Here is a 68,321-nt window from a genome sequence, read left to right on the forward strand (position 1 = left end):
CTTATTTTAAAAAGCAGTTGTTAGCTGCATATTGGACTTTGATAGAGACTGAACAACCGTCTTTGGGCCAGGAGGTAATATTAAAGGCCTGGAATTCTGATTAGGACCTGGGTAATGAGTACCCCAGCCTCTCACAGAATTGGACATGCACAAGAAGTTAGCATAATTAAATGAAAATGGTATATTCAAAATAGATCTAAAACAGGCAAAAGTGGGGTTTCTGCTTTACATGAATCTATAGCAAACATACATACTGAGAGAAATGGTACACCCTCTGAACCAAAGCAATAGTTTGTACTGTCCTTAGCAAAATGGAATGAGGGATATGATGGATTAACTGAAGAACAAAAGAGACAGCATGGTTTATGAGACAGCAAAATATTTGGACCACAAAAGACATTGGAAAGTAAAACCCATGTACTAGCAGACTTTGGAGAGTACTAGGATAGGTGGAAGTAGTCAATATGCTGAATTTAGGGCGGTACATCAAGCTATCCAAACAGAACAAGGAGAACAGTGTCATATATTCACTGATTTGTGGGCGGTAGCTAATAGGTTAGCTACATGGATACCCATGTGGAAAAATCAAAATTGGGAAATTCAGGCAAACAAATCTGGGGCAAAGAATTATGGGAAGATATATGGGACAAGTATTTGGTTACTAATTTGTCAGTTTTTCATGAAGATGCTCATATGGCCCCCACCACACCAGAACATGAGTACAGTGTGTATGCTAATTGACTAGCAAAGATTGCTACTCAACATATTATCCCTACTCTAACACCAACTGATGATCTGATACTAGCAAAATGAGTTCATAAAATGGTTGGCCATTTAGGGATCCAAACCACACCAGTGGGCACAAGATTGATTCTCATTCATTGTTAAAGCAAGTAGCAGAGGAATGTTGTATATGTCAATTGGAAAAGGAGCAAACTGTTCCTCAGGTAGTAACTGGAGAGATAGTAAGAGGAAAAGTGCCAGTCCAAATCTGGCAAATAGATTATATTGGACCCCTATCCCAGTATAAAAGATGTAAATTTATATGTATTTGTGTTGACACCTAATCAGGTGTAGTAGTGGCTTATACCTATAAGAATGCAACCCAGAAAAACATCTGTAAAACTCTAGATATCATAAGTCTATATTATGGAATCCCAGTACAGATTCAAAGTGACAATAGGTCACATTTCAAAGGTAATGAAGAGATATTGTGAATTAAATATAGAATGGATACATGATGTTCCATCTTATCCACAAGTTTCTGGGTTAATTGAAAGAATGAATAGATTGTTGAAAGAATAGTTAGGAAGTTAAGTTCTAATAATTCTTTTCAACATTGGAGAGATAATCTACGTAATTTGAATAATAGACCATTGGGAAGAAGTATGCCTCTAGCCAGAATGATGAGTCCAAATCTGCAAATTAGAAAACAACAAACACATAAAATCCTAAATATTGAGTATTGGACTGTGGGTCAGATGTCCCAGTGCCACATCCAGGGATACTTGGTTCAGCAGGATATAATTTACATTGTTTAGAAGACGTTTGGTTGGATAAAACAGAAGTAATAAAAAAACTACTGGAATATGTATGAGAATTCCTAAAAATCATTTTGGACTGATATTACCTAAATCAGCATTAGCAGCTCAAGGAATACAAGTATTGGCTTGAGTGATAGATTCTAATTATCAAGGAGAAATTATTGTAGCATTCCAAAATTTAGGTGAAGAATCCATACGGTTTTGTAGAAATGATAGAATAGTTCAAGTGATTCTTTGTGAAACAATACCCCTTGTGGAAACTGACCCTTCTTCTGAAATAACTAGAAGAGGAACTAAGGATAGGGTTCTACTGATGGAATAAAATTGGGAGCTAAAGTATGGCCAAAACTGAAGCTAGACAATGTTTCAAAGGCTGTGGTAATCATAGCACATGGGAAAGATGATATTGTAACTGTTGTTTATTCAGGAGAAGAACTCATATATTCTACCATGAATGAGGCTATAATACTGGGTTCATGGACTCCAGAAGTATGGCTGACTCTACCTACCTTGCTTCTGGTTATTGTCTCCTTGTTTCTTTTCGTCTTCTTGTCTGTTAAACTTCTTTGATAGGTTTGTTTCCTGCCAGCTTGATATCCTCCACCTGCAGATGGCTGGTTGCTAAAGCTAGATGTCACTCCCTGTCTAGGACTGTGATGTGTCACCTTTGGATCTGGCCTTGACCAAACTCCAGATGCCATCTGGAATTAATCGCTCAGACGAGACCTCTTGGGGCACAGACAGCTCTACATCCAACTTCAACAGGAAGTAACTAGAGAAGATGAGACCTTCACCCCTTACCCCAAAATTTTAGCCACCACTCATTCAAGGGGGGAAATGATGGTATGCTTGTACTCAAGTCACACTCCAAGATAGTTTTATGTGTGTGATCCCTGTTATATTGTTGTAAAGTTCTTTTGAACTTTGATACTTATCTTCTATTATCCCTGTTACAATTCCGTCGATACCAGTTGCCCCACCAAACTATGTAATGAATATAAAAGATCTTAGGGCTAAGTGTAATGGTAATTTAAATGGGAAGATCTTTCCCATTCATTAATAGGCCCATGTGACCTGCTTAAATCACATGAAAACCTAAGTGGTGGGAGGAGCTTGCTGAAAGTGTGGAACAGGAAGGGTTGAGAAGAACTGGGAGAAAGTTGGTGAGAGCAGTTAGGGTGGAGGGAGGAGAGGACACAGGCGAACAGACACAGCTAGGCTCATGAGTGTTTTTTTGTAGGAAGGCCCCAGGGGCTTGGGGGGAGCCTTGGGAATGTCTTTGTCCCCTGCAGTGCTAATGTGTATTGACTTCTTGGTTACTATGACAGATTTGGCTTTCTGGTGTCTGAATCAATGTTTTTCTCCTGCCTTCCATATGGAGAATCTGTTACACTTTGCGATTCAGAACTATGCAAACATATTCATAGCTGCCGTCAGTGACCATCATCTCTGTGACTTCCCAAACCAAAAACACTTCTCTCTTTTTAATATTCCCCTATGTGTTGTCCTTCCTTTCCTTCTCCCATTAGAAAGTAAGTTCTTTTTGAGGTTCGGAAATTCATTTTTGTCTCATTTTTGAAACTGTATCTTCAGCACTTAGCATAGTACCTAGAACTTAGAAAATGCTTAATAGATGAATGTTGGATTAGATAAGATCTTTTGCAGACCCAAAAAGGGAAAGTTCTTGCAACTAAAGCCCATGGTGTTGTGGTCAAGGGGTCTTGGGAACTATGAAATGCAAAGATAAAGGTTGCAGGTGTGCCTCAAAAAAAAAAAAATTCAACCAAGGGCGGAGCCAAGATGGCAGAGTAGAAAGACACACACATGCTAGCTCCGAACCCACAGTCCATAAAATATCTGTAAAAAAAGAACTCCCAACAAATTCTGGAGCAGCAGAAGCCACAGAACAACACAGCAGATGAGATTTCTGTTCCAGAGAGCCCTGAAAACCTCTCGCAAAAGGTCTGTCGCGCTGCAGACTCGGAGCTGAGCCCAGCCCTACCTTGGCTGAGTGGCACCGAGAGGAACGGATCTGGGCAAGCTTCAGGGACAGAATCTCCAGCAGCTGCACAAGTTCCTCCACCCACAGGCCCCAAGTTGGTGAGAGGGTCTTCTCGGCTGGCCAAGAGGGGAGTGGGATGCCCCCATAACTCAGGCCCCCTCATGAGGCAGCAGCAGAGGCAGCAGCAGACTGGGGATCCCCAAGCAGGCAGGAGCCTGGATCCATTGTTGAAGCTCTCTACATAAACCCCCTGAGGGAACTGAGCCCATGAGGTGGCACTCCCCTGACCTGAGCACCTGAACTTAATCTCACACTGAATAGCAGCCCTGCCCCCACTGAAACCCTGAGGCTGGGAAGCAGCATTTGCATCTCAGACCCCAAGTGCTGGCTGGGTGGATCTAGAAGCAAAGTGGGTGGGAAGAGAATACTCAGAAGTCAAGTCACTGGCTGGGAAAATGCCCAGAAAAGGGAAAAAAATAAGACTATAGAAGATTACTTTCTTGGTGAACAGGTATTTCCTCCCTTCCTTTCTGATGAGGAAGAACAATGCTTACCATCAGGGAAAGACACAGCAGTCAAGGCTTCTGTATCCCACGCATCCAAAATAAATATACTATGGGCTCGGGCCATGGAAGAGCTCAGAAAAGATTTTGAAAATCAAGTTAGAGAGGTGGAGGAAAAACTGAGAAGAGAATTGAGAGAGATGCAAGCAAAGCATGAAAAACAAATAAACACCCTGCTAAAGGAGACCCAAAAAAATGCTGAGAAAATAATACCTTGAAAAATAGGTTAACTCAATTGGCAAAAGGGGTTCAAAAAGCCAGTGACGAGAAGAATCCTTTCAAAAGCAGAATTAGCCAAATGGAAAAGGAGGTTCACAAGCTCACTGAAGAAAATAGTTCTTTCAAAATTGGAATGGAACAGATGGAGGCTAATGACTTTATGAGAAACCAAGAAATCACAAAACAAAACCAAAAGAATGAGAAAATGGAAGATAATGTGAAATATCTCATTGGAAAAACAACTGACCTGGAAAATAGATCCAGGAGAGACAAATGAAAAATTATGGGCCTACCTGAAAGCCATGATGAGAAAAAGAGCCTAGACATCATCTTTCATGAAATTATCAAGGAAAACTGCCCTGATATTCTAGAACCAGAGGGAAAAATAAGTATTCAAGGAATCCACAGATCACCGCCTGAAAGAGATCCAAAAAAAGAAACTCCTAGGAACATTGTGGCCAAATTCCAGAGTTCCCAGGTCAAGGAGAAAATATTGCAAGCAGCTAGAAACAATCAATTCAAGTACTGTGGAAATACAATCAGGATCTAGCAGCTTCTACATTAAGGGATCAAAGGGCATGGAATGTCATATTCCAGAAGTCAAAGGAACTAGGACTAAAACCAAGAATCACCTACCCAGCAAAACTGAGTATAATACTTCAGGGGAAAAATTGGTCTTTCAATGAAATAGAGGACTTTCAAGCATTCTTGATGAAAAGACCAGAGCTGAAAAGAAAATTTGACTTTCAAACACAAGAATGAAGAGAAGCATGAAAAGGTAAACAGAAAGAGAAGTCATAAGGGACTTACTAAAGTTGAACTGTTTACATTCCTACATGGAAAGACAATATTTGTAACTCTTGAAACTTTTCAGTGTCTGAGTAGTGGATGGGATTACACACACACACACACACACACACACACACACAGAATGCACAGGGTGAATTGAAGAGGATGGGATCATATCTTTAAAAAATGAAATTAAGCAGTGAGAGAGAAATATATTGGGAGGAGAAAGGGAGAAATGGAATGGGGCAAATGATCTCTCATAAAAGAGGCAAGCAAAAGACTTATTAATGGAGGGAAAAAGAGAGGAGGTGAGAGAAAAACATGAAGTTTACTCTCATCACATTCCACTAAAGGAAGGAATAAAATGCACACTCATTTTGGTATGAAAACCTGTCTTACAATACAGGAAAGTGGGAGATAAGGTGATAAGCAGGGTGAGGGGGATGATGGAAGGGAGGGCATGGGGAGGAGGGCGCAATTTGAGGTCAACACTCATAGAGAGGGACAGGATCAAAAGAGAGAATAGAAGCAACAGGGAGCAGGATAGGATGGAGGGAAACATAGTTAGTCTTTTTTGTTTGTTTGTTTTCATTTATTTATTTATTTATTTAACTTTTAACATTCATTTTCACAAACTTTTGGGTTCCAAATTCTCTCCCCATTTGTCCCCTCCCACCACCCAAAAACACCGAGCATTCTAATTGCCCCATCACCAATCTGCCCTCTCTTCTATCATCCCTCCCTTCCCTTGTCTCCATCTTCTCTTTTGTCCTGTAGGGCCAGATAACTTTCTATACCCCTTTACCTGTATTTCTTGTTTCTTAGTAGCAAGAACAGTACTCGACAGTTGTTCCTAAAATTTTGAGTTCCAACTTCTTTACCTCCCTCCCTCCCCATCCCTTCCCTTTGGAAGGCAAGCAATTCAATATAGGCCAAATCTGTGTAGTTTTGCAAATGACTTCCATAATAGTTGTGTTGTGTAAGACTAACTGTATTTCCCTCCATCCTATCCTGTCCCCCATTACTTCTATTCTCTCTTTTGATCCTGTCCCTCCCCATGAGTGTTGGCCTCCAATTGCTCCCTCCTCCCCATGCCCTCCCTTCCATCATCCCCCCTACCCTGCTTATCCCCTTATCGCCCACTTTCCTGTATTGTGATGTAGGTTTTCATACCAAAATGAGTGTGCATTTTATTCCTTCCTTTAGTGGAATGTGATGAGAGTAAACTTCATATTTTTCTCTCACCTCCCCTTTTTCCCTCCACTAAAAAGTCTTTTGCTTGCCTCTTTTATGAGAGATAATTTGCCCCATTCCATTTCTCCCTTTCTCCTCCCAATATGTCTCTCACTGCTTGATTTCATTTTTTTAAGATATGATCCCACCCTCTTCAATTCACTCTGTGCACTCTATCTCTATGTGTGTGTGCATGTGCGTGTGAGTGTGTAATGCCACCCAATACCCAGATACTGAAAAGTTTCAAGAGTTACAAATATTGTCTTCCCATGTAGGAATGTAGACAGTTCAACTTTAGTAAGTCCCTTATGACTTCTCTTTCTGTTTACCTTTTCATGCTTCTCTTCATTCTTGTGTTTGAAAGTCAAATTTTCTTTTCAGCTCTGGTCTTTTCATCAAGAATGCTCGAAAGTCCTCTATTTCATTGAAAGACCAATTTTTCCCCTGAAGTATTATACTCAGTTTTGCTGGGTAGGTGATTCTTGGTTTTAGTCCTAGTTCCTTTGACTTCTGGAATATGACATTCCATGCCCTTTGATCCCTTAATGTAGAAGCTGCTAGATCCTGATTGTATTTCCACAGTACTTGAATTGATTGTTTCTAGCTGCTTGCAATATTTTCTCCTTGACCTGGGAACTCTGGAATTTGGCCACGATGTTCCTAGGAGTTTCTCTTTTTGGATCTCTTTCAGGCAGTGATCTGTGGATTCCTTGAATACTTATTTTGCCCTCTGGTTCTAAAATCTCAGGGCAGTTTTCCTTGATAATTTCATGAAAGATGATGTCTAGGCTCTTTTTCTCATCATGGCTTTCAGGTAGGCCCATAATTTTTCATTTGTCTCTCCTGGATCTATTTTCCAGGTCAGTTGTTTTTCCAATGAGATATTTCACGTTATCTTCCATTTTTTCATTCTTTTGCTTTTGTTTTGTGATTTCTTGGTTTCTCATAAAGTCAGTGGCCTCCATCTGTTCCATTCTAATTCTGAAAGAACTATTTTCTTCAGTGAGCTTTTGAATCTCCTTTTCCATTTGGCTAATTCTGCTTTTGAAAGCGTTCTTCTCCTCATTGGCTTTTTGAACCTCTTTTGCCAGTTGAGTTAGCCTATTTTTCAAGGTGTTATTTTCTTCAGCATTTTTTGGGTCTCCTTTAGCAGGGTGTTTACTTGTTTTTTCATGCTTTGCTTGCATCTCTCTCATTTCTCTTCCCAGTTTTTCCTCCACCTCTCTAACTTGATTTTCAAAATCCTTTCTGAGCTCTTCCATGGCCCGAGCCCATAGTATATTTATTTTGGATGCGTGGGATACAGAAGCCTTGACTGCTGTGTCTTTCCCTGATGGTAAGCATTGTTCTTCCTCATCAGAAAGGAAGGGAGGAAATACCTGTTCACCAAGAAAGTAACCTTCTATAGTCTTATTTTTTTCCCTTTTCTGGGCATTTTCCCAGCCAGTGACTTGACTTCTGAGTATTCTCTTCCCACCCACTTTGCTTCTAGATCCACCCAGCCAGCACTTGGGGTCTGAGATGCAAATGCTGCTTCCCAGCCTCAGGGTTTCAGTGGGGGCAGGGCTGCTATTCAGTGTGAGATTAAGTTCAGGTGCTCAGGTCAGGGGAGTGCCACCTCATGGGCTCAGTTCCCTCAGGGGGTTTATGTAGAGAGCTTCAACAATGGATCCAGGCTCCTGCCTGCTTGGGGATCCCCAGTCTGCTGCTGCCTCTGCTGCTGCCTCATGAGGGGGCCTGAGTTATGGGGGCATCCCACTCCCCTCTCGGCAAGCCAAGAAGACCCTCTCACCAACTTTTGGGGCCTGTGGGTGGAGGAACTTGAGCAGCTGCTGGAGATTCTGTCCCTGAAGCCTGCCCAGATCCATTCCTCTCGGTGCTGCCCAGCCAAGGCAGGGCTCGGCTCGGCTCGGCTCTGGGTCCACAGTGCAATGGACCTTTTGCGAGAGGTTTTCAGGTCACTCTGGAACAGAAATCTCATCTGCTGTGTTGTTCTGTGGCTTCTGCTGCTCCAGAATTTGTTGGGAGTTCTTTTTTACAGATATTTTATGGACTGTGGGTTCGGAGCTAGCATGTGTGTGTCTTTCTACTCTGCCATCTTGGCTCCACCCCCATAGTTAGTCTTATACAACAAGATTATTATGGAAGTCATTTGCAAAACTACACAGATATGGCCTATATTGAACTGCTTGCCTTCCAAAGGGAAGGGGGGGAGAGGGAGGGAGGAAGAGAAGTTGGAGCTCAAAGTTTTAGGAACAACTGTCGAGTATTGTTCTTGCAACTAGGAAATAAGAAATACAGGGAAAGGGGTATAGAAAGTTATTTGGCCCTACAGGACAAAAGAGAAGAAGGGAACAATGGCAGAGAGGGATGAAAGAAGAGAGGGCTGATTGGTGACAGGGGCAATTAGAATGCTCAGTGTTTTGGGGTGGGGGGAGGGGACAAAAGGGTAGAAAATTTGGAACCCAAAATTTTGTGAAAATGAATGTTAAAAGTTAAATAAATTTTTTAAAAAAAGAAAAAGATAAAAAAAGAAATGACATATACTTTAGAGAAATACACTTTAGGAGCAAGAGTCAGCACCTGACAAAAACTGATCTTCTAGAATGCTTGTTTATTTAATGACAAAACACTATTGAATTCCATCATATTTTTCTAACCTGTAGTTCTGCTTCCCAGCCACTGTAAAGTTGGAGAGGGCAGCCCTCTGCAGGCTGATGCTATTTAGGCAGACTGTGCTGCATGTGTGGCAGGAGGACATGGGGAAGAAAAAGAATAGTTACCTATGCAAATACATGCTCTGAATTCCAGGAGGTAACGTGGTGTCTGTGTGTATCAGAAAGTTACTCTTCTGGGGAATAGATGATCTTTCTTAATGGTCAATGGCACCATTTGCCTGTGTCTATCTAAGACTCTTGGAGATTCATTGAAAAAAATGTCCCTTTCAGTTGACTCATAATTCTGATTTCAAGATCCACAATTCAACCACAGACTTCCCACTCAGGGTCAGCTATAGATAAAATCGGGAAGTAGCTAACATTGGTCTTGTGTCCCCTCATTTCCCATTTCAGCACATCTCTCATTCTTTTCAGAATTTCCACATAATCTACACCTCCAGAGTTGTCTATGACAATGTCCTAGCCATGTCTGTACTCTCAACACTGTCATTACCTTGGGAAGATCTTGGGAAGACACCTCCATGGTATCTTTCATTATATGGGAAGTTTCTCTCAGATTTTATTTTGACAAGGAAAATACAAATTCACATTTATTTAGTGCTTTTACACACACACACACACACACACACACACATACACATACACACATACACTTTGGGAAATTGCTAAGTTCTTTGAAGGATTCCAATTTTCCCTGAAACAAAGACACATTTTTTCATACCAATATTCATTAGATACGTTAGACACAAGCATGAGTCATAGAATATTAGGGTCTTTGAATCAAAATTGAGTCACCCAAAGGGTAATGGAAGACATATGATTAGTTGAATAGGTTCCAGTGAATTACAAATAAGGAATTATGAAGGAAAAAAGGACATAAAGAATATCAAAGAAATATATGAAGCAAAAAATTGGAGCTGATTAAATGGTAAGAACAAAAGATAGATAGATGATAGATAGATAGATAGATAGATAGATAGATAGATAGATAGATAGATAGATAGATAGATATGGATGGATGGATGGATGGATGGATGGATGGATGGATGGATGGCTTGTGCATTCCAAAGGTATTCTCATGATGTCAAGTAAAATCAAGGAAAGCTCTTAATATGCTGAGTAACCGCCCCCAAGCAAACTTATGGGAAGGAATGTGTCATACAGGATGGCCATGCAATACTTTCACAGTATTGCAAACTGCTTCATTGGAGTATATATCCATATTGATGAGACTATGATAATAATAACTGGCTCTTTAATGAGAGCATTAAGCCATAAAGTTAACGAAGTGCATCCATCCCTCACTATAACCCTGGAACCCAGTAAGACTTGAGTTCAAATCCTGCCTCAGTCACTTCCTAGCTGTATTGGAAACAAACCCAAAACAGGGGCCTTTTTAGTTAAGTCGGGGATGAAAGAAAGATCATTCAAGATAGATGAGATGATAATAATGAATACTAGAGAGAACTATTCAACTCTTCCATTTACTTCAGCTTTTTTTCTGATAATGAAAATGCATAGAACTTTTTGTTTGCAAAATGTCTTAATTCTTTTGTGTAGAGAAAATATTTTGGATTGGATCTACTTTAACAAGTTATATGTGTGTGTATTTATGTAAATGTAATACAGAAACACTTGCTCAGAGCCATGGGTAAACACATCCAAGGCAAAGAAGGTCGTAGAGAAAGTGATGTTAGGGATTAGAATTCAGTTTTCCTGATTTGGTTTCCCTTAATCTGCTTCAAAATTTGACCCTATAGTTAATTCACTACTATGCAATATTTCTCTTTAACTTTTTATATTGGCGAGATCCCTTATAATTAGTTTTTAGTTTGAAGTGGTTAGTATTATTGTCCAGTCGTTTTTCAGTCACATTTGACTCTTCATGACCCCTTTGGGGTTTTATCGGCAAAGATATTGGAGTGGTTTGCCATTTCCTTCTCCAGCTCACTTTACAGATGAGGAAACTGAGGCAAACAGGGATAAGTGATTTGCCCAGGGTCACACAGTTAGAAAGTATCTGAGGTTAGATTTGCACTCAGGAAAATGAGTCTTCCTGACTCCAGGTCCAGCACACCCTATCTACCACACCACTTAACTGCCCTTTGTTAGTTCTGGAGCCCACTTTTATTAAAAGAAACTGATTTACCCTAATAGGACAAAAGTCAAGTCAACTATAACAAGCAAACATATTTCTTATAGTTATAGGAAATACATCCAAGTCAAAATCTCATAGCAAGTCAGGAAAGCAAATAAAGCATCTTGACCCAGTCCTCTCTTTTGTGCCCCAAGCCTTCAGTTCATCTATCTGCCCCCTTATGTCTCACTTCAGTCCAGATGACTTGTGTCCATATTTTGACCAGTAGGTTAGGACAAGACTCTAATATTATCTATTTTTGCAGATCTTGACTTTGTTCTTTTAAGTAAGAAATTCATTCTGACATCACACACCTCCAGGAAGAAGGAATTGCTGAGGCTCCCTATAGAAAACATGTAGAACTATTTAAGAATGTGGTTAAAACTTAAATTTTCAAACTTTGGTTCATAGGTGAAAAGGCATCTCATTTTGCAGGAAAGCAAACTGAAGCCCAGAGAAGATGACTTACCTAAGGTCACACAGCTACTAAGTGGAGGAAGTAAGAATAAGGAATCTTAGAAGGAATAAGAGAGGGAGACAGCTAGGTGGCTCAGAAGATAGAGCACTGGTCCTGGAGTCAGGAATAAATGAGGTTAAAAATGACCTCACTTACTAGTTGTATAACGTTGGGCAAGTCACCTAACCCTGATAGCTACCCAAAAAAGGAATAAGGACCCCAAATCTGACTACAAATCCAGTACTTTTCCCACTGAATGTTCTGCATTGTAAAGTTGGCAACATTTTTGCTCAGTTCTTATGGAAAAGTATTTTGAAAATATGTGCTCAAGTTTAAAATAGTCATGAGATCATTCTCGTGTCTAGTTGCTTAGTAAATGCATATTGATTTGACTTGGTTTAATGGAAAGACCACTGCTCTTAAGAGTCAGAAGAGTTCAGTTCAGATCCTGCCTCTGCCATTTAATTGCTGTTTGACTTTACATAAATTACTTCAACTCTCAGGGCCTCAGTTTACTATTTATAAAATAAGAGAGTTCAAACAGGTGATCTATCTATCTAACATTGTGAGGTTCTGCTGTAATGGCAGAACTAACTGGTTCTCAAACTTTTTGGTTTCAGTATTTTTTACTCTCTTAAAAAATTATTCAAGACCCCACCTAGTTTTTAAGTTATTTAAAGCTATTGATGTTTACTATATTAAAAATTGAAACTGATCACCTTAAATTATTGATCTTTATTTTAAAATAAATCCATTACCTGCTAATATAAATAACATTTTTATGAAAAATAACTCAATTTTAAGACACAATTAGCCAGAAGAGTGACATTGTTTTATATATTTTAACAAATCTCTTTCAAATACAGCCTCAGACACTTACTGTGTGCCCACAGACAAGTCACTTAATCTCTGCCTTAGTTTCCTCAACTATAAAATGGGGGTGATAATACTAGAACCCACAGGACCGGACTGTTTTGAGGACCACAGGAGATAATATTTTATTTTTTTAAGAAAGCACTTAACACAGTTCCTGACACATGGTAGGCACCATATAAATGCTTATTATTCCCTCCCCCCTCTCCTCCTTTTAATATCCAACTTAGCAAAAGACAAGTGATTTCAAATATCTGCTCCTACATTTTTTTTGTTTTGTAATATATGAAGAAAATAGAGCCTCACAGAGATGGAGTTGTAAGAGGAATATTTTAATAGGCAAGTAATACCCTAGCATTTTAATGAAAATAGTTTTGACCTCCCAGACCTTCTGAAAGGGTTTCCAGAAGGGGTTTAACAACCACTGTCTTGGAGCATTCTCAATATCTGCCTAACTGCTCATCCAAATGAAGACTTAGTGAGCCAGCCTCTGAAACTATGTGATGGAAGGGAGGGACATCTGTCTTCAAGCTTCTGAGCAGGCACACTCATAGTGTCATTCTCTCTCTCTCTCCCCCTCTCTCTGTCTGTCTCTCTGTGTCTCATTCTCTCTCTCTCTCTCTCTCTCTCTCTCTCTCTCTCTCTCTCTCTCTCTCTCTCTCTCTCTCTCTCTCTCTCTCTCTTTCGTTCACTGTGCATTTTGTCCCACTCCTTCAGAGAATGGGAGGATGAATGGGAGGAATGATAGGGGGCAGACTATTACAGGGTTTTGGTCTTTTTCTCCACCTCTCCTTTTTCAAACTTTTCCTCTCTGGAAATTTCTCAAGAATATAAGTTAAAAACCTCTTGAGAATAAAAGTTAAAAGCCTTTCAACTGGAACTCCTGTGGGTCTGTCTGCTCCTCCATCAACTGGCTATTGCACTAGGGAAAAGAACTGGGGAAGGGTCTCCCTCTCCAAAAAATAAAGGGAGAATTAATACAGCATTGACAGTACCAAAGGGGGGCCACTAAATTCTGCACCCCAGGGAAGGGGAAGAAGCAACATCACTATGGAAAGATATATAAATAAGCTAAAATAAATTAAGGGAGAAAGGGATGGAGATACAATTCAATGCAGCACCTTTGTGAGTTCCCCTGCACCCTTCCCCACACCCCACACATTCTAGACCAGCGCATAGTCAAAACAAAGGATAATCGATTAATCAGGCTGTCATAGGCAGGAGAACAGAAGCGGAGGGACAGACTAGATAGTCACTACCTGAGACATGAGAGGGAAAAGTCTGCTTTCATCTTTCCTTTAATGGCCTCCCTTTTCCTTCATCCCAAAAAAGTATCACAGAGGCAAGGAGTTTGGGAAAGGGAAAAAAGAGAATGTAGGGATAAGCAAAGCACAGAGATGATAATGTATGTATTGGGGAGAGAGGTCAGGGGAAGAGAAGCAGTGCGTTGGGAGTTTAAAATGGGAGAGAGAACGACGATCCTCCATAAAATCGTCTCCTTAGGCAGCGTGGGGAGGGGGGACGCAGGGATAAGAAGGTGCCAACCTTACACTTCTAGGCTAGGGTTTGGTCAACAAATAGAATTAGAATAATAATTAATTAGTAATTAGGGTAAACGGGGGCACATTGCTGATCGAAGTATCTCATCCAAACCTCCTCCTTGAACCTCAAAATGGAAAAGAATAGGAAGAACGGAGAGAAGAAAAGCTGGTACTGAGGGAAGCGGAAGGTGGTAAGGACCTTGAGAGGAAGGAGATTAATTCCTGCCATCACTGTTCATCCTTTCCAGAGGCATCATTCTTTCTGGGCTTCAAGTTTTCAAAGTTAAAGTCTGTCCCAGTCATGCGCTTGTAAATATCTCTGATATCATCGCAGGTTGTCTCGAAATCGGTGGTGGCATCATAAGAACGGGAACAGAACACCTGGCTTTCTAATCCATCATCTGTTGGCTCATACAAGTCACTGATGGCCACAAACTTTTGATCTATAGGTTCCAACAGCCTCAGAGCAGGCTCAATCTCCTTCTCAGGCTCTGCTGTCTCCACTGTGGTGCTGGCCATAGCAATGTACTTTCCCTCAGCAGCCACCTTCTGGGCATTGGAGATCATGCACAGATAGATGTCTGATTTCCTGCTGACCTGATTCTGGGGAATGATGATTTGGCAGGAGCTGACATTACCAGTGTTCTTGATGGAATGGCTGAGGATGCAGATGACTCGGATGACCTGGCCGGTCTTTCGCACCCTGTCAGGGATATAGCTGGGGTCACAGATCAGCTGCTTGCAATGAGCCACCTTCCCCTCCGACTGGACACCCACCACTTTTCCATTCTCCATGATGATTTCATCCACATGTTTGCCCAGCATGTATATCCCACCATAGAGAGCGCTCAATCTTGCAAATCCCTGAGGTAGCTCTCCCAGACCATAGAGAGGGTACAGGTATGGGCTCTGCCCATATTGGCCAAGAGACCTGCTGTAGAGTTTGATGCGATTGATCGTCCCAAGGCAGAGCTGGTCCAGGTACTCATCAGTCTGGTGGAGTGCTAGGGCATGACCAACGAAGTCAATAACATCCTCGCCCAAGTCAAACTTCTTGTACACGTCTCTCATGGTGGTGGTCTCAAGGTCAATACCCTCAAACGTGCCGGGGTCATCCTCATTGAAGAATGTCACGAACGACAGGAACTTCCTAAATTTGTTTTTGTCAGACATGCTCATGAGGCTGGAGGTCAAGGCCTCCGCCTCAGTGGAGGGCACCTTATAGATCTTGCCCCTCTTGTAGACGAAGCTGCCTTCCACCACTTTAAATTCGAGGTAATTGGTCACTTCTGTGTACATCAACATATTCACCAGCTGGCCGCTGGCCAGGAGGAATTTGGGGATCAGGTCCACGTTCCAGTCTCGGCCCCTGCCCAGGCTTTCAGGAGGCCCCTCACGAAGCTCGAACCGTTTGTATAGGTCTTCCAGGGGCGTGATGGAGGCGCTTTCACCGCCGTAGTAAGGGTTCCGGTCCAGGTGCAAAACCTTCTTCCCGTTCACGGACATGATGCCGGAGAGAATACATTCCTTGAGGCCCGTGCCCAGCACGATCACATCGTACACCCCTTCCATGTCCGTCAGGGCTGAGCTCGGCGTTGGGGCTGCGCAGCCGTTGGCGCAACCGCCCTCGAGCCTCCAGAGGAGTTGTGCGCTGCCTCCGCCCTCGAGGCTGCAGCCTCCACCTGCTCTGCCTTCTGGCTCTTACTTTTTCCTTTTCCTTATTATCCTAGTGATGAAAGGCCTCTTAATTGTCAGTGAAGCCAGGACGGAGTGTGCATACAAAAAGCTCAGATAAAACCTGCCATCCCTCTTTCTTGGTGGCTTTTGAGTGATACCTACAAAAGAGAAATGTTGTGGTCCTATAGGAGGGGGAGGTTCCTTTGTGGAAGAGGGAGAAGTGGTTGTTACTTGTTCAGTCGAGTCTGACTCTTTGTGACCTCATTTGGGGATTTTCTTAGCAAAGATACTGAAGAGGTTTGCCATTTCCTTCCCCAGCTCATTTTACAGATGAGGAAACTGAGGCAGAGAGGGTTTAGTGATTTGCCCAGGGTCACACAGTCAGTAAGTGTCCAAGTCCGGATTTGAATTCAGGAAGATGAGCCTTCCTGATTTCAAGCCCAGTGCTCTAGATACTCCTGTAGAGGTGTGGAGTGGGTTGGGGAGAGTTATTTGCCACTAGCCCTCCCCCTTTTAGATTCCCAAAAGGGGATGGGCTGAGAACTGAAAGTTCTTTGAATCTCGGTAGCTCTGCCCCAATCCTCAGGGCAGCCTGGGCTTTCTTATCTACCAAGAACAGCATACCAATGTACCATGGGACAGGAGTTAGACTTTTCAGGCTTCCCACTTTTAGGGCTTCCCACCAATGACGAGCCAGACATAGTTCAACAGGCTTATCCTGCCACAGCTACCATCAGACTGTACTGTGCAGTCCAGTAATGGGACCTCTGATAGCTCTTAGCTTTAGAAGTTCACAGGATCATAACTTTGTGTCTAAGAAAGAATAGACACTACAGGGACAGAAGAAACATGGAAGTAATGTGTTTACAGCCACTTGGTGAAGAGTCTAGAGGTGTCTATTCTGATTTCCTCCAAACCCTACACAACAACAGGCCTTCATCACCACTGACAGGCCTTGCCACACGTGGGCCTTACTACACGTGTGGTGTTCACCCCTCCACTATGTATGTGGGGGCAGGCTCCTTCACACAAATGGGGGCCCCTTCATTTGCTACATGAGTAGCATTATTATTAAACCCAGGTCCTTAAGTCTAGGTTCCTGAGAGTCATTATGAACTGCTCTCTCTAGGGACCCAGATAATATGAGTAGCAAGTTCAAGTTGTCCCAGAAAAGATGTTATGCTGTGGTCCCAATCCAGGTCTCCATGATCTTTTATTTCATCCATCATCCATCCATCCATCCATCTATCTATCTAAATGTCTGTCTGTCTACTTATCTATCTAACGTAGGTCATGTATCTTATTTGTTTGTTTTTATGGTTGGGTCTCCCTATTCTCCCCAGGCTAGAAGCACAGTAACCATCTGCTCTGTTTATCCAAACTGGAACAGTTTGCCTCATCTTTAAGTAACCCAATGGCCTTCTTAGTGAGGACTCTGAATTGATTTTGACCTGAAGGAAGCTCAGAACTTCTGAACTCGTGATTCATCAACCTCAGCCTCCCCAACAGGAGCGATGACAAGCATATATCACTACACAAAGAGTTTCCATGATCTTTTAAGGATCACTGGTAGCTCAGCAATCACATCCGCCAGTTCTTTCCATGCCCTAGGATGTATTTTCTTTGAACTGTGACTTGCATTCAAGGACAGTTAAATATTCTCTTTATTTACCTTGGCTATCAACTTCGCTTTTAGCTATATTTGTTTTATCCTTTCAATTCTGAAGATGATTCTTTTAAGGAAAAAAAAGCAAAAATAAACTTCAAATTATTTTGTCTTCTCTTTCATCAGTTATCATGGAGTCATTACCCTTGAGTATCAGTGATCCTTTTACCCCTAAATTGCTTAAACCCGTTTTGTCCTAATCTTTCCTTGCCAACTCCAGCTTATTTGGAGCCTTAGCACTCATAAACTATTCTTAGAAAACTGTGCCTTTTTACATTCATCCTCTGTTACCAGTCCTTGCTTCCATCTTCTGTCTTTTAAAAATGTAAGTCAATTGGTAAGTTCCTTAGGTGACATTATTGGCCCCATTTTCCCTCTTCATCAAAATTTTATATCTTTTCAAAATTTCGTGCTTGAGGGGTTCCCATCACTCTTAGGCTGACATTCCCTGTGGAATTTCAGTCTATGGCATCCTATTCATCTTTCATCTGAGTCCTTTGAAATCTGTTTTCATAAAACCTAAGGTACATGTCAGACCAGTCACAAATTCTAAGATAGAGTGGTCATTTCCATCCAAGGTTCCTCACTGGGTATTAGAGATGAAAATTAATTTAGTGGTAACATAGTCTTTGACTGCACTGAGAAAAGTATAGCAGAGGCTGAACTGGCCCTATAGGCCTTCCCATGGGGTATGCCTCAAATTGCCTTTCTTGGGTCCAGTTGAGCACCTGGGAACTTTGAGACCTACTTCCAGCTATGTGGCAATTCAGCACGAAAATTATTTTGCATTCTGGTACAAATGATAATGTAGAATCCAATTCATTTGTTTCTGCACAAAAGGAAACTGGGAAATCTACTATGGGAAATGGACTAGGAAATAAACTGTGTATGTTTTTGCACTAATCTCTAAAGACAGAGAAAATTCTTCTAAATCTTTGTCTCTCTTGGTGTTTCATAAATCTAATAAACATGATAAATGTTTGTTAGATATATGAGAGAAGGAATGGAATGATACTATGTAAGTTACCTCAGAGTGTAGTAGACTACTCATTCCCATTTCCACCTTTTTTCATGTTTCCCCCTTTCCTAAAATGGTTCATGTCTCCATTCATCCTATCGATTGGACATCTCACTTTTTATAATTTATTTTTAGACTCTTTTTCTTATCCTCCTCTTCTCTCCTTTCTTTTCATTTTCCCCTTTTCCAGTCTTCACTTTGTTATTATGATTGCTAGCATAGATGTATAAATTGAATTATCCACATGATGGCAGCCTAAGCACAGAACTGTGCTGGATGCACATGCCCTTGAAATGATGTAGTGATGCTTTTAAAAATAGAAAGTAGCAAGACAAGCATCTTCAGTGACTTCCTGTACTACCCCGAAACAAACCCTGATAAATCATTCACTTAGCTTCCCTAATAACACAATTCAATTCATGTCTCCTATGTGATGATAACATAGGGTACTTCCTGCTTTTTATCATCATATTGCATAATTCCCTGATTTTGAAGACAATGTTTGAACACTGTCTCTTCATGTTCCTAGGATGAAAATTCTGACTCCTCAGAAGAAGTAATCTTTTATTTGTAGCCATATAACTAGATAGGTTCAGTAATTTCAGTGTGAAACTTTACCTTTAGTTGACTCACTGTTTATATTTAAGGCTGTTAGTGCTGTTGAGGGTTGAAATGTTTATGAGGTCCATTTTCTTCTGGAAAAGCAATCCAAGACTCTTAGAGATTTCTTATATTGATTTTTTTAAACTCAGTATTTGATCAAAATTTGACCTTAATGATAATTTTTCTCTCCACTCTCTAAAGTGGATAATGTGAACTTACAAAGAAATAAAACTTTGGTTCCAAATATAATTTCCACAAGGACAAGACATGTATTCTTATTAAATTGCACAATGCAGAATACATAGGCCGTATTTAATAAATGATTGTTGATTGATCTTAGAATCAAAAGGCCTGGATTTGAACCCTTGCTCTGAGACTTAATACCTATGGAACCCTAAAAAAGTCACTTCTCCATTAGACTAGTTCAGCCAAACTGGTAAGTTTGCTGTTCCTCCTATACGACATGTCATTTCCCATATCCAGGCCTTTGTACTTCATCCTTGGAATGATCTCTCTCCTTACTTTTCCCTCTTGGAACCCAAATTCACTTTAAGGCTCAGCTTGAGTACAACCTCCTTCAAAAGAGCAATCATGATTCTCTCCATTGTTAGTGCCCCACCTCATCTATTTCTTTCTTGGTAAATGTCTTTCCTTCTTCCTTCCTTCCTTCCTTCCTTCCTTCCTTCCTTCCTTCCTTCCTTCCTCCCTCCCTCCTTCCCTTTCTTTCTTTCTTTCTTTCTCTCTTTCTCTCTTTCTCTCTTCCTTTCTTCCTTCCTTCCTTCCTTCCTTTCTTTCTTTCTTTCCTCTTTCCTTTCTTCCTTCCTGCTTTTCTGTATGTCCATATTCATTCATTCGCTCATTCATTCATTCATTCATTCATTCATCTGTGAACAAGTTGTCTCTCCCAAGTGTAATGTAAAATCATTAAAGATAGAGGGGTTTTTCTTGTATTTGTGTATCAGACTGTAGCATACAGCAAAAGCTACATATAGTAGGAACTTAATAAATGCTTGTTGAGTTATTGGTGTTCCCCGTCATTGGGAGGTCATCCAAAGGAAGATGGAAGGTGGCAGTGGAAAGAACACTGAATTTAGAGTTCAAAGAGTTGGGTTTACATCCCTACTGTGCCACTTTCTATCAATGTGACCTAGAATGGGTAGCTGACATGATGGATGTCAGAGTCAAGATCCAAAGAGATATTGACAAGTAAGAGCACTTGGCTTATTCTAATAACATGACATTCAATATGGGTCCGTGTAAATTCTTATACTTGAATTTTACAAGTACAGGATCGAGGAAATGGCCCAAAAGCTATTATCAGAGGGAAAAAATGGGGTTTTAGTGGACTCGCAGATCAATATGAAGTAGTAGTGTAAAGTGGTGGCCAAAAAGCTAATGCAGTCTTTGGCTGCACTGAGAGGAGTGTAGCAGAGGCTGAACTGGCCTGTAGTGGCCCTCCCATGGGATGTGCCCCAAATTGCCTTTCTGGGTTCCAGTCAACCACATGAGAACTTTGAGACCTGCTTCCAGCTATGTGGCAATTCAGCACTAAAATTATTTTGCATTCTGGTATAGTGTGATAAGCCCCATGTGTCCCTCTTCTACATTTGTGTTTATTGCTCCCTTATCTTAGGTGAAAAGGTATTTATTTTAAGATGCACATGTCCAAGCTTGAATGTAACCATGTGAATCTGAAAGGTTCAGAGGTCCCGGACACTATCAGATTGTGGGCAAATAAATGTAGGGAATAATTCCCCAGGAATTAAAGTCACTGTTCTTGGGAAGGACCACTACCACCACAAAGAGAATTAGCCCAAGCCTAGTAGTTTTGCTCAAGGTGAAATGTGCAATGTCTACTTAGCAGTCCTGTAAATTGTTGTGTGTTCTGATGAGGTTTAAGTATCAGAACCTCAGATTAAAGCAGTAATTACAAGTTGTTATTGAATTTTGTTTTTAAGATCCTATTAATATGTGCTATGAGTCTTTTATACTTAGTCTTTCTTTTCTGTGTAAGAATAAATTATCTGTTTCATAGCTGATTTATATTGTTTACTCTGTACATTTTTACTCCCTCCCTTTTTTGGGGGAACCCTAGATGTAAGCCATAAACTAATCATTAGTAAAATCATGCCTGGAGTGCCATGGTGGGCACTTAACAAGCTGAAGACTTTGAGAAAAGAGAACCTGATCCTTCTTACTAGCCAGGCTCCATAGGACTGAACCTGGAAGAAATCACATGCCTGGGCACAAAGCAAGCAATGGCTATTAGACTTTTTTCTGTTTAATTCCAAAGGGCAAAAGCAGGAGCAGAGGATGAAAGGTTCAGTGAGGCAGATTTGGGCTAGATATCAACTAAAGCTTCCTGACAACTAGAGCTGTCCAAAACTGAATGACTTATCTTGGGAGAAAATGAGTACTCCCATATTAAAGCATCCAGGAAAAACTGAATAACCGGTTGTTGGGTATGTTATAGCATTCCTTCTGGCAACAATCTGGACTAGGTGATCACTGAGGTCCTTCCATCTCTAAAATCTTATGATTTTGTGAGTTGATTTCATTCTCTATGCCTCAGTTTCTTCATTTGTAAAATGAGAGTTCTTCCACTTGTACACTTAGGATTATATCAATTATCAATCATATCAATTATATCAATTATCAATTGTATCAATACTTATCATGGTACAGGATGACTGGATGACTCTTGGGAGTCTTACAGCATATTACATTTGGTTAAAGGAACTGGGTATGCTTAGCCTGGAGAAAAGAAGGTTCAAGTGGGAAATGGTAGCTGACTTCAGGTAATTGAAATGCTGTCATGTGAAGGAGGGATCAGACATGTTCAGTTTGGCTCAGGTGGGCTGAACCAGGAACAATGGGTGGGAAACAGAGAGAGGCAAATTAAGGCTTGATATCAGGGAAAACTTCCTAACAAGCAGAGTTGTCCAAAAGTGAAAGCGCCTCCTCAAGTGTTAGCGTATCTTCCCATCCTTGGTGGTCTTTCATGCAGAGCCTGGATGACCTCTTGATGAGTACATTCCAGTGGGGAATTCATTCTGGGGATGGGATGGATTCAACAGCCTGAAGACCCCTTCCAATCCTTGAGTTCTATGATTCCGTGATTGGGTTTCTGTAGCTCTAACTTTCATTTCCAGTGTGGATGGGAGCATCATCAAGCTGTAATGGGGACTAGGACTAGAGCTTAGGGGGTGAAACGCTGTTATCATCAGTGGCAAAAATTAAAATGCAAGGTGGTAAATGGGAATAAGTGTACCTACTTCCGGAAACTTCTTTCCCCTAGTTAAATATGTTTACGTAAGGAGGATTTTGTTATCCTTCTTAGAGTTAGTTTCTCAGGACATGACTATGGGAAACTAATTCCAGGTGTTAGATAGAAACTCCCAGAATAGTTTCAAGGATTCTAGATAGTAATTCCCAAAATTATAGTGACAGATGGTCCTTCTGAGTCTGCGCCATGAGATAAGGGGTGACATAATTGATATTTACTCTGCTTGCACTGAATGATGATATTACTAAAGTTAACTTGTGAGCTTAAGGTTGGCAAGATGCCTTCTTTATCTGTTGCCCTATATAAACAACTGGGCATTGGTCAGTGAATGGGGGAAACCATGGGGAATCCATAGGAGAACCCATAGGGATAAACCATGGGTAAGGCATAGAGGAACACATGTACCTGCCTCAACTGTCCCCCATTGAGGCTTGAGGGGATTTAAGGGAGTGCACAAGCTCTGCCTGTCTCAATTGACCCCATTGAGATGTATCAAGGTCAAGTTAGAGACTGGAGACTGAAAACTCCAGGGCCTCCTCTGTGTTGTCTGTGAAATAATAAGTATAGACAGAAGTGCTCATCACTCACAGAAAATGATCTCTTCTTAAGGTCACAATAGTCTCCATGTTCCCAAGGAAAGAAAAATGACTGGCAATTGTCATTTTTTAAACTGTTCTCTGTATAATTTTTTTCAATATTTTTTCTGCATATATAGTAATATGATAGCTGTGGGTAAGGAGTGGTAGGGATTAGACTGTGAAGTTGAGGGTAACAAGGAACAGCAGTAAGAGGGAAATGAATACAGCCATCATGAAGATTATTCAGCCCAGCACTTTTCAGAAATATCGATTTCTTCTGGCACTAATTTTTTTTGGCAGCTAGGTGGCACAGTGGACAGAGTAGAGTGCTGGGCCTGCAATCAGGAAAACCCATCTTCCCGAGTTTGAATGTGGCCTCAGACACTCCCGAACTGGGTGACCCTAGGCAAGTCACTTACCCTGTTTGCCTTTGTTTACTCACCTGTAAAACGAGCTGGAAATGACAAAACCAGGAGAACTCCAAATGGAGTCAAGAAAAGTAGGATGTGACTGAACATGAACAGATAACATTATCTGAGAAATTTTTAAAGTATTAGCATTAAAAAGGTTTTTTAATGCTCATCTAGTCCAAGCCACTCATTTTATAGATGAGGAAAGGGGCGCAGGAGCAAGTGATTTCCTCAAGGCTTCAGAGCTAGTTAGTGACACAACCAATGCTGAAAACTAGTTCTCTGATTCTCATTTTACTGGTCTTTTCATGCATTAGCCTTCCTCTCTCTGTTGACCCAATTTTTGCATGTCTCTCACTGCTACCTCTCTTTCAATTTACCCTTTCTATCTAGCCTTCATATTTATTCTTTACCCAAACTTAAAGTCAGGAGACCTCGTTTTACCTGCTCGATCTCATATCTAACATTTTCTAGGTGTTTTACTATAGATAGGCTACAATCTCTTGGAGTCTGTTTCCTTACCTGTAATACAGGCTTTTGATACCTATCTCCCAGAGTTATTTTAAGGAAAGAGCTATATTAAACCTCAAATATAAACCATAGAAAGGCACACCATTATACCTACTAGTATGGCTTTTACTACTTCCTTTCTTTTCTCTCTGCCTAGTCTATTTACATAGACATAACATTTCTTTTTTCTTTTAGCATTCCTATCTTTGGCCTTTATTATACTTTGTTTCTCATGTTTTCATTTTTCATCTTATCTTAGTTGAACAGTTGCTCTGAATAAGAAGTAGAAGATCCCAGAATGTTAGTGTTCCAAAAGACTTTAGAGAGCACCTAGCTGACCATCCCCCTCTACTGTCCCTGCATACTCCCTTCACTTTATAGATGAGAAATTCAGGGTCTAGAGTTGAAGCGACTTTCCTAAAATTACACAGCAAATGAATGGCATAGGGAGGATTTGAACCAAGGTCTCTGACTAGAAGAGTAGTGCTCTTTCCGTTCTACCATAATGTAATGTAGAAATAAGAGGCAACCAATGACTGTGGCCAATTTAAGCACATTGTCAAAATATAATCTGCCAGAAACATGAACAAAAAAATGTTGCCATCTTGACGCTGCAGAGAATGCAGTGGGAAAAGAAATGGACTTGAAGTCAGAAGTTTTCCCCTTCCTACCTGCATGAACTTGAGCAAGTCACTCTCAGGGCCTCAGTTTCCTCACCTGTAAAATGAGGGGTTTGGACTAGATAATATCACGTGATTGGTTGCACGAATGTGACATATTCAGAATTAATATTGAAAATCTATTTTATAGGTGGAGAACAGCCCTAGAAAGTAAAAATTCACCTTAGTTGCTGCTTTTCCCCTGAAAACATGGAGTTTATTGTAAGATCCTAAAAGGTCATTTTCCACAATGATTTTCTCTGCATTTCATGCCCAACATTTTGTGAAGCTGTCCAAACCTTCTTTTAACTGCTTACATTCTAACACTACTGATTTTGAAACTGGAATGGAGAAATATTGCTAACCCCCGACACAAACAAGCAGCAAGACTTGAATTTTCATAATGGCTGTAGAGGTATAATTGTTTGCAGATGTCATTCAACACAATTTCACCATGGTGAGGCAGGCAAGCTATCACTTTATATCAGTGTGTAAAACATAATGCTTTTAAAATTACTGCCAAACATCAACATTCTTAGGTAAGTAGGACTATGTTTTTTCTACAGTATTCTCAGAAATGCCTTCCTATTGAAAATTTCCTACAGGAGAACACAAAAAAGTCAGGAACCAAAGGAACAGATAATATAAGAACATCATCCTAACTCATCGGACCAAACATGGCCTCATTATGTGAACTGTATGGATAAAGGGAGAAGATAGATGTGAATTAAGGGGATGTAGCTTAGGGCACTAAAGATTTCTTGGGTTTGGATGCGTAATTCTGTTCCCTAACCCACCACTGACTATGCTCTTTGCCTTTGCCATGGCTGCTTTCTTTTGGCTTGGGTCAGATATTCATTTGCTACATTTTGGACAACCTTTTCTGGTCACTTGAGGCAAATCAGAGTCACTCCAAAGGAAGGTTTACCACTTTGAGAGCTGAGCTATTTTGAAAACAGAAAGTTTGACAACAAAGAGAATGTTCCTTCCCTTAATCCTTACATGTGACCGATCCATGTGCCTCATCTGTGGGAGAGTCTAATACGAAAATACTCTAAAATAGCTAAGCCTCTGGACACATCACAGATTGATAAGGTCACACAGAAAGCATCAAAGGTACAGAAAATGTGGGACACAGTTGACAGCTACTTTCTTGACTTAGATGATTCCAAACTGGGCCAGCTCATGTAACTCCAGGTGACTGAAGGCTTCCCAGGGACAAATGACTGTGATATCTATAAGAGAGGAGAAAAGGATATAAACCATTCTTTTCCACAGACTTAGAAGAACTTGTGTGTCCTTTTCCAGGGAAGGTCTTTCAGAAAGAGAGATGTCTCCATAACCTCACCTTGTCTTTTTCCCCGCACACTTAGCTTAGCCAGAATGGTATCCTAGTCCCCATATGCATTTTAGAGAGAACTGAGGTTCAGAGAATCTAATTGACTTGCCCACTTTCTTATTGATAAAGATCAAGTGAGGAGCCCAGGTCTCCCTCCAGGTCTAGCACTTTTTCTATTGTTTCGTATTTCTATAAACTCATTAGGCAGCTAAATGGTGCAATAATTAGAGTGCTGGACCTGGAATCAGGAAGTCTTCTTTTGAAACCTGGCCTCAGACGTTTATTGGACACATTATTTAAACTCTGTCTGCTTCAGTTTTCTCATCTGTAAAATGGGGGTAATAATAGCACTTACCTCATAGCGCTGCTGTGAGGATCAAGCCAAATAACCCATGTAATGCTCTTTGCAAATCTTAAAATGCTACATAATTATTATTGCTTCTTAGAAAAATGCATGTTTGAGGAATCAGAAGTGGGGTAATGCTGTTAGCTTGATCACACGAGGTGTTATCCCCATTTTTCAGATGAGGAAATTGATGTGCAACCAATAAGTCTGAAACTAGGATTTATTACTATAATGATTACTAAATAATCAAATATTTAATAATATTTATGTTATCATTTTAGTTAACTTCATAGATATAAAGTTAGTTATATGTATTATATTATCATATTATACATATATTATATTTGTTAACTTTAAGATTTGCAAAGCATCTAATACATTAACTCATTTAACATTGATTGGGATGTAGGTGTCCTGATTCAAAGTGCAATCTGATACATTATGCTAACTCAGATAAGCAGCTGATTACAAAGTGCAAATATATGCACGCTTGCTCTTATAAATACGACAGTTTTTATCAATACTTAACAAACAGTTAATAGGAGGGGGAAAAGTTCCTTATACTCAATTTAAACTTTTAGCAGTCTTCATTTAGGGCTAGTTTTAAAGCATCTGTCTTCTTGAAAGTATAAGAACTGATAGTCCTTGAATTTAAGGATCTTGTGTATAAATATCTCATTAGACTCACCTGTTCCAAGGCCCTCCATGCCTGGGATGTCATCTCCGAACCTATGAAGTTAAAAGGGAAAAAAATAGAATGGGGGAGGGAGGATTAGCTGAGATAAGATAAAGATGGTCCTGGATTGATTCATTTAGGAATTCACTTGACTGAAAAGAGCGAGAGGACAGGTTTGCTCATTTCTTTTCCCTCTCACATCTATATACAGTAAATCTTTTGATTTGTACAGTATTCACAGCATCTCCTAGATCAAGAACAAGTAAAGGAAACTCAAACAAATATTAGCCAATATGTGCCATGGAAGAAATGTTGAAACTGAAATATCACTTGAAACATTTATGAGCTATCAAAGGAAGTTCTATTCTCATTGTTCCTCAGTTAGAGACTTTAGTCCAAACCTTGCTCCTTTAAAAAAGAGAGACATACATTTAACCAACTAAAAATTGGGACAGCTGTGGCCAGATGATGAACATGATACAAAGTGAGCTAATTAAGAAGGATGCCCTCGTAGTTGAGATGGTATGGACGTCTTGGTAGGAAATCTTCAGGTAAGGCTTAAAATGAAAGTAGAGAAGAAGAGAAAAATGGAGGGACTGCGGATGAAAAAAAAGTCCCAAGTATGGTCTGAATATTCAGTGACTATTCACTGAATATTTGATGAATTAATCTTCAAACAAAGGTGATTTAGGACAAACAACCATGAAATATGGTGGTATATTTTCCTTCACCTTGGATGCAGGAACTCTTACCCTTTCACACCTTTCTTAGGAGGCTTGCTCTTGAACTGTCGAGTTTGTCTCTGCTTGAATTTAGGGGGTGCCTTGCGTGGAGTGGTGGGACCCTGGCTTGAGGCTGGAGGGGCCAATGTATTGTTGTCACTCATTTTCGCGTTCCTTAGAAGTAGACAATATTTCCCTTTCAAGTGTCTTAACCTACAAGGTAATCACAGACAATAAAGTCAGTGAAAAATGCAAAGGGATTTCTTATAGCTTCATATGCTATTATTAATAACAAGAGACGAAAATATTTTGGGGTTTTCACTGGAAGTTAGATGAAGTTAATATATTTCCAATAAGAAGAAACTTTACATTTATGTGGCAATGGACTAATAGTAGAATAGTAAACTAAAATAATCTTGTAGTAGAAGAAATTCAGTAGAATAGATGGTAGACTGAAAAACACAGGTATTTGGAAATGCAGGAAGTCAAGAAATCTGAAAACATTACAATGAATTGTTGTAACCACCTATGTTCACAATTTAATGCTGAAATCAGCTCTCTGAGAGTGCTGCTCTAGGAAGGAAAGAAACAAGTATTTATTAAATGTCTTCTACATTCCAGGCAGTGTGCTAAGTGATTTATAAGTACTACCTCACTTGGTCCTCATGACAACCCTAAGAAGTAGGTGTTATTATTATCCTTGTTTTTGAGTGGAGGAAACAAAAGTTAAATGACTTGCCTAAGGTCACACAGCTACTAAGTGTCTGGGACCAGATTTGAACTTGGGTCCTCCTGGCTCTGGGCCCAGCACTCTACCCACTGTGTCTATAAGAGAAAGAATAGCTGAAAATAAAAGGGAGAGCTGTTAACCTCAAAGACTGACCACCATCAATCTATTACCTTTACAGGGACCTACATTCCAACTTATTAGAGAATAAGCTTTTATTCTGCCCACAGTCATAGGAAAGGACTCACATCTCACATCTCAGTCTCACACATCTTCATTTCTTGTGAGTATATAAAAACAGCCAGGATGGCCTTGTCACTATTAAGGAAAGCAAATGTTGAAACAAACATTAAGGGTAGCGTAATGAGGTCAGTTGCTAGGATACAAGAACTCTGCTGTTCCTACTTCTCGCTGAGTTCCCCATAACTTAATGTGATCAGTATTTTATTTGATAAAATATTTTTTCCTTACATGTCTTTCAACATTACTCAAAGAACCCTCTTCTAAATCTTTCCCTGCTGTTTTGCCTTTATTTTTTTTATTTCCTTCTGAATCAGATTTAAAATCTAAAATCTAAGGTATTTGTCTTTTTTCTTCCATTTCCCCAGTTAATCATTTTTTCTCCAGTAAATTGTTATCTGTTCCCCACCTTCTGCTTTCTCTTTTGCCATTATTGCGAACTACCCGTCTTATGAAGGGAGGTCTCTGCTCCCCTCAGTTGTTTATGACCATTCCAACTACTGCATGCACTTATATTTTATTTTTTTGTAGTTACTTAGGTATGTGTTGTACCGCTGTAGTACACTGTAGCTATGAAAGCAAGGAATCTTTTTTAATTTAATCCTTGCCACAGACCAGGCACAGTGATGTGTGCATAATAGCAGCTTTAAAATGCTTCTTTAATTGAGTTAAGTTCCAACTCAAATTCTTTGATTTTATAACTACATGCATGCAAAAATCTCAAGATTGGAACCAAGATATAAGGAATGTGTTGTTGAAATAGCAATGATGGGAAAGCTGGAGAGGAATCCACTTCATCTTACAATTTGGGATGGAGGAGAGGAAATTTCAGTGAGGCAGCCAGTGGTGCTGTGGATAGAATGCCAGGCATGGAGTCAGGAAGCCTTGAGTTCAAATATGGGCCTCAGACACCAACTAGCTGTGAGACCCTGGGCAAGTCACCTAACTGCAGTTTACTGTGGTTTCCTCAGATGTAAAATGAGTAAAAATAGCACCTTCCTCTGAGAGTTGTTGTGAAGGTCAAATGAGAAAATATTTGTTAAAAGCACTTAGCACTGTGTAGGCTCATAGTAGGTACTATATAAATGTTTATTTCTTTCTCCTCTTCTCCTTATGCACCTTACCCTAGGTATATCTACAGAACAGATTTCAAAAGGTTCAGAGGAAGGATGGATAGAATCCCAAAAACCAGATCTGCACAACCTGGTATGGCCTGTGGGCTGCTTGCTGTGCATCAAAGGATTTGGGGCACCCCTAGGAAAATTGTAGAGAAAAACATTCTCTCCATTTTCCATGGGCCACCAGAAATCCTTTGGTGCACCTACTGGCCACAAGCAGCCTCTGGGATGTAGGTTCGCAGGCCTGCCATCAACTAAAGCTCTGGGGAGGTTAGTATAGGAAATTCTAAACATGATATTATTTAAAATAAAAGTTTATTACTTTTGTTTTTACATTATCTATACTTCCCATTATCCCCATTCCCTCCCAGAAAAATATTCCTTATAATAAAGCAAGAGTGAAGAAATGAAAAGTTCTACAAAATAATATATCAAAAAAGTCTCATGTTATTTGAAGTCTCCCACAACAACACCTCCCCCTCCATGCAACCACTTGTGCATCTCAAATTTAAGATGAAATTCTGAATGATGAAAGAAATGTTTCCAATGAGGAGGGAAAAAGGAGGATTTGTCTAAAGAGACTGGTGTGCCTACACAGGGAATTCATCAACCAACCTGAGTATTTTTGGTTTTTTGTTTGAAACCATGTACAGAACATGGAAGCAAGGGCAGTAAAGGAGGATGAATTCATGAGTGAAACATGGATCCATCCGAATAGAGTCAGGGATACCAGTGCCTAAAAGGAGATAAATTTGACATGGAAAACCAAGGATATCTCCAGCTCACTATATATAGCTATACTGGGGTAAAGACATGTACTAGGAAAAAAGAGCCATGCAGTAGTGGGGGGCTCCTGGACCAAGCTACCCAGAAAGGAAAGGAAATACTTCAAGCCAATGCTGAGGTCTGAGACAAATCCACCTACAAAGAAGAGGAGTGTGTATACTGTGCTCAGTTCCTAGATTAAACAGGAGATAGAAGTGAGTTGCAGCAAGTGACATGAAGTAGAACGCCTGGGCTTGGCCCTTCATTTGTATCAGATCCACACGAGTCATATTCTAGTGTCCTCAGGGGGAAGCTTGGATGACGCCATTAGCTAAAGAGAAGTGTTTGTGAGAGTCAAAATTGAATCCAGACTTTGTAAGCCCAGAGCTGGAGTTCTGGGGCCATGGATGCCAATAATTATCATAGACGTCAAGAATTATTATATGTACTTGACAAGGACATTGTACTTTTTCTTTTATAATGAAATTTTAATAAACATTTCAATACACAAAGAGAACTGGAAAGAATTATATATGAAATATTAACATCTGTTATATAGCTTTTCTTTTTTCCAAAAGAATACTTTAAGTATATACTGAATTTAACAAGGTAGTAACACAATGTCTGTCTCTTTATAAATGATTTTTGCCATACATATGCATATGTGTGTATGTGTATATATACACATATTTAATGTTTTGCTGATGTTTCCCCCCATCACTATCCACTAATTCAACCCCACCCCAAAACACATGCACACACACACACACACCAACAATATACTTTCCAGGAGCTATTTTCCTTTCAGCTAGATCTGTTTCTTTTTCTGAAACTGGGTTAAGATCTCCCCCTGGTCTCTACCTGTTTTATACTTTTTAAGGTATTCCTTTATTTTTGGTGTGTGTTCTTGGTGTGATTAGCATATAATTATATATAGTATTGCATGTTATCTCAACCATTAGACTGTAAGGTCCTCTAGGGCACAGAGGGTTTTTGCCTTTCTTTGTAGCCCCCTGCTTAGTACAGTGCCTGACACAAGGTAAATGCTTAATCAATGCTTGATGATGATGATCTCACTGTTCCCCCTAGCACATAAGGCTTTCTTCCTCCTCAAATTCATCAAGATACAGATATATAGATATATACATACACATGTGTATATATATATATATATATGTATATACATACATACATATAAATAGATATATACATATATCCTTGCACTCTGTATCCCCTAGCAGGCAGAGACCGATCCTGGTATTGCTATCTTGTAAACACTACCTTGCACAGGTGATGGGCTTAATAACTGTCATTGGAATTATTGAGTAGCAAAGAAGGGATAGTACTGCTGCTCCGAATAAATGAGACATAGTGGAAGGAAGAAGGAACTGACCTTTATTTTGTTCCGTTTTTTTTAGACCGGAAAAGACAAAGCAAAAAATGACTAATAGAGAATTGAAACACATAACAAGGGAACACCTAGCTTTGTTTGAGTTCAAATCACCAAGCCACAATGAGGTAGTATCCTAAAAGACCTGGTAGTTGGGATATGTGATCTTGTGAATGATCTCCGAAAGACTATGGAAAATGGCATGTAGATGGCACAGTGGATAGAGCACAGGGTTTGGAATCAGGAAGACTCATCTTCATGAGCTCAAATCTGGCCTCAGATCCTTACTAGCTGTGTGACCCTGGACTAGTCACTTAATTCTTTGTTTTCTTATCTGTAAAAATGAATTGGAGAAGGAAATGGCAAACATGACAGTTGCCATGAAAACTCCAAATGGGGTCATGAAAAGTTGGACATGACTGAAAAACAACTGAACTGGAGAATGACAGAGGTACAATGGGCCTAGGGAGCGGCAAATACTATCTTGATCTTCAGGGCAGAAAGAGGCTAGAGTTTCAAAACAATAAGCCAGGGATGGCCTTTGATTTCTGGCAAAATTCTAGAATGCATTACTATTTTTCAAGTCAACAAGTATTCATTAGGTGCTTATTATATGCTAGGGCCTATGATAAGTACTAGGGGAAAGGGGGAATTAGAAATACAAACAAAAAGACAGTCCCTGCCGTCAAGGAGCTAATGGGGAAAGACAACTCATAAGAAAGGGCTGAAAATTTGAGAGGTGGGGAGAAAGCATTTGACTTTGGGCATTGTGGGGAAATTTAGAAAATAACAAGTAGAGTCAAAAGAAGAATGAAGTATATCAGCCCTGAGTCCTTCCTCAAATGGAAGTTCCAGGAGGAACTTACCAATGGGAGAAGGGAGACTGGAGGGCAAAGAGAGAGGGACTCTTCTAGGGTGAGAAGGCTAGAGGGACTGAGGGAACTTGTAGAGTGAGAAGGCAGCTGAGGCATTATACTAAAGTCTGGGAATCAGAAGTGCAGACAGGTGAGAAGTGGCATTAGAATGCATTGTTAAAGGGGTGGTTAGCTAACATCTAGAAAAGGAAGCAGTGATCAGGAAGAGCCAACAAGACTTCATCGAGAAGAAGCTATGCCAGACTAATCACAGTTTAGTTTTGATCAGAGGAATGCAATAGATATAATTTACCTAGATTATAATGTAATATATTATGATGTCTCTTCTTATTCTTGTTGACAAGCTTGTGAAAAAATACCGGTTACTGTAGATGACAGTACAGTTTAGGGAATTCAGGGCTGTGAATGAATGATCAGATTCAATGAGTCATTAGTGATTCAGAGTCCTTAGAAAGAAGTCTACTATAGAGTGCCCAAGGGATTTGACCTATTGAACATTTTTTATCAATTGCTAGGATAATAGTATAACAAATTTGCAGATAATAGTAATGATAGCTAACATTTATGTAGTGTTTACTATATAAATAAATTTTTACTATATAAATAAAATAAAAATAAATAAACATATGTGCTGGTGCTAAGTACTTTACAAATATTATTTCATCCTCACAACTCTGGGAGGTTGGTGCTGATATTATCTCAGTTTTACAGATGAGAAAAACTAAGGCAACAAAGATTAAGTGACTTGCCAAGGGTCACACAGCTACTACATATCTGAGACCAGATTTGAACTCAGGTGTTCCTGACTCCAGAGCTAGTACGCCTTCCACTCAGATGACACAAAACTTATTGGGTGAAAGAGTTCAAATTCAAGAAAATTTCAGCACCTAATATATTGATTCAACTATGGGATGATTTTTTTTTCTTTTTTGGTCCAGTCGTGTAATTTCATTGGTATGGGGAAATCCTGATCAGTAAATTCCCTTAACCAGTGCAGATCAATAACTTCTACAACTTATGGTCTTAAAAAGTTGTCCATTTCACTGAGAGGTTAGCTGACCTACCCATAGTCACATATTCAATATATGTTAGAGATAGGATTTGAACACAGGTTTTCCTGACTCTGGTCAGCCTTCTCTATAATTTTGTTTGTTGTGTTGTCTCTGAAGATGAAATTTAATAGGGGCTAATATAAGGTCTTACATTTGGGCAAAACTTCATGCTAAGAATTTTAAAAAAAAATGTGTGACTAGGCAGCATTTTATGAAACAAAGATCTCTAAATTTAACAGATTACAATCTTCATATTAGTCAATAGCATAATATAGCACTTAAATAAGCTCTTAAACTACATTAAAAGAGGAAGAGTGTGTAGAACCAGGGAGACAATAAAAATTATTTTTCTGTTCTCTGTCCTGGACAGCCCATATCAGTTGTAATTCAGAGAAGTACACTTTCAAAAGGAAAATGATCAATATTTAGGGCATCCAAAGGAGAATAATCAAGATGATGAAGTATCTAAAAGCCATACATTATGGAAATTATTAGAATGAACTAGGAATGTTTAAGATGGCGAAGAGAAAACTTAAGACATAATAGCTGAATTCAAATGTGAGAAGGGCTGTCGTGTATAAGAGGTGCTACATTTGTTCTATTTGACTCCAGAGGGAAAATATTCTATTTCCTTATATTCACAGAAAACTGCTTCCCCCAAACAGCATCCAAGGCCATCCTCTTCAAATCTGTCTGCATCTTCTCTTACATCCCACAGTATTTATCCTTGTTTTGTACTACCACACCCACACTCTCTCTGCCACCATCCATAAGCAATCTCTTCTTATTCAAAGTTCAGGTCATCAAATTTATCAGCCAATACAGATCATAGTGGCCATTGTGTAATAGTCTCTAGGTCATTCTCCCTCCTTTTTGCAAATTCAGTACCTGACTTCCTCTCCTCCTCAATGTTTACCCTTATATACTAGTGGACTTGAACATTCATGTTGCTGTTTCCCTCCTCAAATGCCTCAGTTCCACAGGCTTTTTAATTCCTACAACCTATCTCTCCACTCCACCTTGGCCATTCACGAGTATAGTTGTACTCTTAAATCTTGCTATGGCCTCCCGATGCTCTACTTCCATGTAAAAAAAATTCATATATTCCTTTATCTTATCATGACCTATCATTCCAACTCTTTATGCCTTATTCCTTCTAAGTTTCTTTTTCATCCTCATCATGACTTCCAATCCTTCCATCCTCAGTATGTTCCCAAGGCATTAGCTCTGTTTTGACCATTTTCCATCCTTCCCAACCTTTACCCTATAATTAATCACTTCTGTTCTCTACTTTCAAACATTTTGACTCCTTGTCCTGCTTGTGACTTGCCAAAACCCAGTCCTGGATTACTTTCATATACCTCCTCAACTTCTACTCATGTGGAAAAAGTAAAGCAACCAATTTACTGAGTACATGATAAATTTGTTACTTCCCTTCAGGTGGGTAGTTGGTAACTTGCAGCAAGTAAATCTTTTTATTCCTCCCTAATCTATTCCCCCAAACAAAACCCATTATATTTGCCCCCAAACTCATCCCTCCATTGAACATTCCCACTTCTGTCAAGGGCAGTCTCCCAGTGTCATAAAACTGGTGTAAACCTTAATTCTCCACTCTCACATATATACTAAATTGCCACATAATTGCCATTTCTATCTCTCCTTCACTTATCACTACTTGGACAGTCCTTACCTTATTTCACTTCCCCATCACCTCTCATCCAGACTATTACCTGGACATCTTTCTTCATCTCACTGCCTCCTGTCTTTCCTGACTCTCACCCATCTTCCACACTACTGCCAAAGTGATCTTTCTTAAGAACAGATATATGTCATTCTTCTATTCAGCAAACTTCAGAGGCTCCCTGTTACCTTTAGAATCATATGTAAATTCTTCCTTTGATTTCCAAAGACCTTTACTCCTTGTTTTTCTAGGCTTATGATATTTTACTAGCCCTTTTTCATTCTAAAGTCCAGTTTGGTTTACTCTCTGTTCTTCCCATATAGTACTCTGTCTCCCATCTCTATGCCTTTAAAAATAACATCTATCATGCTTGGAATGCACTTCTTCCTCATCTCTGAATTTTTCACTTCCTTACAGATTCAGTTCAAGCAATACTTCCCATATGAAGCCTTTTCAGATGCCCTTAACTGCTAATGCCTTCCCTCTCTAACCACCTTCTATTTATTTTGTCTTTATTCTCTCTATATTTAGTCTACACATACACATATTATCTTCCTCATTAGAATGTAAATTCTTTGAGAGCAGAGACTTTCAGTTTTTTTCTGTCTCTCCAACTCCTAGAACTGTGCCTGTCATATAGCAAACGATTAATTGAATCTCACTTTAGTGAAATTTGCAACATGTGGAAAATGCATATGGCTTGAACAAAAAGCTTCCTAATGATTAGAGTTATCCAAAAGTGGAACAGGTTGACTCAGAAAACAGTGAGTTCCTCCTCATTGGATGTCTGTGGGCAAATACTCAATGATCACCTGTTGGGTATACGAAAGGTACAAGTTGGACTAGACTGGAAATTCTTAACTTAGCATACATAAATGTGTTTTTTAAAAATATTTTCATATTTATTTTTCAAAATAATTGGGATTTTTGTAATCTTTATTTTATGCATTTAAAAACATTATTCTAGCTTTACCAAACTACCAAGAAGATCATGATACAAAAAAGGGTTAGGAACCTTTGTCTTTCATGGCTTGTGAAGTCCTTTCTAGCTCCAAGATCCTGTGAAATGAGGACCCTGCAAGGTTGAGAGTCATTTTTTAGCTATTTGATCCTAGGCAAGTCACTTAACCTCTGCCTGCCTCAGCTTCCTTTTCTGGAACATGGAAATAATAGCACCTAGCCCTCAGGGTTGTTGTAAGGATAAAATGAGATAATATCTATAAAGTGCTTTTCAAATCTTAAATTGATACACGAATGCTAATCTTATTGAGAGGATAAGGTAGACAAAGATTCTACCACAAAGATTCTTTTCCCCACCTCTCACCATTATGTGTGTGTTCGTCCTTCCTGGCTGAAGAAGACTATGCCCTCAGAGAAATAATGACATGACTTGAACTTGACTTTGTTTTTTTGAGTGAGGGAGGGCTGTGCAGGCCACCAGCCTCACTTCTCCAGAGCCATCTGAATCCAGTGACCAGATACTCATTAGGATGACTGGAGATGACCCAGGATGAGGTAACTGGGATTAAGTGACTTGCCCAAGGTCACACATCTAGTGAGTGTCAAGTGTCTGAGGTGAGATTTGAACTCAGGTCCTCCTGACTCCTGCACTGGTGCTCTATCCACTGCTCTACCTAGCTGCCCCTACCGGAAGGATAAATATGAATGGCAATTGCACAGACTTCTTCATTAGTGTTTCATGGCAGGCAGAGGCCTGGCATTCATGATTACTGGAGTATTTGGAAGGTGCTGGGAATATGAGAGCATGGAAAAAGGGGCAGTGGTTGTGGGGTGTGTGCATGTTGGAAGTGCTTTTTGTTAGAACAGGCAGTGAGTCACAGTAAGGAGTCTTTGGTGCCAGAGAGCTTGTTGTATAGTTTCTTTCCTTGTGTTATAAATTCAGGCTGTGTAGGAGTGCAAGAGAAGATAGAATATTGACTGATTGCTGGCACTACTGCACCCAACATACAGTATATACCAGTATGGCATGAGCAAAGGTGAGAAATGGAAGATAATATTCTATCTAGTAGAGGATCCCTGAATCACAGCACCTGAGCTTTCCTCTGAGTTCTATTTCTAAAGGAAAGTGTTTCAGGGAGAAGCACTGAGCAACCAAACGCCACTGTGGTCTTAGCTCCAAATCATGGTTCACAAGACTAGATACTTATTACTTCTGAACCCTTTAACAAAGAGCTCCTGACTCTATCACTCTACCCCTAAAATAAAGAGTTGTAAAACTACAGATTGACTTTCATAAATACTTCAGGGAACAAGCCCATTCCTCACTGTTGAAAAACCTAGCAAAGGACCATCAATTCCTAACCTCATGGTACCACATTGGCTCCAGTGAGTCCCTAGGCAAAACTCTTGTCTTCAGTAGCTCCAGTGACAGAATAAATGAGGTCATGGGAAAAAGCAATGGACAGCACAGGACAGCTTTGTGATCATACTCCCCAGGATGAATATCTGTGATAGGGTCACAGCTTGAGCCTATCTCCATTTTGATAACAGTGTGAAGAAAATGTAGGAACTCTCAACTTTTTGGGGAGAGGGGAAATCTTGGTTTTAATTCCATCAGTCCTTTCAAAGGAGTAGGAAATCCTTCATCTTACTCCAGCCCTTTTGGGAGTTCTGAGTATCTGAGTATTATTGGGGAAGCACCTAACGAAACTTGTCAGCCTAAACTTGTAATTTAGATGACTCCAGGAGATCCTATACTTCAAGGAAGCTATGGGACAAGAGCTAAAGCCAGAATTCTCCTTAATTGTTCAAGCAGAGTGCCATTGCTAAGGGCCTCTGTCTAATTCGATACAAAAAGACTTGGAGTGAGGTATAATTGTCATAAGCCCAGAGCAGAGAATTGTCAACTTTGTCTATCCAAAAAGACAGAATTTAGAAAAGAGGAAGAAACTCCAAAGTGACCACAATGTTTAAGGTTTTGTTTTCTTAATAATTATACTTCCTCATTTTCTTGTATTTTTTAATTTTCCATAGAACTTGAATGATGAACCTTCCTGGATAAATAATTTGACGTCTTGTCACTTTCACAAGGCAATGGAAAAATTGAAATGATAGAATCAGGTTTGGAAACTCAGGAATGGGACCAAGTTAATCTGAATCCTCTCTCAGTCACCTGGGATAGTCAAGCAATCTCTTAATCCAATGATGTCAAATTTAACCTCTGATCCTCTTTGGAAAATCTTCCTTCAAAGAAGAGTCCATACGCAATGTAATCTTCCCTGCATCATGATTCAGACCTGTCAGCCAGAGGAAATCAGGGAAAGCTGGGACTTCTTGGTCATGCATGCTCCCCTGGTAATGCCAAAAAAACCATCTCAGAAGCATCTTATAACTTCTGGAGCAACTCACCAGAAAAGAAACATCAGAATTGGCCAAAGTCAGAAAGAGATGTGACAACTATGTTTCTAGCCACTTAACCTCATTTCCCTGGCAAGCCACAAGAGTTCTCTGTTGCTTGCTTTGAACAATGATTACCTATGTTCTCAGATTGTTCTTTCCTTTTCTGAAAAAAAAAATTAGATGTACAAAAAAAAAGAGTAAAATATGGCAAAAAGGAGGGCCTCAGTCAAGAGTCAGTATATATTCAACTGAAAGGAAGAGAAGTTTTATGTTTTGCAAACCACAATTTAGGGGAAATCATTTCAATAAGACTTTAGCATGATGTACATACAAGGAACTGCTCTGGTACAATTGTAATAGTCCTGGGCCCCAGTTTCTACTTCCTACGCCGTAAATGCAGAGGCAGATTCAAGATTCTCTTACTTTCTCAATATGGAAAAGATCTATATAGGAGAAAAGGTGAAATCTTCTCCAGTAAACGGTACTAGGGGCCTGAAAATGTCACTTGGGGTCATTATACTCATGAAGTAAGGACTAAACACTCAATAACTGGAAAAAACCCCTAAACTGACAACCACCAACCAAAACTAAAACCATGAAGAACCTGGCCCTAGGAGGGAACAAGTAAGCCTTTTTAGAGATAGAAAAGTCATCTCTACTGCACTGTAGCCACTCTTGTCCTCTAGTTTAACTCTCCTTTGTCTTCCTCTTCATAGTCTCTTTTCCATCTCTTAAATAGCCGTTCTGAGGGTAGTAGTAAGTTCAGCCTTATAACAATATCATTGGTTATAGAACAGGAGTGAGAATAAGATGGGGACGTTTGGAGTTCCACCAAAGTTCAGTAACTGAGGCAATAAAAGTTCCTCAGTAGGAATTCAAAGAAACTCTTATGTGAACAGATGCAGAATGAAGCAAGTAGATCCAACACACCAATTATAATGGCCAAAGATGGATCCAAAGACAAGATAAGAAAATGAATTTCAATTCAATAAACATTTATTAAGTGTCTGCTATGTACAGCCCTTGCTTTCAAGAAGCTTATGACCTCCTATTTGTCTTTACAGAAGTGAGGCACTATGGGTGTGGAACATTGCATGACAAATTTAGTTAATGCTTTGGTTAGTTTTGCTGAAATTCTTTTTCTTTGGATTACAAAAGGATGGCTCTTTGTGTAAGGGAGGGGAACTAGTATATTTGGAAATGAAGGTGATGTGAAAGGAAATTAAATAAATAACACTATATATTCCAAAATGTATATATTTGGATGTATATGTGTTACACACATACATACGCACATATATAGTGACTACAACTGTGTAAATCGAAAGAACACTCAAATCAAGCTGATCACAAAGTAAACAACCAATCTTGGCCCCAGAGAGGATATGAGAAAGCACATCCTTCCTTTTGATAGAGATTGCCAATTATAGTGCTGCACACACCATCAGAAAGTTAATTAATAAGCACATATTAAATGCTTGGTATGTGCCAGGCACTGTGCTAAACATTGGGCAAAAAGCCATTTTTTAAATGCCTTTTTCTAATTCATATGAGGAAGGGATGGAATAAGCATTCACATAGTGCTTCCTAAGTGCTTCATAAATATTATCTCATTTGATCTCACAACAGCTCTACAAGGTATTATTCCCATTTCAGAGTTGAGGAAAAGGAGGCAAACAGAACCAAAGCAAAAGGAGGTTAAGTGACATGCCCAGGTTCACTCAGCTAGTAAGTGTCCGTGGCCAAATCTGAACTCATGTCTCCCCAACTCCAGCTCAGTGCTCTATCCACTTCACTGTCAGTGAATTCATGAGTTGCCCCATGGGAGGGTCCATTTGTTGAGGGGCAGAGGGAAGACAGGGAAAAATTTGGGGACATATTTAGAAATTACTGCATTATAAAAGCAATAAAAGATCTTAGAAATATTAAAGGAACCAAAAATAAAATATTCTCATTATAAAGAAGTAGAAGGCAATCTCATAGTAGAGACATACTAGATTGAGTTTATTTTCTTAATACTGAAGAGAAAAACTGTCCCATTTTTCATAGACTGACTTTATTCTTTTACAAGTTTTTAAAACCAGTTTCCTCTTCACTTCCTCCAAATTCTGCTCAGGCCAAACACTCCAAGACTTCATTCCTGAGAAATACTCACTGTGCTGAATGATGTTCCTGGAAGTCATCAGGTTGCCCTCTTCCCTCTGAATGAGAAAAGGCTATTTGAGTTCTGCTTCATCCCCCTGAAATACTCTTAAGCTTGCCGCCTAATTATCACATCGTGAGGTCAGAGCCCTGAGACCAGCTGATGAGAAGAGTGACGAAGTAGGATACTAATTCAGCCTGAAACAGGTTTAGGGGATTACTGCTAACTCTCTTGCCTAACTTGAGACTTCTCTCCTTATAAGTGAATACTGATTCCACATAAGAACATGAAAATTTCACTATTGCTTCATGTTGGTTCATTAGTAAGGTCAGATTTTGCTTCAAGAACCTTTTCTCCTTCCCTCTCCTTCACCTTCAGGGGTGGGGAATCTGTGGCCTCGAGGACACATGTGGCCTTTGGACTGAGTCCAAGTTTTACAGAACAAATCCTTTTATTAAGGGGGTTTGTTCTGTGAAGTGGTCTAGGAAGAGAGAGATCTGGAACAAAGCATCCCCTGATAGCCAAGGCACGTAGGCACATAGACAAGGACAATGGGGAGAGCATGATTTCTCCCATTCCTCTCAATTTAACTGAACGAACATGTATCAAACTTCTATTATGTTCAAGGTACTAATCAATGAGGCATGAGTTTGTTTTATAAACCTCTATCTCATAAAAAGAGAGCCAAAAACACTCCCTCCTCACAGACATAGATAAAAAAAATCAGATTTGCCGCAGGATGAAAACCCTATGAAAATGACTAAATAAGTAACTTTGGTTTGTTTGCTGGTTATTGTTGGCTCCTACAAAACTCAAGAGATTATGGAAAAGGGGCCAAAGATCTCCTAGATCCTAAGGCCTGTTACATAAGCCTAAAGTACTTCCAGCTGACAAAGGATCCTAGTTTCATTTGAACAGCACTTTATACTTTTTTAAGAGCTTTTACATGATTGTCTCATTTGATTCTCACAATGGTTTCATTAATTAGACAATAATAATAACAGAGCCAAGCTGTAATTGAAATCAGGTTAGCCTTACTTTTCCCTTCATGCACAAGGGACATCAGAAGTGCACGTGTAAAAGGAGAAATGCTTTTGTATATGACTGACAACACAAGCTGCCAAGCAAAGGTGTTGCATACCTGTGGAGCTGCACAGAGGCCATCCATCAATATAGATCCTTGACGAAAGGACAGACAAACTGAAATGACAACAAAGTCTCAAAGGAAGCAAGAGACTGAGGAGATAATGAACCACATGTGGGTAGATTGAGAGAGAAAAATAGAGGGATGGACAGAGAGACAGACAGAAGCAGACAGAAACAGAAAGAGACCAACAGTCATGCAGCAAGAAACTACATGGGCCACAGGCAGTCAGTCAATCAGTAATCATTTATTAAGCATCTGCTATGTGCCAGGCAACATGAGGAAACAAAGAAAGGTAAGACAGTTCCTGCTCATAATCTAATAGGAAAGAGAACCTCCATTTGCTTCAGTTCTGTTTGCCTCCGTTTCCTAATCTGTAAAATGGGAATAATACCTTGTAGAGTTGTTGTGAGATCGAATGAGATAATATTTATGAAGCACTTAGTTAGCTTAGTTAGCTATGGGCTAACAATCTACAGGACAAATCTGAAAAAAATCACCAGAGGGAAGGGATTCAAATTAAGGAGTGTTGTTTTTCAATTATATGTGTGAAATCATACAAAACATATTTCCATATTAGCCATGCCACAAGAAAAGCAAGCAAGAAATATAAAGTGAAAAAATATGCTTTAATCTTCACTCAGATTCTATCAGTTCTCTCTCTCTCTCTCTCTCTCTCTCTCTCTCTCCCTCCCTCCCTCCCTCCCTCCCTCCCTCCCTCTGGATGTAGATAGCATTTTTCATCATGGGTCCTTTGGACCTATCTTGAGTCATTGTCTTGATCAAAGTAGCAAAGTCTATCATTCTTATAATATTACTGTTATTGTGTACAATGTTCTCCTGTCTATACTCACTTCACTCTGCATGAGTTCATATATAAGACTTCCCAGGTTTCTCTGAATTCGTCCTCCTTGTCATTTCTTATAGGACAACAATATTCCATCATAATCATATATCACGTTCAGCCATTGACCAATTGATTGCCTCCATTCCCTCAATTTCCAAATCCTTGTTACCACAAAAAGAGTTGCTATGAATATTTTTGCACATTTAAGTCCTTTTTTCTCTTCTTTGATCTCTTCGGTATACAGACCTACTAGTGGTATTACTGGATCAAAGGGTTGGCACAGTTTCGTAGCTCTTTGAACATAGCTCTAAATTGTTCTCCACAATAGTTCAATCAGTTCACAACTCTATCAAAAGTACATTAATGTTCTAATTTTTCTACATCCCCTCTAGCATTTGTAATTTTCCTGTTCTGTCATGTTAACCACTCTGATAGGTATCAGGAGGTATTTCAGAGGTGTTCTAATTTGCATTTCTCTAATTAGTAGTGATTTAGAGAATTTTTTATGTGACTATTCACAGCTTTGATTTCTTTCTCTGAAAATCTGTTCATATTCCTTGATCACTTGTCATTTGGGGAATGTCTCTCATTTTTTGTAAATTTGCCTCAGTTTCCCATATATTTGAGAAATGAGACCTTTATCTATCAGAGAAAATTTCCTCCCAATTTCTTGTTTTCTTTCTAATTTTATTAGAAATTTGGTTTTCTTTGCTCAGACCCTTTTTAATTTCATATAATCAAAACTTTACATTTTACTTTCTGTGATCCTCTCTTTCTCGTTTGATCACAAATTCTTGTCTTATGCATAGATGTGACAGGTAAAATTGTTCATACTCTCTTAATTTAGTTATGATATCACCTTTTTATATCTAAATTATACTTACCCATTTTGACCTTATTTTGGTATGTGACATGAGTCTGCACCTAGTTTCTACCAAACTGCTCTCTGGTTTTCCCAATAATTTTTGTCAAATGGTGAGTTCGCACACCAAAAAGCTTGGATCTTTGGGTTTATCAACCATCAAATTACTATGGTCATTTAATAATCTATTCCACTGATCTACCACTCTATTTTCTACCTCTATAAAATAATTCTTTGGTAGTTTGATTAGTGTAGCACTGAATAACTAAAATTAATTTAAGTAGAATTTTATTATATTGACTTGGCCTACCCATGAGCAATTAATATTTTTCCAATTGTTTTGATCTGTCTTTATCTGTGTGAAAAGTATTTTAAAATTATGTTCATTACAGTCCCCTGGGTTTATCTTGCAGGTAAACTCCCAAGTACTTTATATTGTTATTTTAAATAGAATTTTTCTTTCTATCTCTCACTGCCAGGTTTTGTTGATAATATATAGAAATATATCCACAACTTTGCTAAAGTTGTTAATTGTTTCAACTAGGTTTTTAGTTAATTCTTTAGGATTCCCTAAATATATCATCTGCAGAGGGATAGTTTTGTTTCCTCCTTGCTTATTTTTACTTCTTCAATTTCTTTTTCTTATCTTATTGCTAGAGCTAGCATTCCTGATATAATATTGAATAATAGTGGTGATAATGGACATCCTTGCTTCACCTCTGATCTTATTGGGAAAGCTTCTACTTTTTCCCATTACAGATAATGTTTCCACTTGGTTTTAGATGGATACTACTTATCATTTTAAGAAAGGTTCCATTTATTCCCATGTGTTCACCATTTTTAGTAAGAACGTATTTTTGTCAAAAGTCACTTTCTGACTTTAAGTAAGACTTCTTGAGCATCTAAAGAATCAATCGTAGATCAAGAACTGGAAAGGACTCAAGAGGCCACATCTACTCCAACCTCCTCTTTCTACAAATGAAAAAAAAATGAAGCCAGGGAGGTAAAGTGCCCTTGGGATCACCCAGGGAGGATTTGAGTCAAGACCTTCTGACTAGACTCAGTGCTCTTGTCTGTATACCTTGCTTAAGCAGCTATCTTCAACTCCTCTGCTCCTCTATATGTTTCCAAATGAAACTATCTAATGAACCAACTCTCATGCAAATTTTGTTATTGTACTTTCCCAGACCACAGACAATTTCTCTTTAGTTTAAACCTATAGACGATTCCACCATCCCCTAAAGTTAGTGCCCAGGTCACAAGAAAAACTATCTTGTATGAGGAATCAAAAGACCTGGGCTCTAGTTCAGAATTGTCAACTAACTCACTTTCTGACTTTAAGTAAGACTTTGAGCTTTGGTTGTCTCATTTGTAATGTGACTGGTTTAGATTAGATGATTTCTACAATCCTTTCTCAATTTAAAGGTGGATATTTTACCAGTTGATCAATCAATCAATAAACATTTTTTAAACAACCTTGTTCAGTAGGCATTATGCTGGGCTCTGGGAATACAAATGAAAAAAGGAGACAGTCTGCACTAAAGCAACTTATATTCTACTAAAACTGTGCACATTTTAATGTACAGAACAAGAATATATAGTGTTGGGTGAAGGGGCCCATAAGAATTGGTAAAACCAGGAAAATTTTGAATAAGGTGGCATTGGAACTGAAGCTTGAAGAAATCAAGCAATAAATCAAAGAAAGAAGCATGTAATAGTGCTTATTGGGCTGGGCTCCGGGGTTATTTTTCAGTAGTATCTGACCTTTCACGACCCTTTCGGGGTTTTCTTAACAAAGATACTGGAGTATCCTTATCCAGCTTATTTTACAGGTGAGGAAAATGTGACAAAAAGAGTTAAGTGATTTACTCAGGACACAAGCTAGTAAGCACATGAGGTCAGATTTGAACTCAGGTATTCCTGAATCCTGGCCAGGTCTCCACCCACTGCACCAACTAGCTGCCCTGGCTGTAGGGAAACAAATGAAAAAGTGAGATGGTTCCTGCCCACAAAGAGCTTATATTTTAGTAAGATTTTATACATTTTTAAATATGCAAAATAAAATATGCAGTATTTGGAGACAAATAAAAACCCCAGGAAAATCACGAAAGGCCTCTTGAATAAGCCAGCATTTGACCTGGGGTTTGAAGGGGTCAATTAATAAATCAACAATCAAACCAATAAACATTTGCTAAGTGTTTCCTGAGTGCCAGGCACTGTGCTAAACCCTTAAGATACAAAGAGAAGGGGAAAACAGTCCTCAGGAAGCTGACTTTCTAAAGTATCGCTTGTTCTTCTCTTAATATGGATATTTTATCTGTAGACAGCCCACGTGACTATCAAAAGCAAGAGCCAGGTTAATTTCAGCTCAGTTCTGCCTTGCGTGGTTCTGACCAAATCTCAGGACCACTTTGCCTCAAGTCACTCATCTCCAAAATCAGTCAAACTTGCTTTGTAATAGACATGATGCTAGGCATCAGGGGCATGATTACCGAAGTGAAACGGTCCCAATGCTCAAGCACTTCCCGTTGTACTGGGGTTATTCAATGTGTTCACAGAAGAGGAAATATGGATATGTATGCAAAAAAATACAAAGTAAATGGGAGAAGGTAGTCCTCTTACGGAGGTAGATCAAGAAAAGCTTCTTACAGGAGATAGCACTTCAGACAGGGGATCTAAGGGACAGAGGCAAGGAGGAGAAACGAAATTCAAGGCAAGGAGCACAGTCAGTGAGAAGTGGAATGTTGTTTGGTTGGAAGGTTGCGTACATGAGGGGAGGTGTAACATATAATACGACTGGAAAGGTGGTCTGCACCCAGCATGTGAAAGCTTTAAATTCTAAAACTGTATTTTTTCCCAGAGGCAATGGGGAGCCACCAATCCTCTTAATAATAGCAATAAGAAGAGTTAGCCTTTATACAGAGTGTTAGAATTTTGCCAAGGGACTTTATATACGTCATCTCATTAATACTTGCAACAGCCCAGGGAGATGGATGGTATTATTATCTCCATTTTACAGATAAGGAACTTGAGGTTAAATGATTTGCTCAGGGCACACAGTTAATAAATATTTTAACTCAGGTCTTCCTGACTCCAAGTCCAACACTAATCCCTAAACCACGTAGTAACCAAAAGATAATATAATGAGTTCCATTTTAGAAACGTTGAGTTTGAGATACCTGTGAGATGTCCAGAGGAAGACTGTTCATCAGGCCACTGGAAATGAGGGACTGGAGTTCAAGAGAGAGATAAGGGAGGGTTGGACATGTAGATACAGGAGTTTTCTGTATAGAGATAATAGTTGGATTCAAGGGAACTGATGAGATCACCAAGAAAAAGCATAGAAAGAAAAGAAGACTTTCTGGACTCTTTGGTCCAGAACAGAGCCTGGTAGGGAGTACATCAGAAATAGGGACTAGGGAATGATTGATATACTTTATAAAGGAAATTAAGGAAAGAGATTAAAGGAAAGAGAATCTCTGATTGAGTAATGTCAGAAGATAACAGACAACAGCCCCTGAAGGAGGAGCTGGTCAAAAAGTGTCAAATATTACAGCCAGGGAAGGATGAGGATTGATTTCAGGGTCCATGCTGGTCCTTCAGAAAGGAAAATGTCATCAATTAGCTAAAGGAGGGAAGTCATTTGGGGCCAGGAATTAAGTTATTAGCCCTTTAGCTGCCTTGGAAGCTGCTTAGGCAGGTGGTAAATCTCCAATCTTCTATCAGTGTTCCAGAAAAGACAACAACTTGTTCCTAAAATACAAGAGCAAAGAAAATCAGCGTTATTTTTTTTTTCAAACCCTGAACTCTCACTGAATTGACCTACTCAAACTTACCAGTACAAAGTGGAGCTCAGAGATCATCAAATGGAAAATGTCTAGAGGAAATAATTGTTAAGTGATTAACCTTGATCCCAAAGAAAGAGGAGAAAATGTGTCTCCTTCCTTTCTTTTCAGGGGTGGAAGAATATGAATGTAGAACTTTGTTATGTACTGTCAAGCTCAGGTAACCTATTGGTTAGTTTTTCTGAATTGATTTTTCATTTTTTTTTTTTGTCTTTGCTTCAAGTGATTGCTCTTTGGAGGAAGGGAAAGAGGGATATGTTTAGAAATGAAAGTGACATAAAAATGTTATCAATATAAAAAATGAAATGTGTTAAGATATCTAGGCTATTTCCTGTCTTATTTCTTCCTTTCTTTAGATCACTGTCTCCTCCACTATCCTGAAACATAGGGAAGGTATAATATCTTATACATAGATAACTGTGGAAGGTTTAAGGGGTATAAATCTCCATGCTGGCATATCTATTCAAATCTATATGCAAAAACGGAATAGGCAAGGCACACATATCCTTCATGTCTAATATACTATTGAAATATGTACAAATATGGAGCCTAGTGACATTATCTTTAACTTTTTTCCCTCTTAGAGCTGACAAACTGACCTTCCTTTTTTACTTCCTTCTTATCTGATAAGGCAAATTATGTCAGTTAGAGAAAAGCAAGAGAGGGATGGTTGAGGAAGACAAGGAAGTGAAGAATATGGAAATAATATTCTTTCTGGGAGAGATACGGAAAGGAGAAAGAAGAGTCAGTGAACCATATTGTCTTCCTGAGCAGGTCAGATCTTGGGGCTTTGGTTTTTTTGGTAGCTCTCAGTTTGTTTTATTTTCATCTTCCACCACGCTGCCTTAACTTGGTGTGTAAATTTTCCTGCAGTTATGTCTAATTTAAGTGGTTATGCCTCTATGTGGTGGAGGGAGTTTCTACACTATGAGTTCCTGACCTGATAAAGTCAGTCTCCAGTACAGAACTTCAGTCATTTATGACCATGTACCCAATACTATTCCAGGCAACGTGGGAGACACAGCAGAGGTTCCTGCCTTCCAGAAAACTACAATCTAGCATAGGAGGCACTTGAAATAAGCAGCAAACAATATAAGCCAGAATAATACTAGATTTTGCTAAGAAATTGAGAGGAGGGGGAGAACGATGTAAGCTTGGATAATGATAGGAGGTTGAGTAGCCAAAGAGAAGAGATTTGAACTTTGTAGCTACTTTAAGTTCAGTTAAATGTGGGCGCTCTAAAACTTTAATACCTTAAGGAACCAGGAATGAAGGAATGAACATTTTTTTTGATTTCTTCATGTTTTCATCAGTGTGGGTGCTACCTCCATTGATACAAGTTGCTACCCCTCTATATTTTTATAGACAGTCTTGATAAACTATTATGGCTAGAAGAAATCACCATGAATCAGCCAAACATATGGTGTTTATCCTCCCTAAGCTTTATCTGATATTGTTTGCTGCTTATTTCAAATATATTGTTCTTTTTGAACCACAGGCATATAGAGCATCATTAGACCTTTCTAGCTTGCTATGACCTTCCAGAGATGTATTCTGTGGCCTTCAAGGCCGATTACCTTGTGACACAATGAATCATCTGCTCTTGATTAGTTCAGGTCACCTAGCACAGATGAACTATATCCTGGGGTACTGAAAAAATGAGCACTTATGATGGCTGAGCTACTATTATCACAACTGCGTGATCGTGAAGAATGGAAGAAGGGCTGTATGCTGGACAATGCCTCCCCTGCTTTCTTCTTTTAAGAAAGAGAAAAGAATGAAGTCTGCGAATGAATTTATCTTTGATTCCTGTAAAAAATCTAGAAGATTCTATTGAAGAACTAATTAGTGCACATAGACAAAGGTCAACAGTGATCACCACGAGCCAGCATTGCTTTATTATGGGTGGGTTCTGCCACAGCAACCTTATTTAAGGGGTGTGCTGGAGCCAGCTCCTACTACTTTATCAGAGTGAATTGTTAAATTTTCAGTGATACTTCCTAAATCACCAACTACAGATCAAGGCTTAATTTATTATTTGATTTTTTTAACCTTAAGAAAGTGATGGAGAAAATATTAATAATGTAGTAATAAAGTTTTCAGAGATCCAGTTGTTAAATGGATCATATTTGTCTCATTTCTTTTTCTTTTTTTCTTTTCTTTTTTTTTTCTTTTTTGGTTAAGATTACTAGACAAGCAAATCAGGGAAATGTTCTCATTAGAGTTTACCTGGATTTTAGCAAAACATTTGCCAAAGTATTTCATGCTACTCTTGTAGAAAAGATGGAAAGAAGTGTCATGGGCAGTATTACAATTAGATACATCTGGAAATGGTTGGATAGGAAAACCCAAAGAATAAGCATCAATTGTTTGATGTCAGTTTTTTTTTTTAATTTTCATCATATATTTATTACATAAATATATAGTCAAATAGAGGAATGACAATTACCATAAAAATATCTTTCTTTAAAATCCTGACCCAAAACACAACGGGATGAAAAATCGCACATAACAGACATACTGATTGTCAGTATGGGGTGGAAGTGAGGATAGGCCTCCCCCCATTCCTCCTACCGGCCATTATCCCTCCCTAAGGAAAGGAGCTACCCTAACCAGTCATATTTTCTCCCCACCCCCACCCCACAGCACCATACATTCAGTAGCGCCCCCAGGAGTTATAGGGTAGGGGTTCCCCTAGTCCTCCTTGCGGACAGTGTCTTTGCCCCCCACCCCCTCTCTACCCTGTAGGCTGGCCACCAGGGGATGCGGGCAGGGACTGGAGACTCCTCTCTCCCCACTCCCCCCATCTGGGACAGAGCAAGGTGGGGAGCTGGATGAGGTATGTGTGTTAAGAATGATGGGTGGAGGCTGATGTCAGTGTGAAAGATTGTCAGCGGAGTGCTCTTGGAATCTACACTTGTCCCAAGGCTATTTCACTATTTTATCAGTGATTTATACAAAGGCATTTATGTCATGCTAATCCAGGTTTCACATTATACAAAGCTGAGAGGGATAGTTAACATACTGGATAGCAGGATTTTCATCACTGACAGTAGCATGTGGATACCCAATTATTCCAGATCCTTTATATTAACCCACAGTTATGTAGTCTCAAAAAAAAAGTGTCTTCCAAATTTTTGCTGCTATAACAAATGGACCAGCTCACTAGGTCATCATATCAAAATACACAAAGGAAATCCAGGAAAATATTTTTCGCCCTTTAAATCAAATATCCAGTAACTATTACTCATATCCATTCCATAATAATCCAGTCATGGACATGACCCACATACAAGGGCTATACAGAATAGGTCAGTCATATTTATATAAATACCCAAGGTGACTTCACCATTCATTCAGATTACAGTGGCAAAACTTAATAACTCATTCCTAAAGTTCTGAGTAAAAACTTCCCTGAGTAAAAACTCTACCTCTATGAAGATCTGGTTGCTGATAAAATCCTGCATTTACAAACATTTATGCTTATAAAAGTATGGGCTCACCTACCTCACCACAACAACACTCCACTAGTACCAGGTGGGCTGATATATTAAATATGAAAAATTTAGGGACACATAGTCTCTCTTCTAGGATCAATGTCATCTTCCAGGGTAATTATATTACATTAGAATGACATTCTTTGAACATCCTTTCATCTACAAGATGAAAGAAGCTCACCTACCAACTGGATACCAATTTCCCTAGACAACATAGGAGCTAAAGTATAGACTTCAGTTTTGTTCTATATTACCTTGCTGTAGTTCAGTTGTTTTCAGTCTTGTCTAACTCTTCCTAAGTCCATTTGGGGTTTACTTGGCAGAGATAGTGGAGTGGTTTGCCATTTCTTTCTCTAGTTCATTTTACAGATAAGGAAACTGAAGGAGACAGGGTTAAGTGACTTGCCCAGAGTCACACAAATAGTAAGTGTCTGAGTCCTGATTTGAACTGAGGAAAATGAGTCTTCCTGACTCCAGGTCCAGTACTCTATCTACTGTGTCACCTAACTGCCCTATATGGGAGATGAGAGCCTTAGAAATACCTGAGTAAATACATAGCAAAAAGGGTTAGGTTCATACTGGTCAGCCAATCTTTAGGATACATATGTCTGTATTGGCCTGGCTGAGCTTAGCAAATGCCACAGGGTCAGTGAAACATTGCAATTTTAAAAAAATATTGATTCTGGGATGGATAGGCTTGAGTGAAGAGAGCATTGAGATTATCCATCGAAAATATAAAAACAATGTGAACAACATACACAGTGGCACTGACCCACACCAGTTGTCATTATGCATACCAGTAATAATGGTTAATATTTATATATTACATATTATGACAGTTATGAAAAGCTTTTAAAAGCATTGTATGTCATAATGTTTTAAGGTTTGCAAAATACCATGTTATCTCATTTAATCTTCACAACAACCCTTTGAAGTAGGTGCTGTTATCCTCATTCTACGGATGAGGAAACTGAGGCTAAGATCAAGGGACTTGAATAGGATCCACATAGATCTTATCATGTTTGAGTCAGGATTTGAACTCAGGTCTTCCTGGTTCCAAGTCCGACACTCTATTCACTGCTCCACCAAGGTGCTTAAAGGAAGCTGTGAGGTCTAATTGTATTCTGTCTTATGCTAGGATCTATGATACTCTTCCTTTTGCAAACATGGCTGAGCTACAAATGATACAGCCGAAGGGTAGACATCCAGCCTATGCTTACAGTTGGGCCATTATGACAGACTCTTTAGTATATACTCCATGTGGTCAGCATGGCTCCCTTATGTACTGGACTCCATTCAACATGACAATGTGCACATCACTAGAGATTGACTGATAAAAAGATGTGTGACCCTCAAATGATCCATAATACCAAATAAATCTATCTCCATTACATTCAAGGAAGACACGTATTGATTGGTAATTTCAATAGGTTACCATGCTACAGAACTGGTAAACCACCCACCTAAAATCATTTCTAAACTGGAGTTGGTTGATCAATTGAAGCTAGTCTCTTGGAGAGAAAATGATGCATCATCATGTTTACACCAAGTGTTGCTGTTACATCTGAAAAAAAAAGGCATAGTCCCCAAGAGCATCTTGAATCACCTAGAAAAGGCAGTTTAATAGGATAGTTAAAAAGTGGCTGTCTTCTCAGCAAATTAGTGTAGTGCCATTATGTATTTATCCCACTAGATGAGTGCAGGTAACTCATTTCCACTAAAGATAACCTTTACCATCAGCGAGCCAACACATCCACTTCAACTTGACCTGATGTTATGAAACTGATCAAGTATGACAGCAACCATTACTGATATGATGCTGCTGCTCAAGTACTTTGAGATTTCCAAAATGGATAACAAAACCAAATACCAGAGGTGGGAGTGGGGGATGGGACAAAGCATCTGTTACCGGGGGATCAAAGAATACTACAAATCACTGATCGTAGAAACCCTTGGAGGGTGGAATCCTGGCAACAAGCCTGTGTTTTTTAGGGGTTGGGTACTGCAAACTGATATAGAAACAGCTATGAAACTAATACGTGGAGCTTAGATCTCTATCTAGAACATGTCACTGACATAAAACAAATCAATGCATTGCAGGAGTACTAAGGGTAGGATATTATGGTGACTTTTATTTAAATGTGTTTAAGTAATGTTATCTTATTTATGATAATGATATGGGGCAACTGGATGGCACAGTGGATAGAGCACTGAGCTTGGAGTCAGGAAGACCAGAGTTCACATGTGACTTCAGACACCTAGTAGCTGTGTGACCCTGGGCAAGTCATTTAACCTTGTTTGCCTCAGTTTCTTTATCTATCAAAATGAGCTGGAGAAAGAAATGGTAAACCACTCCAATATCTTTGTTATGAAAATTCAAATGGGGTCATGAAAAGTCAAACATGACTGAAAGTGGCTAAATAACAACAATAATGATGTCATTAGATTTTTCCACTCTTCTTACTGACTAGTGATTCACTGTGTTGTTGATTTGTTATTATTGCCGCCAAAATGAGTTATTTATGTGGATGTATGACGTATTGTTGAGTTCTGATTCTTACAGTCCTTCAATTAATGTTCACATGTACCCATAACACCTCCCCTCTTCCTAAATTTCTTATTACCATAGATGGTACCATCATTATCCCAGTCACCAAAAATTTCAGTTTGGGAGTCATCCTCAATCCCTCACTCTCTTTAGCACTTGAAATAGCCAAGCTGTTGTCAAGTCCTGCCAATTTTACCTTTATAGCCTCTCTATGGTCTTCTGCCTTCTCTCCTCTGACATGACCACAACCCTTATCACCTTACACTTAGACTTGTAATAGCAGGCATTTGATCTCCCTGCCTCATTTTTCCCCACTCCAGCGCATCCTCCACTCCATTGTCAAATTGATCTTCATAAATTGCGGATCCTGTTATATCATCCTCTATTCAAACAACCTCCAAGCGGATCAATATAAAAATGACATACTTGGTGTTCAAAGCCCTTCATAATCTGGTCTTTTCCTATCTTTCTAGTCTTCTTAAAACTTTCTCTGTATGCCCCACCTCTACCTAGGTATTTTTCCATCTAGTAACACTGGCTTCCTTGATGTTCTTCACAAACACATACCATCTCTTGACTCTGCAAATTTTTACTGGCTGCCTCTCTATATCTGGAATTCTCTCCCTCTTCATTTGTATCTCCTGTCCTTCCTGGCTTCCTTCAAGTCCCAGCTAAAACTCACCAACTACAGGAAACTTTTCCTTATTCCTCTTAATTTAAGTAACTTTTTCTAACTTATCTAGTATATAGATAGAAAGCAGGTAAGTGACTTGGCCAGGATCACACAGCTACTAAGTGTCTGAGGCCAGATTTGAACTTAGGAAGATGAGTTTCCTAACTCCAGACCCAGCTTTCTATTTACTGTACCACCTAGCTCCCTGGCACATAGTAGGTGCTTAATAAATACTTGTTAATGGACCAGGTGTATAATTATTGTAAACATTTGTTGAAAATGAAGTTTTTAATAGAGATATTCTTATCAGTTCAAGATTTGATATGAAATATAATACTAATTTGGTGATATAATGATGATAGTAATCTAAGTATTGACAATATAATAATGATAGCTTTCTTGGCTAGATTTAAGCTTAGTCTTTTGGAGATCACTCTTTGTAGCTATAGCCTTTGAGAAAGAAGGTTTTTGAGAAAAAGAAGGAAATTTTAGTCTCCTTGGAACATACTTTTTTCCCTCAATGTCATAACAAGGGTGTTCGTCTAATGAAAGAACTTGCCTGGGTTTGTTTTTTGTTTCCACTCTATGGAAAGAGAGGAGGCTGGAAATTACATGGTATTTAGGGCTCCAACTTCAGCTAACCATTATTCTAAAAGTTCCTTGAATATGCTGCTCATAATTATTAATGTATACTTTTTGCTAAAGGACTAGAATTCCTTTATCAACCTTAAAGTACCATAAAATTGTGAGTTATCATCAGATAAAAGACAATTGTAGGCATTTTCTTATATTTATAGGAGGTGGTATATAGGAAAAAAATGTCAGAGGTTATGTATTTGTCAATTGGTGCCAAAAACTTGAGCTTAGCTATTTAAGTTTTAAGTGAATGGTTAACAAACAAGTCACATGAACTTAAATTTCCCCCTTATGAAAAGTATAGTTGTATAGTAAAAAACAGGAAAGAGAATAAAACAAAATATAGAAACAGAAGCTATGCCTTACTCATTTTTGCATCTCCTAAGATTACCTAGCATAGTGACTAACATAAGATAGGTACATCATAAGTCAAATGTAAATCATCTTTTTCGAACCAGAGTATAAGAAATTTATTTTAACATTCACTTTAGAAAATTTCAAGTTTCAAATTCTCTTAATCCCTCCTTCAGCCACCTGCCCCACCCATTGAGAAGGCAAGCAATATACCAATTACACATGTGACGTTATACAAAACCCATTTCCATATTAGCCATGCCAATTTACCTTAATATACTATTTAACAGTTTGCAAAGTATGCCACTCACAACTAACTTGTAAGATAGTGATACAAATAGAAGTTCCTAGAATTTGAGCTGAGAAGGTCTTTAGGGGCCATTTAGGCCAATTTCCTCATTTTGCTGATAAAAAACTGAGTTTAAGCAACTTTCACAGTCTTCTTTCCACTGTACAATGCTGCATCCGATGATTATTAAGCTGGAAGGTGTTTGCCTTCCTTTTAAGAAAGGGGTATCCTGAGCTGAATGCTGTCTCTCCTCTCCCTTCCCCTCCCCAGCTTGGTTTAGAGTCAGTTTACACCTTTTAGAGGCAAGGAAGCAGAGTTAGGTGAAGTAATTCATGCAGGCTATGACTGCACCTTACTTCTTGAACCATGCAGTTGAGTCCCAGTCAGCAAACACTATGGTGTATATGGATATGATGACTGTCAGTGTTGTAACGTGACCTCAGACCCAGCCTTCTTCACCCTAAGACTTTAAGCTCTTTTAGCTGGATCAAACCCTGATTGAACAAATGCCTGACACATCAAAGGATATTTGTGGATGTCTAATAGGTCAAAGTCTGTGTATAAGAGAGATGACTACTCTGATGTGAAACTCAAGAAGTTACTAATGTTCTCCAACTATCCCTGACTTCTCTCAGTAATCATGAATCAATTAAACATGAATCTGTCCAAATTCTTCCTAAATGAATTTTAATTTTCAGCTGAAAATTGCTGGGGGATATGCCAAAAAGGGGTCAGAAATGACTTAGGGTATGCCTGTGTGAGAACTTTAGGAGAAGATGAAAAAGACAAAAATGGACATTAGGCTGGAGCTAGCCTGCTCCTGGTCCCGTGGCCAATTGATCAATGCACATTGTGACAAGGCCTGTACTAGGATCTAGGGATGCAGAGGCAAATATTAACATTTTCTCCATCACTTCTTTTTTTTTTTTTTGTCCTCAAAGACTTCACACTTTATTGGGGGGAAGAAGGGATAATAAGTACACATGCAAAAAAATCGCAAAATATATAAAAAACATTTCTCAGGTCATAGGTCTAATATGAAAGACTATTTGTTTCCAAATAGAACAGGGGTTCTAGGAGGTGAAAGGGAGGAGTAGGGAGGAGTAGGAAAGGGGTACAAGAGGGATGGCGCAGTGATGGTTGGATGCCATGGCATCCAAGTCTCCATCTCTTTCTTCAGCTTAGATATTCAACAAAACAGTAAGTCAAGCTCTGATTTGGAGCATTTGCATTTCTGAGGTATAAATATTCACCTTGAATATTTAACATTTGGCTCTTCTAAACCAGCTGGAGCTGGCTCCAGCATACCAGTATAAAAGAATAAACAGTATAAGTACTATACAAAATAAATCCAAAACCATGAAGGATAAGGAGAAACTAGTAGTTGGAGGAGGAGAGATAGGAAAATCTTCATGTAGGAGGTGATACAAGGCAAAGTTTGAAGAAAAATTAAGATTCTACATCGATTCTAAATCAGTGTGTCAATTAGGTGGAAGCAAATAAACACTGATATGTGATAGTCTTTACAATCCATTTTGCAGGTCTTGTCTTGGTTATATCTCATTTGTTATTACTGGGTTTTACATCAATCAAGTTTGCAGACCATCAAAATACATGTATCTCCTATTGGATACATTTCTCAGTCTTTTGTGGTATGTAATATGGCACAAGGACATGCTAATTTCACCTTCATTTAGCAATTTATGTAATTCTGAAAAAAAATGCTTCTTAATATATCAACATATTTATCAGAGTTCATCACTCTTTTTCAATGGGGACAATATTTCCCAGCTGACTGGAAATGGAAATCTCCAGTATCTTTTTTTGTAAGAATGTTTTACAGTTTGATAAGGATGCTAAGATTTTATAACTTCACCTGGACTTTATCTGACAGTAGTTTCTATGTAGCCTTGAATGAAAAGTGACTTTCTTCAATAAAAATTATCTTTTCCCAATCTTCAGTACTTGAGGCTTTTCTTCCTTGGTGCTGACACCTGATTTTTCTTCATAGAAGTGTTCCATAGCTCTTTTTTCCTCTATGCTACACTACAGTAAAATCAATAACCACCCTTCTACTTGCCATGTTCCTCTGAATATTTTTTCTTATTTTAAAAGGATTGATTAGGCTGTTCCACAGGAATATTTCCTAGTTGCATATAAAAACAACCTCTAACATTCATTTTTAAAGCTTTGAGTTCCACATTCTCTCCCTTATCCCCTCCCCACCCACCCTCATTGAGAAGGCAAGCAATTGGATAAAGATTATACATATGTGGTAATGCAAAACATCTCCATGACACTGATGTTGTGAAAGACTAACTATATTTCCCTTTATCTTGTCCTGTCCTCCCTTTATTCATTTCTTTGCTTTGACCTGTCCCTTTACCAAAGTATTTGCTTCTGATCACCCCTTCTCCCAATCTATGGTCCCTTCCATTATCCTCCCTCTCTTACCCCTTTTCTCCCTGCTTTCCTGTAGGTAAGATAAATCTCCATACCTAATTGAATGTGTATAGACAGAATTTAAAAGTAAAAATTACTCTTAAAGTGTAATGCAATTGGCATTTTCAGTTTTTGTTTTGTTTTCTAGATTTGCATAGAAAATTAGCCATTAGAACCCTCACAGATCCCTCAAGAGATAACCCCATTATCTCTAAGCAGATTAGTCACTTTATGCCAGGGTCCTTTGCCCTGATCCACTGCCACTACTGTCACTACTAGACTCTTTCTCCAATTTTCTTCCAGAGTGAATTTTCAAACTCTTGCAATACTGAAATTCTATAGCCCTAATACTTGAATAAGAATCCTTTCTACTTGTACTTGAAAGAAACACAACTCCCAGGGTCTTCAGTGATTTGGGCTTTGTTGGACAGAATCTTACCTTGCCAGAAGGGCTATTAGACTTACATCATTTACTCCATAGGTCATGTTTATCATAAGTGTTCATCAAAATGAAGCACAAAGAGAAGAGAGTGGAGTTTCTTGGCATATGGTTGTTGAATCTAGAGATTAATTGGATAAATTCATACAGACCACTCATTCCCCACTCATTCCTCTAGATTTTTGAGATGATCTTCTGCCACCTTCAAATTATATGAAATTGCTGGATAGAGATGGAAGCTCTCTGAGAACCACACAAAGCTTTGTGTTTTATGTAGGGGGTTTCTGGTATTTGGGAGGGAAATTACCAAAGCACCATGATGAAACATACTACTTCTACTACCTGGAGAAAGAGTCAGATAACTAAGCAGTAGAACCTACCATGGTTAATTCTGCTTTTATTTGTTCTATAACTACTTCCTTTGAGCACTCATGGATTTTTCTATGTTCTGGTATTTAGATATTTGGTATATCGATCTGTATTCACCCTATCCATATCACTCATATTTTCATGGCCCTGGATCATATCCTCTCTCAGTTTTTGTCTTTCTGTCCTAGAGTTGTAATCTTTTTAATTTCACCCCCCCAAAAAAGAAATAGTTGCATCCACTTGAATCATTAGTTTTTCCTGCTGCTCTTAAGAGAATACATCTCTTTCTTGGAATACAACTTTCCAAAAGCAATATGTATGTATTATATATTTATATGCATTTTATGTATATATACAAATATGCATTCCCCCAATCTAACATTTTTATGAATATATAACTGTTTCTGATGTTCACTGGTTTTCCCTTTACAACATCTCTCATATCAGATACCTTCTCTTTCTATAACTACCACCTTAGTTCAAGACTTCATCATCCCTGTGCTGTAGTATTACAATATGTGTGTGGGCATGTATGTATTTATTTATAACATATGGAGCAAAACTAGACTGGGGAAATATATTTACTTGAGTTGTCAACTCAATTCAGTTAAATAGAACCAAATATCACAAATCCAAAGTAATTTTTGGGGAGGAAGGTAAAAGAATGATAGATGGCCAGTTTGTACTCATGAAAATTAAGAATGATAGAGCATTGATACTTTAGCACATCTTAGAAAAAAATTATAAAATTTTTTAAAAGATGAGTTGGAAAATTTGTAACAAAGTATTTTTTAAAGTAGATGTTGCATTAGGCCTGCTTCAATGAATTCTGTACATTCAGTTCCATTAAGAAATATAAATAATAATGAAATTCACTATAAGGAAATAAGATTTGAAACAAATAAAAGGAGTAATAAAAATATTGCTAATCTGGAACTGATTCCAACTAATAAAAGAGGAAAGGATTATTACTAAAATAGAAATGATGGGAACCTTGGGAGGAAGTAGCTGCTTTAAAGTCTACAACAGAGAAGAAAGCTAAGCATAGTCTGGCACACTCCCCAGGTTTTGGCAGAGTTGATTACAAAAATCTCAGAGAAAGTATAGGCAGGATCCCACAGTCTCAATTTCATTGGGAAAATCAGACCAAGGTGTAGGAAGTACTCTAGAATAAAATTCTGACAGCACAAACACCAATAATTCTGGTGAGGAAGAAAAATGTGGGTGGAAATTTCTGAAGTGCTCTTCTCTGGACAAGAAGAGGGAGAAAGGAGATGTAGATTAGAATTTATTCAAGTTTGTCCAGATCGAGTCCTGCACCCAGCTTGTTCTGTCTCCTGTGACTTTCTTTAATCTTCCTATTCTCTTTTTCTTTCTTCTCTTCACTCTCTCTTGTTCACAGTTACTCTGTGGGGCAACAAGACCCTATTCTGAATCTTGTCACATAGTTAGACCAACATGGAACATAAAAGAATCTTTCCTTCCTCAGAGTCAGATGATAACTCTGTGTCCTCTCCTGGGGCTCCCTAAAACTTGAGTTTTAGCCCACTGAAACCAAAAACCTGAACTCTCCTGCCAGGTACATTCTAGCTCAACAAGTTTTCTATAATCCCAAGGAGGTTTCTCAAAGTGTCCATGACAACTGATCTTGGGAAGGGACAAGAAGGATGGTCCTAACTGGGGTTACAAAAGGAAGAGGGTGGAGTCAGTAAGCAACAAGAATCAATTCATGGCAAAATTCAAGTGGACAGTTTATGAATATTATAAACTCATTGCTCGATGTAGAATAGCATGCAGGCCATTTTGGCTGGTGTATGTGAAGAGAAATAGGACCTTGGATGCTAAACAGAACTATTTATGCTTTGTCTTGGAAGTAATAGGGAGATACTGGAACTTTATGACTTGGGGAATGACATGGTCAGGCATATGCTTTAGAAATGTCACTTTAGCAGCTGTGTGAAGGGTAGATTGGCAGTTGGAGAGATGTAAGGCAGGGAGAACAATTAGGGAGCCATTATAATAGTCACTGAAAGAGGTGACAAAGGCCAATACAAGGGTGGTAGTCTGCTTAGTAAAGAGAAGGGGATAGAAGCAAGAGATGCTATGGAGATAAAATCCACAAGATTTTTCATCCAGTTTGATATAGAGATAGAGTGAAATTGAAGAGTTTGAAATGACTCTGAGGTTATCAAGATGAGACTAGAAGAGAAATAATATCTTCAATAGAAATAGAGAAATTTGACTGGGTCTTCCAGGACCCAAGATGGTGAAGTAAGCAGTGAATTGCAGTAACTCTCCCATATTTGCCTCCAAACAGCCACAGAATAGCTCCACAAAACAAGTCCTAGAGCAGCAGAACCAGCAAGAAGACAGGGTGAAACAATCTTTGAACCTAAGAGACCTGGAGAAAAATGGGAAATGGTTTCAAGCCCAGAAAAATCTCAAGGAAGAGCTAAAAAAGAAAAAAAACCCAAAACTTAAAAGTCACATAAGAGATGTAGGAGAAAAAATTGGGAAAAGACATGAGAGTGATACAGAGAATTATGAAAAAAAATTCAACAGCTTTGAAAAAGAAGACAATTGCCTAAAAGGTAGAACTAGTCAAAAAGAAAAGAAAGTACAAAAGCTAATTGCAGAAAATAACTATTTAAAAGTTAGAACTGGGCAAGTGGCAGTTAATGACTGTATGAGACATCAGCAATAAGTCAAACAAATTCAAAAGAATGAATAAATAGAAGAAGGTGTAAAATATCTCATAAGAAAAATAACTGACCTGGAAAATACCTCCAAAATAGGAAGCGTCAGAATCACTGGACTGCCTCAAAGCCACAATCAAAAGAACCTGGACAGCATCTTTCAAGAAATTATCAAGGAAAAATGCCCTGATACCCTGGAAACAGAGGGTAGAGTAGGCATTGAAAGAATCCACCAATCACCACAAGAAAAAACATGCTAAAATAAAAACCCCAAGGAATATTATGGCCAAATTTTAGAATTATCAGGTCAAGGAAAAAATACCACAAGTGACCATAAAGAAACAATTCATATATTAGGAAGCCACAATCAGGATTACACAGGATTTAATAGCTGCAAGAGTAAAAGATCGGAGGTCATGGAACATGATATTTCTGAAGGCAAAGGAGTTAAAACTACAACCAAGAACCACCTACTTGGCTAAATTAAGCATAATACATTAAGAGAAAAATGGTTATTTAATGAAATAGAAGAATTTCAAGCTGTCATAAGGAGAAGACCAGAATTAAACCAAAAATATGATCTCCAATAGTAAGACCCAAGAGAAACAGAGATTGGTAAAAAGGGGAAAGAAAAACAGGAAAAGAAAATATAAGGGATTCAATAGACCTAAACTCTTTATATCCCTACATGGGAAGATGATACTTGTAATTCTTAAAAATTGTACCAATATTAGTATACCTAGAAGGAATATACTTAGACAAAGGGTATAATATGAAGTGAATTTGAGGGAATGGCATTAAAAACCAATTAGGAGTTAAGAAAGAGGAATACAATTTGTACAGAAGAGAGGGTGTGGGAAATTATTTCACATGAAGAGGCAAGAAAAACCTATTAGAGTAGAGGGAAAGATGGAGGGTGGGTAATGGGAAGTAGGAGGGGAGGAGATTAAGTAAAGGAAAGGGGGACTGACAGAAGGGAGGGCAGAACAGGGAAGGTGGTACACAGAAGCAAAACACTGGTGAGGAAGGAAAGGGTTAAAGGAAAAAGAGGACAAACAGGAGGAAAAATAGAATGGAGGTAAATACACAGTTATCATAACTATGAGTGTGAATGGGATGAATTCTCCCATAAAACAGAAGTGGATAGCAGAGTGGATCAAAAACCAGAATTCTGCAATGTGTTGTTTACAAAAAACACACTGGAAGCAGAGAGACACACACAGAGTAAAAAGGGCTGAAGACAAAGGACAGTGGCCTAGCAACACCAGATCTCAAATTATATTATAAAGCAGTAATCATCAAAATTATCTGGTAGTAGCTAAGAAACAGAGTGGTGAATCAGTGAAATAGATTAGGTATTCAAGACACTGTAATCAATGATGATAATAATCTCATTGTTTGATAAACCCAGAGACCCCAGCCTTTGGGATAAGAGCTCACTATTTGATAAAAACTGCTGGAAAAAATGGAAAACAATAGAACACAAACTAGGTATAGACCAACATCTCATACCATATACCATAATGAGATCAAAATGGGTGCGTGGTTTATACATAAAGGGTGACACCATAAACAAATTAGAAGAACAAGAAATAGAACCCTGTCAGATCTATGGAGAAGGGAAGAATTCATGACCAAACAAGACACAGAGAACATTATGAGAGATAAAATAGATAACCTTGATTATATTAAAATAAAAAGCTTCTATACAAACAAAACCAATATAATCAAGATTAGAAGGAAAGCAGAAAGCTGGGAAACAATCTTTTATATCCAGTATGTCTGATAAAGATCTCATTTCACAAATATATAGAGAACTGAGTCAAATTTATAACAATACAAGCTATTCTACAATTAACAGATGGTCAAAGAATATGAACAGAAAGTTTTCAGATGAAGGAATCAAAGTTATCTATAGTCATATGATAAGATTCTCTAAACCATTTTTGATCAGAGAAACGCAGATTAAAACAACTCCAAGGTACCATATACATTACACCTATCAGATTGGGGTGTAGGGTATGTTCAGGGAGAACCAGTACCTTTGGTGGGATTGCTGCTGAGCCCTTTTTGGGGCTCTTTCCACCTTTGGTGCCCCCCTGTTCTACCCAACTATCACCTGTGGCTCCAAGAAGCTGCAACATGCCCACACCTCGGTAAACTGTTTCGGCAGATGGGCCAAACCAGGTTGAGGGTAACCAAAGGTTCTCAAACCCACTGGTGAGTTAGGAGGGTGTCTACCCCAAGCATGTGAAGACTTCATCTGGTGGAATGGTCAGATGAGAACAATTTGTTCCAACTCCCATGAAGGCAGATGAAGCAGGTGATGTGGAGCGCTTCGAGCTTGATTAGACACCAAAGACAAGTTCATCCACTCCATCCTGAGCCATCACCAGCCATCTTGACTCTGTCCTGCCACTGGACTATGATGACTCTGGAAGAGTGAGGTTGACGACTTCATGCAACTCTGCCTCACAAATCCAATTTACGCACGAATCAAAAGACATCATCCATACCATTTCACTATTATTCCTCAAAGTCCTGTGGCAACAGGCAAGTGATGAAGCAGCAGGTGCAGATGTACTGGGAGCTGTAGTCACGAACCTGTACACAGGCAGCCCAGGCCATAGGGTCATTTCTCACTTGAAGCAGCAGTGGGTCTCGGCAGCCCCCTGGGTATCTGAGCAACCTTTTAAGGATTGCACTGCTCACCTCCTGGTGTGAGGAAGGGGGCTAGAAAAGGTGCCCTAAACATTGCCTGCTTACCCAACCCTGGCCTGATCACTGCGGCAGGTGGGAAATCCCACTATGTGGTTGAAACACAAAAAAATGTACAAAATATATGAAAACATCTGCAAAGATGATTCAACTCACCATCAGTACATGGAACATGCACACAGTAATAGACAATACAAAATCCAATAGACCTGAAAGAACTGCACTTGTTGCAAGAGAACTGAACAGGTATTGCATCCAAATGGCAGCCCTGAGTGAAACAAGGTTGGCAAATGAAGAAGGCCAGCTTACTGAAGTTGGAGCTGGATACACCTTTTTCTGGAGTGGGTGTAGTGAAGGAGAGCACTGTGAAGCTGGTACACCAAAAGCCTACAGGCTTTGCAATCAAAACTAATGTAATCAACTAGCTACTATGCCTGCCAAAATGAGTGAATGACAATCTCATGACAACGCGATTGCCACTCAGAGGAAAACGCCATACCACTATCATCTGTCCCTATGCTCCCACCATGACAAACCCTGATGAAGTCAAAGAAAAATTTTATGAAGACCTAGAGAGCCTTAGAGTCAATGCGCCAAAAGAGGATAAGCTTATTATTCTGGGTGACTTTAATGTTAGAGTAAGCTCAGACCTCCAGACTTGGCAAGGAGTCCTAGGGAGGAATGGAGTTGGAAACAGCAACAGCAATGGTCATATACTGCTGAAGACTTGTGCATTGAGTGACCTTCTCATCACCAAAACCGTCTTCTATTTACCTAAACACAATAAAACTTCATGGATGTACCCTCGCAGCAAACACTGACATCTAATATATTATGTGATTGTAAGGAGAATAGACAGACAAGATGTGAGAATGACAAAGGCAATGTGTGGTACAGAGTGCTGGACTGATCATAGACTTATCTTTTCCAAGCTAAAAACTTACATTCATCAAAAGCACTGCCCCCAAGGCAAAATGACTACCAGAATTATTTGCCAACAAATTAGAGCTCTTCTCTGAGCATCAACAGTTTACTGCTGACTTGGAGGGAAAGTTGAGCCAACATACAGTTGGCAACAGTGGAGCAGAAAAGGAATGGGCAGCTCTCAGAGATTTGGTGTACAGCACTGCATTTGCTCATCTGGGTCAGAACACTTGCAAACACAAAGAGTAGTTTCACGAAAAAGATGGGGAAATTCAGAAGCTGCTAAATCAAAAATGAGAACTCCACAGGATTTTCTAGCAGGATAGTTCATACACTTCTAAGAAGACAACATTTAATTCCATTAAAAGCAAAGTACAAGCAAAGCTTAGAGAGGTGCAGGATTTCTGACTCAGTAAGAAGGCAGATGAAATTCAGTTTCATGCTGATAGTAATAATTCAAAGTGCTTTTATGATTCCCTGAAAGCTATTTATGGACCAAAAACCTATGGTGCATCACAACTACTCAGTGCTGATGGAGCCACATTGATTAGTGATAAGGACATGATCCTAGAGAGATGAGCTGAACACTTCCATGGCGTTCTCAACAGACCATCATCAATCAGTGCTGAGGCCACTGACTGTTTACCTCAGATTGAAGTCAATCCCTGCTTAGCAGAACTTCCAATTGAAGAAAAGGTTTTGAGGGCCATTAGGCTCCTTTCATGTGGCAAAGCACCCAGTGCTGATTCTATTCCAGCTGAGATTTACAAGGTAGGGGAACCATTGCTCATACAAAAGCTCACTGAAATTTTCCAGGTTATAAAGGCAAGAGGAGGTTATCCCCCAGGAGTTCAAGGATGCCTCCATTGTCCATCTCTGTAAGGGAAAAGGGAATAGATTGTCCTGCGACAATCACAGGAGGATCTCTCTCTTAGTCTTTGCTTACAAAATTCTTGTTAGAGCCCTCCTTAATAGGCTAATCCTTCACCTGGAAGATGGGCATATACCTGAGAGCCAGTGTGGCTTCAGAAAGGGCCAAAGAACAGTAGATATGGTGTTTGCTGCCCAACAACTCCAGGAGAAATGCCAGGAGCAGAACAGAAGTCTGTACACAACATTTGTGGATCTGTCCAAGGCTTTGGCACTGTTAGTTGGGAGGGCTTATGGAAAATTATGTCAAAATTTGGTGCCCAGAAAAGTTCATCAATATTATACATCAGTTTCATGATGGCATGTTTGCCCAGGTTCTGGATAATGGACAAAGTTCTTGTGACTTCCCAGTCACCAATGGAGTGAAACAGGGCTGTGTGCTTGCTCCCATGCTTTTTAGCATGATGCTTTCAGTCATGTTGACAAATGCTTTCAATGAGGATGAACATGGTATCAAGGTCAACTACTGTACTGATGGTAAGTTCTTCAATTTGAAAGCATTACAAGCGAAGACCAAAGTGGAAGGAGTGTTGGTACATGATTTTCTGTTTGCAGATGACTGTGCACTCAATGCAGCCTCTGAAGCTGAGGTTCAACAAAGTATGGATCAATTCTCTGCTGCCTGTGCTAATTTTGGCCTAGTAATTAATACCAAAAAAGCACAGGTACTCCATCATCCACCACCACACCATCCATACATGGAACCATCGATTACAACAAATGGAGAAATTTTGGATGCTCTGGATAAGTTCACCTATGTTGGTAGTGTACTTTCCAGGGATGTGCACCTTGGCAATGAGGTTGATGCACGCATTGCCAGAGCTAGCTCAGTGTTTGGGAGGCTCCCAAGAAAGGTTTGGGAGAGAAGAGGTATTAGACTGACTACCAAATTGAAGGTCTACAGAGCTGTTGTGCTGACCTCATTGTTATGTGCTTGTGAAACCTGGACAGTCTACCAGCGCCATGCCAGGAAACTGAATCGCTTCCATTTGAACTGTCTTAGGAATATTCTGAGGATTACCTGTCAGGATAAGGTACCAGACACTGAAGTACTTGCTCTCGCTAAACTGCCAAGTATTCAAACTATGCTTGAGAGAGTGCAATTCTGATGGACTGGCCACGTTGTTCAAATGCAAAATGTACACTTGCCAAAAAGACTATTTTATGGAGAACTTGCATGGGGCAGGCGATCACATGGTGGCCAGGCGATACAAGGACATTCTCAAGGTTTCTCTCAAGAACTTTGGATTTGACTGTGCAACATGAGAGACACTGGCTGCTCAGCATGGCATGCCCACATAAGAAAAGGTACTGTGCTCTTTGAGCAAAGCAAAATTGAGACAGCACAAAGTAAATGCAGGATGCCCAAATTTGGGATATCTACCCCAAATATTCATACAGAATATCTGTGCCCAACCTGTGTTACAGCATTCTGAGCTCATATTGGTCTGATCAGCCACAACTGGACACACTGAAATTTTACTTTTCAATGGTGATGTAATTTTGGTCCTCTTTGAAGACGAAGGACAACAACCAACCAACCATCAGATTGACTAATATGACAAAAAAAAGGAAAATAACAAATGTTGGAGAAGATGTGGGAAAATTGGGACACTAATGCACTGTTGGTACAGTTGTGAGCTGATCCAGCCATTCTGAAGAATAATTTGGAACTATGCCTAAAGGGCAACAAACATAGCCTTTGATCCAGCAATACCGTTACTAGGTTTGTATCTGAAAGAGATCATTAAAAAAAGGGAAAAGGACCTACCTGTGCAAAAATATTCATATTTCATGATGGCAAAATATTATAAACTTAGGGGACGAACATCAACAGGGAAATAGCAGAACAAACTGTGGTTTATGACTGCAATGGAGTACTATCATGCAATAAGAAATGATGAACAGGCAGATTTCAGAAAAACCTTGGAAGATTTGTATGAACTGATGCAAAGTGAAATGAGTAAAACAAGGGAAACATTGTACATAGAAATTTGCATTGTACAAATAGAAAGGATGTAGAGAGTGAAATGAAGAGGCTTCGAATAGAACCTTAAGGTATACTACAGTTGGAAGTAAGAGAAGAAGGGAAGATCCAGCAAAAGAGAGTGAGAAAGAAACAACTATCATGTAACATGTCAGACAATTCTTCACCGAGCAAAATTAATGAAATCGCTTTAATTTTTGGTTGTTGTTGCTTTAATTAACTTTTTTTTAAAATGTTCAAATTG

General features: G+C 39.1%; 2 protein-coding genes across 3 annotated transcripts; both read right to left on the reverse strand.

The window, feature by feature from the left end:
- Positions 1-12,378: 12,378 nt before the first annotated feature.
- On the reverse strand, positions 12,379-15,640 carry LOC140533644 (rab GDP dissociation inhibitor alpha-like). Its single transcript, XM_072653645.1, has one exon. The coding sequence runs from the start codon at positions 15,606-15,608 to the stop codon at positions 14,265-14,267; it is 1,344 nt and encodes a 447-aa protein (XP_072509746.1). The 5' UTR covers positions 15,609-15,640; the 3' UTR covers positions 12,379-14,264.
- A 9,198-nt stretch (positions 15,641-24,838) lies between these two features.
- PDE6H (phosphodiesterase 6H) lies at positions 24,839-41,110 on the reverse strand. Of its 2 annotated transcripts, XM_072653647.1 has the most exons (5): positions 40,890-41,027; positions 32,934-33,040; positions 27,557-27,739; positions 26,817-26,857; positions 24,839-25,678 (listed from the first exon to the last, which is right to left on the reverse strand). In XM_072653647.1, the coding sequence occupies exons 3-5, from the start codon at positions 27,688-27,690 to the stop codon at positions 25,602-25,604; spliced, it is 252 nt and encodes an 83-aa protein (XP_072509748.1). In that variant the 5' UTR covers positions 27,691-27,739; positions 32,934-33,040; positions 40,890-41,027; the 3' UTR covers positions 24,839-25,601. The 2 variants fall into 2 exon arrangements, with proteins under 2 accessions (XP_072509748.1, XP_072509747.1); XM_072653646.1 differs by lacking the exon at positions 32,934-33,040 and having other exon boundaries at positions 40,890-41,110.
- Positions 41,111-68,321: the final 27,211 nt, after the last annotated feature.

The sequence above is a fragment of the Notamacropus eugenii genome, chromosome 3, assembly GCF_028372415.1.
Source record: "Notamacropus eugenii isolate mMacEug1 chromosome 3, mMacEug1.pri_v2, whole genome shotgun sequence".
Classification (NCBI taxonomy): domain Eukaryota; kingdom Metazoa; phylum Chordata; class Mammalia; order Diprotodontia; family Macropodidae; genus Notamacropus; species Notamacropus eugenii.

Bases quoted from the DNA above. Each gene is read 5' to 3' on its own strand.
- LOC140533644 (XM_072653645.1), bottom strand. From the start codon at position 15,608: ATGGAAGGGGTGTACGATGTGATCGTGCTGGGCACGGGCCTCAAGGAA.
- PDE6H (XM_072653646.1), bottom strand. From the start codon at position 27,690: ATGAGTGACAACAATACATTGGCCCCTCCAGCCTCAAGCCAGGGTCCC. The intron at 26,858-27,556 runs GTAAGAGTTCCT...TTAACTTCATAG, and splicing joins CCTAAGAAAGGTGTGAAAGG to GTTCGGAGATGACATCCCAG. The intron at 25,679-26,816 runs GTGAGTCTAATG...CCTCTCTTATAG, and splicing joins CATGGAGGGCCTTGGAACAG to ATATCACAGTCATTTGTCCC.